General features: G+C 33.7%; 1 protein-coding gene across 1 annotated transcript; it reads right to left on the reverse strand.

Annotated features, from left to right (window-relative positions):
* Positions 1 to 3,803: 3,803 nt before the first annotated feature.
* Positions 3,804 to 48,163, reverse strand: LOC148596856 (uncharacterized). Its single transcript, XM_088563585.1, has 11 exons — positions 47,851 to 48,163; positions 28,244 to 28,284; positions 26,879 to 26,924; positions 21,804 to 21,905; positions 20,120 to 20,280; positions 16,235 to 16,354; positions 12,387 to 12,479; positions 11,581 to 11,773; positions 11,236 to 11,331; positions 8,630 to 8,827; positions 3,804 to 7,129 (listed from the first exon to the last, which is right to left on the reverse strand). The coding sequence occupies exons 1-11, from the start codon at positions 47,933 to 47,935 to the stop codon at positions 7,077 to 7,079; spliced, it is 1,188 nt and encodes a 395-aa protein (XP_088419711.1). The 5' UTR covers positions 47,936 to 48,163; the 3' UTR covers positions 3,804 to 7,076.
* Between the last annotated feature and the right edge of the window lie 23,926 nt (positions 48,164 to 72,089).

A 72,089-nucleotide genomic window follows, 5' to 3' on the forward strand; every position in this document is an offset into this window, starting at 1 on the left:
TTTATCATCTCTACCATAGATAGTTTATGAATTTTATATGGACTGGTACATACGAAGTATTCATTTCTAAGGTCGAGTTCCTATTTGAAAGGTTGCATAATTAGGATGTTAAACTAAGACCTATGACTTATTTCTAAATATGCTTTTTTTGTAGCCAATTTGGTTTATTTTTCATTTTGTTTTGTTTTGTTTTTGTTTTATGTTTTTTTTTCTCAACTTCAAATGTGTATTTGGAATACAGAACAAATCAGAGCAGTAAAAAGTGTCAACGAATATAACGAAATTCTGATTACTCTGAAAATGAAAAAGAGATACGTCAACGTAATTCCTGAAGTGATTATAATATATCGTTTATTCAGGGTTCGACTCTGTTAAACTGTACAAATACACAAACTTGTCACATCAAAGCCCAAATTAAAGATGAAAATAGTCTACAATAAAATTGTATAGGATAATAGAGAATTTATTCGTGAATGACAAGTAAACGTGACTTTGTGATAAGAAAAAAGTTTTATGACAGATGCTGGCATTGTTCGCGTCATAAATAACAGCTACGTGACTATTATAGCATATGACCATCAATATGTCTGTTTTTTAATATTTTTTTTCATGATAACCTCCCAGAATTAGAGACCTATATCAAGTAAGAGTCCGTTATAACAACTCTAACATGCCGCCATTTAGTCTTTTTATCACAATCGAAACCCCTTACACTTGGCAAATATGATACTGTGAAATTTTAAGATAATAGGTTCTATTCTTTAAATAAGTCATAGTTGAATGACAAGGCAGATTCTGCCGTGTTATGGTTCAGTGATAAATGAACATGTGATTTAAAATTATTGTAACGAGGAATGGATGACATCGTAAATGATAGTTCGCCAATTCCACGGTTGACTGTCACAAAATATTAAGTCTTAAATATATATTTGACGATTGCATTAGAATGGATTGATACATCGGAGTCGTATTTGAGGATTTGTCGTTGTCAATATAGATTTGAAGGTAGCAAATATCCCTCAAAGCTCCAAATATGCGTCGACATTATACTTAATTTGCCGCTGTCAATTTCACGACTGACGTCACCAAACTTTCAAATACATTACAGTTACCGCAAAATTCACATGGTAAAGGTGAAGAACTATGTTTGTTTGTTTGTTTTTTGAGGTTTAACGCCCGAGCAGCAATATTTCATCTATATGCAGGCGATGAACATGAAGTGGATGATAAAATAAACATGAAATGATGATGATATGAAAAGTGGGATGGGACACAAGGATAATTGGGTCGATAAATTTTGATTGCCACTGGAAATAGGGAGAGGTGGGTAGGGTCGGGAAATTTTGCCTCCTGTGGCGGAGCGCTACAATTCCGGGAGAATACCACAATAGGGTTCTTTAACGTGCGAGGAACGTGGCATGTTTCCCAACACGGTGCACCACTATGGTTTGCGGTCAGGTTTTCCGTATTATAGCCTGACAACCCCAGCATGTAACACACCAGGGGTACCCCATTCCACCATCTGGGGCAAATAAGCCAGTTGCTCTGTGGACAGAGCGTCCTAGCCCCCGGCAAAGGTTCTGAGCACTATTTAGTCGCCTTTTACGACAAGCTTAGCGCTGCTGCTGGCCTATGGTTTTGACACCCGGACCTGCACCGGGCAATAAACTATGTGTGTTGGAAGTTCAAATTTTGGGGAGCGATACAATACACGCAGCGTTAAATCTCCAACAAAATCGACACTTTGTGATCACAATAATGAATGTTATCAAAGATAACGGTATACATCGTATCAGCAAGTAACAGTCACGTGGTTTTTGTATTTTGTTTAGTTGATTTATGACAACAGATTTGTCTTCTTATCATCGAAAATGACTTTATCAATTAGATACCTATTAAAAGTTAACGTCACTTTTCATTCATCTGATTGAAAGCCAATTAGAGTCTATTACAACCAAAAGAGCTCAAATACGAACATTTCTGTTTATACACTTTCATTTCAAGTCATCTGATTTTATGATTAAAATGACGAAGTATTTTTTATCCTCATGGTTTAGTGATTTTGAAGTTATGATTAAGAATTCACATGAAATTATACAAAGTATGACATTCATTGAAAAAGGGCGATATCTCTTTAATTTGAGAACACTTTGGTTGCTTTGGGATTTTTAAAATAACTTTCTGAGTCATTCATTATGAATTTAGAACAAACTATATACTACTTGACTTCTATACAATACATTGGATCAAAAGGCGTCCACATCATATGATCGGCCTGATTTTTTAGAAGGAAAACCTATTATTATATAGATAGCAGCGTTTTATTGAATGTTCCCAGTGTAATAAATTTCGATAATGTTAATTCAGTAATTTCCGTCTCGGACTTTCTCCCGCCAAAAAATTACAACTTTTATATCAATCCGCCAATCACAACATTTAAAATTCATGTTGAAAATATAGATAAAATATGAAGAAAATCTATATAATAAATATGATAAGCAATGGGTTATCGTGAATAATCAAAATATGATCACTCGTGCCAAGAACAAGTGCCGCACACTCGTTAAATCTTGGCGTTCGTCGGCACTCGTGACCATATTTTGGTTATTCATCCTTTCCAATTAATTATCCTGTTATTAATTCTGTCTTGAAATGTTTCTTATTGGTGTTTACATGTATTGTTCTTTTTTGCTTAAGGTGAAGTTGAATGCATGTATATAATTTCGCATTTGTCACGCACGATTACTCTAATTAAATGTAGACAAAACAACAATAAAAGATTTTTTTTTCATTTTTTCGATTAACGATCAATGCTCAATGATTAGGTCATAGAGTTTATCCCATATTGGACATCCAATTTTTGATTTGGTGATTTTATTCTTTAAATCAGAATGGGGTAAGGTCGATTCTTTTTATATTTGTCTCTTCTATAGGGTTGAACCCGTGTTAATTAAGTTTTTTTTTCGCGTACTACTTACGTCTTAAAGAGTAGTGCTCTATTATAGACATTTTGACCAAAAATGGTTCCATCATAATAAAAGAACAGATATGCCATCCGCTCATCATTAATCCACAACTTTGTATGCAGAGTCTAACCCCAACCCTGAATAACCCAAACCCTGCCTTAACAATACAATTAATCAAATCCCTGTAATCAAGTTCAATGCATGTATGCTGAACCTTGGTTAACCAAACCAATTTAAAAATAAAAAAAAAACACGTTTCACTGTAATAAGGAGGTAGACCTAGGGTAAGGGACATAATTCTTAAAAATCATTGGAACGTTTGTATTCCGCATTTTACATCAATCTTATGTAAGCATCTAATGAACTTGGATTTATTTTATTCTGCTTCAAACGAAAGCTTGAGAGGCTTTGGTGAAATTAAATACAATACAAACATGTGACTGAGTTATGTCCCTTACGCTAATTCTACCTCCTTATGATGGTATATCTTCAACAAAGCATTTGCATAGCCAATGAATTACCTACAAAACTGCTTTCTATGCACTGTTTCAATTACCATTAAGAGGCGTGGTTCGGTTCAATGTCAAAATAACGCAAATGTATATGCAATCTATGATGTAAGTGCCTGATTATGTCACAAATTCATCTAATCATGATGAAACAACAATAACTTTTTGACAACAGATAAATTACATTGAATAATCCTAAACCAGACACTTTTCGAAGTCACTAGATCTTTAATAAGATTGAACCTTGTAACACTGAACGTCTGTTTAAACCGAAGGAGTTTGGTTTGGACAAGTTTTTCATCAACAGTTATTTACAACAAACAAATGATGAAGAATTAAAACTTTATTTAACAATAACGGCTCATTCCATCCTCTCACGCAACATATAAAAATAACAATTTTAGAATATTTACAAATCACAAGTAGTTTTAGATTTATAATAATAATAAAAAGGGGAAAGCGATTGAAATTGCAACAACATAACAAAACAAATATCGTTTTTATGAATGTAAGTGTTATTTGAATAGACCCTTTTGTACTTACTGTAGACTACTCGATGAACATGCAAAGAGCATGCTCAATACATACTTCTGCGAGGAAAATTCTTTTGTTCCACCCAAGCCCTCCCCTGCGGAAGTGTATACTGAGCATGACTCATTAACTTACCACAAACGGGTTTATTGAAACAAATCTGTTTTAAATGTAAGTTTTTTTTAAGGATAATGCAAATGGAAAAAATCAGAAACATGCATGCCAAAACCCCACTGATCTGACAATAAAATATCACTCAAGGGTGCTTTCTCTATTTGAAAAGATCATTTTTGATCTCTGCATCACTGAATTTGCTAGCAATTATTTTTTTATAAAAATTTAGAAAAATAAGGTGCTTGAGAAAGCCTTGAAAGGTACATTTTCAGTGAATTTCAGTGTAATTCTAACTGAATGGTCCAGCATGATATTGAAATTCTATTTTTTTCTATTTTCCTTGATTTTGATGGTCCAAATAGTCAATTTACCCTATCAAAATTATGTTTTTAATACAATATTTCACCTACTGCCTGATTCTTACGGGGAAATTGAAATTAAAATACAACTACATTTGTACACGAGACAGGACTTGGAAAAAAAGCACCGAGGTAACTATAGTACAGTTTTACACAAACATAGTAGATCTATTTAATTTAACATTGTTTCATTGATTTGCCTTACAAAGGCACTAGTTAAGGAGGTAGACCTAGGATTAGGGTCACAACTCATGAAATCAATGATATGTTTGTATCATATTCAATTTCACCAAAGCCTATCAAGCTTTCATTTGACACAGAATGAAATCAATTCAAGTTTATCTCATGCTTACATGACATTAATGTAAAATGCTGAATACAAACAATCCAAGGATTTGCAAGAGTTGTGTCCCTTACCCTAGGTCTATCTCCTTAATTTCTACTTTAAGCATATACATGTATTTTATCGCCCTCGATTACATATGAATTATATATGTTTTTTTTTCTAAAGTGATATTTAACTATTCTTGGCAAAATGATAATATTTGGCAGTTTATAACACAGATACAACAGTCAGACCACCATTGTCCAAATAATATTGTCACACGTAGAAAAAAATTTTGATTCTAAAATGTTTCTAGAAACTATGCTGTTTTTTTTATGAAATTTCGAAAATCGATTAACATGCGAGTCATCAGTCGATGCAGAAGCTAAAACAATATCTCCAGATTTTATTTCTACTAAAACTTGCTGTCCCATTCGAGTTAAAAGAAAAATAAAAACAAAACAAAACAAAAAATGTCAAACTAATCCATATAACGATTTAATCCTTTCATTTTTGTAATCTCTACAAATTTACGTCGTGAAACAACTAATTATTTCGGTCCTTTTAATATATCTGGTCTCTATAACGCGCATTTCAGAAGGGTACTAATATAACGCGCATTTCAGAAGGGTACTAATATAACGCGCATTTTAGAAGGGAACCAATGTATATAAGTCTAATGTCTACTATATTAAAAGAGAAATGACTCGCGTGTTAACATGTCTATGAGCTACATTTTAGCTTGTTTTAATAATTGAAGAAAATGTCTGTACAAGCTACTCTACCCTACACTAAATGACATAGCCTCATACAGAACACACTCTGAACATGTATGACACCAAAAGAACAAAAATAAAGCACAAAATACAAAGTTGTCCAGAAATATCTGGTTTACTATCAAGCTCCAAACAGGTCTGACTTTCGAAATTCACACTAGACGATGCAGCCACCAGTCTAAAAAAAATTCGGGAAAATTGAATGATTTTATGCGACGTTATCCAATTGGCAAACGATGTATACATTTGAATTACGACCGAATATTTCGAAAGGCCTGTCTGCAGCGGCTCGTAAGAGAGAAAATGAACGTCTGCCGCTGCGTGGAGCTTGGTTTACTGTGTGTAGCTAAATACCCGTTATATCGTCATAATGTTTGTCCTTATATACACTTCCGGTAAAAGAGCCTTAGCCGACATACATTAACTGATGCAAAGTGTCATATCGCTCCCATTGCAGGATATTAGTGGAGAACGTTTGTCCGGGTCTGTGTTGCAGCCGTTGTTTTATAATTCACTTACTAACATGCCTGTTACATGGTTACAAGTTTTGTTTCATTTGAAACACTTTTTTACATTAAACAATAACAATAATAAAATCTGTTGACAGAAATCAGAACCGATTCAGCGATTGTTATCTTTTGATATCGATCAAGGCTCTAACGGGCAGCACAAAAAATTCTTATAGTCATAGATTTTAATGAAACATTTTGTTAGAATCAGGCGAAATGGGAACATTCTGAAACGTGCATGTCAAAAACCCACATATCTGAATATAATTTCTCTTCAATGTTGATTTTTTTATTTGAAAAAAAAAACCATAATTTGATCTCTGCTTCTCTGGATTTTTGCAGAAATATGTCAATAGAATGTAAGAAAAATGATGTTTGTTAAACAGAGATGTCAATTTTTAGTACACGTCAAATTATAAATCAATTCACTGAAGTGACATGGAAAAATCTTGTCTTTATTCCGTGAAACTGATGGTACAAATAATTTCGAAATGCTGGGTTTTGCATATCAATTCTCAATCACCGTCTTTTTTTTTTTTTACAAAGATTGACACTTAATTGTAAAAACAAGCGTGAAATGTATAATAATGACCATACTTTGTTTCAGAAAGTAGATTTCTACTACCGCAGTTTGCTTTAATTTTTGAAATGATAATCCGTAGGCCTGTCTTTTTTTTAAATTATGATTGTTTTCCTCTGATATACAAATAATTTACAAAAAAATATATGTAGCACAAATTATGATAATAGCCTATAGCTGTTAACAAATCCTTCAACAGGTACTTAATACTATGTAATCTTTTCTTAAGATCATAAAATCACATATATCTATATCATAAATATATTTAAGATTTAATATTAAATGTTACTCGAAACGCCAGTTAACACTTAATGGACGCAGAACATTGATGATTTCTTTGTAAATTTCGAACATGCTTCTTCATGTAAATTGTTTCAAAACTTCTTGTGTAATGATTTCACAGCAGTTCACATCTTAAGATGTTTAAGATCGTCCTCCGTCTTTCCTTCTGATTCTTCCACTGAAATTAAATATAAAGTAATTTGAGATAAATACTGTAATCTGATTGGTTGAAAAAAAAAATAAGTATTTCAATGGATAAAAACAATATTGACATGCCTCTATTCAGTTAAATTCAGAGATCTTTTTCTCATTTTTAAAGATAAAAATATGTTTTAAAATTAATTGATAAGAATTGGCAATAATAAAAAAAAAATCCATATGCACATGGAAAATTTATGTTTTTTTTTTCAATAGACAAAATTTTTATTATTGCCAATTCATAAACAATACAATAATATGACTTAAGCAAATGATTTCAAAAATCACACGTTGCATGTAGTAGAATCTTCCTAAAGTCAAATGGTCCTGATCCAATCAACAATTTGACTGTGTGCCATTGTTTTATTAACAGGCATAGATTTCAAACTACTATCAGCTTCAGAGTATTTCTTAAGGAGGAAGACCTAGGGCAGGGGACATAACTATTGAAATCAATGATATGTTTGAATCGTATTCAATTCACCAAAGCCTATCAAGCTTTCATTTGAATCAGAATGAAATCAGTCCATGTTTCTTTGATGCTTACATGAGAATGATATAAAATGCTGAATACAAACGTTCCAATGATTTTTAATAGTTGTGTTCCTTACCCTAGGTCAACCTCCTTAAATGAATCAATCAAATGTTACAATATTTTTTTTTCATTTATAAAAGAAATCTTTAAATATTGTGACAATAGTATAGTTTTATTAAATATTTTCTCCGCTCATGTAATAGTAAAAAGTGTTTCAAAGGATTGTGAAATATTTTAAGATCTTTCATCATAAAACAAAATAAGACAATTTTGGCGGGAAAAGATTTCTATAGATTTTGCATAGATTTTGTATTGGTAGGATTATGCAGTTAAAAACACTTTAAAAAATAATAAGGATTTCATAAAATCTTCCTAAATAAAATTTTAAGGTGTGATTGATGAAATTATGAAAAAAATTGGGGTCACAGGATAAAACCAGGGGTGTCCGAAAATCTGACAAAAATGGCTGAACATGACTTGCAAATATCTTTAATAAGCTTTTTCCCTTGTTATGATTGTGATCATTTACAATTTTCTTTTCATATCATTAGCACTGGTACATAAATTGTAATATGGCAAAACCAATCCATTCAAATTCGTGAAATATGTAAACCATTTTTTACAGTATGTTTATATAGGTAAAATGCATAGTGAAACCAACTACAAAAAGCAGAGGACGCTCACCCTACCGGTGCATGGTCCCAGTGTTTTTGGTTATTTTATGTTCTTTGTTGTGTGTTTCTATTTTTCCTGCCTTGTCTTGGTCCCTGGATTATATTTTTCTTATTTCCGCTAGAATCGTCCCTTGATTTATCTTATTCAAGTTTATCTGTATGTTGGTAAACCGAACACCTGGCCAGTTGAATATCCAAAAGTTTTCAAATACGATATCTTTCTTTGAAGTGTGAAATTTTTATTTATACAATAAATATTTATTTATAGTACCTTTGTTGTCAACTTTTTGTACTTCATGTTCCTTTTCAGTTTTGCCGTCATTTTCATTAACTCCGGCTTGTTCACTTCCGTCCTCGATTTTGACTTTGTCATCGCCAGCACTGTTTGTCAGAAGAGCTGAATAGTATGGGACTTCATTGTTCATATCAGACGAGAGACCTTCGACTATTTCACTGGTGAAAATGTCGACTATAACAAAACAATGTGCATTAACCTATATAAAAGCACGCTTTACTTCATGACATAATACACACGTTATGAATATAGATTTTTGATTCTCTGTCAACAAAAAAGCTTTGGTAAATCATGCTCTAAAACACACAAAAGAACTACTCTAAATGTACTAATATTCGCGGTATACTAATTTTCACAAAAAAGTACCCGCAAAAATTGATTTTAAACATTATAAAATTATAATTATTTTTTTAAATCGCGAAAATGCATACCCTGTTCACTTGACAAAATCCGCAAAAAATTGCAAACGCAAAAAATTAATACGTTTACAGTATTTGTTCTAATGTTATTCCACTGCTCGTACCTCTTGATTAATAACGTATTGAAACGAGATTTGCTATATCTTTTGTGGAAAAATGAGGTATAGTTTCATTTAAAGATATTAATAGTATATGTTGTGAAGTGGACCATTTAGTGTAAAATTAGAATATTAAATACATGGACAATAGTCACATTTATAAGGCAAACGGGAACTGAATACAAACAAACGTGTAAAAATATAGAAAATGAGGCAAAAATTTCAGCCTCACGGCCATCGTATAGGGGTATAAGTTGAAGACGTGAAACAGTCGAACCAGACTGTAGAAACACTATCAATTTTAAAGGTCACCTATGTAGACCGGAAAGGTCACCTATGTAGACCGGAAAGGTCACCTATGTAGACCGGAAAGGTCACCTATGTAGACCGGAAATATCGTTTATTTGGTGGTTTTCATACCTATGTAGACCGGAAATATCGTTTATTTGGTGGTTTTCATACCGATGAATCACTATTATTATAGGACTGTCAGAATTTTATATATACTTTTCTTCGTTTTCATTTCAATTACATCATTAAACTCGGAAAAAAAAGGTCATATCATGTTCAAACATAAATGTTAAGGGAAAATGAAATCAGTAAAAGTACAAAAGGGAAAAAATGAATTTCTTTGGTCCAGATATTGTTGGATGAGTGTCAACAATTTACTGTCATCGTAAGAATCGTACACAGAAGAATTCTTTTTTTTAATTTATGTAAAATTGAATACAGAAAACAAATAATAATTTTTAATCTTATTTTCATCATTACAGTTTAGGAACGAAAATTATCTAGTATATACATATAGTAAAATTTGTTTAAATGTACATGTAACGGTAATGTTGATGGTATTTCTCTAAGATATACCAAGAACATGAAATCAAAATTAAACGTATATAGAAATAAAAGTAAATGAGCAACTCAGACTCCACTAAAAATCAGGGGCAAGGCGTATGTATACCCGTAGGGAAGAAGTCCTCTGCTTTTCTAATAACACCCGTGTAATCGACTTATGACAATAATAACTTAAGGAGGTAGACCTAGGGTTAAGGACATAACTCTTTAAATCAGTGATATATTTGTATCAAATTCAAATTCAAAAGCCTTTCAAGCCTTCCCTTAAAAAAGAATGAAATAGGTCAAAGTTATTTTGATGCTTACATTAGATGGTTGTAAAATGGTTAAACAAACGTTCCAGTAATTTTAAGAGTTGTGTAATTTACCTCCTTAATATGAAATCGAAGCTAAACTGTTTCGCCAAATATTCCATCAATTAACAACATTAACAAACGCATACAGGAAATAATATTTAAATTAAGGAGGAAGATCTAGGGTAAGGGACAGAACTCTATGAAATGTTTGTATCTTACTTAATTGCTCTAAAGCCTATCAAATTTTTATTTAAACAGAATGAAATTACTCTGATGCTTACATGAGATTGATGTAGAATGTTGAATACCAACGTTTCTTTTCTTTCATCTGTGGCAACATCCCTTCAGCAGCACCCGCGATTGGAGTGTTCATATCACAACTCATACGTTATGCCCGAGCTTGCAAAGACTACGCAGACTTTTAGTATCGCGCTAGAATTCTAACAAATAGGCTTCTGGAGCAGGGTTATGTTGTTACAAGATTGAAGTAATCACTACAAAATTTGTAATAATGAACTCGTGGATCGTTACGGTGTATCCATCTGTGCTATGAAAACTGATTTGTTCAACGTGTCATAGTTTTTCTTTCCTCTTTCGTCAACACCGGACTTGACTTTTTATGAGCAGCTCGGTGGGAGTTTCTAGAAATGCAAAGGACGCTTACCCTACCGGTGCACCTGGTCCATGCTCCCAGTTTTTAGTGGAGAGCGAGTTGCTCATTTGCTTTTGTTACTTTGTGTGTATGAATTTAGTTACTTTACGTTCTTTGTTATGTATGTCTGTTTTCCATGTCTGGTCTTTGTCCCTGGATTACATTCTTTTGAATACCGCAATAACCTTGGTTCTCTTGATTACTCTTCCGATGATTTTGGACCCTATGTATACCTCCTTAAATTAATGTTTTATATATGTACCTAAAATTTCTCTCATTTGTCCTAGATCGTCTGGGTTTTCATCTTGTGACACGCTGTCCCAAATCTCACTAAGCATGGTTTCAGCATCTCTATCACCTTATAATGAATACGTTTGATATCATAATTGAAAAATTATTACAAAACAACATCAATTGCATTATCTTCCGAATGCTAGCCTTCTGGCATGTGCAAAATGATTTTCATATATAAAAGAAACAAACGCAAAAACATCCAAAGAGACATGGTCAGTTTTAAAGAATATCACCTGTCGAAAGCCAGATTATCATTTGAAATTTTAATTGTCATTAAAAGTTTACACAGAATAAAATTATATTTAAAAATTACCAGTTAAGACTGTTCTTGTCAGCCATTCATCCATCAATGTGTTGACAAGGTCACTTAAACCATTGCTTTCATCAATTTCTGGAATAACATTCTGTGTTTCAGCACCGCCGTATGGAAGAAGTTCATTGTAATAGCTATATCCGGGCATGACGTCACCTGGCATCATATTGTCATTTGGCTCATATACCGGAAGCTACACAAATGCAATCAATTTTAAGTTGTGATTCGTATATATTTTTATAATATAAATACAAAATAACTATATGCAGAAGTTATTTCGTACAAATTCTTACAATTTTACATTTACCATAAATAAATAAATAGGCATTTATATGTTAAACGCTATAAACACGTGATCAGCACGTATAAATCAAAAATATGTTGTAAGAGTCGAAAAATAATAAAATATTATATAATTTGGAAAAATAATATGCCCATATAAATTAATATAATATGATAAATTAAATTGTTAAGAGTCAAATAGGGTTTTGAACTTTTAAGGAGGTAGACCTAAGGTAAGGGAAATAAGTCTTTAAATTAGTGGTATGCTTGTATCGTATTCAACTTTACAAAAGACTTTCAAGCTTTACTTTGAAACAGAATGAAATTGGTCCAAGTAACTTTGAAGCTTATATAAGATTGATGTAAAGTGGTGAATACAAACTTTCCAATGATTTGTAACGGTTATGTCCCTTACCCTAGGTCTACGTCCTCAAATAGGCCTGATAAATTCACAATTGAAAATAAACAACACAATGTTCCTACCCCGAAAGTTTGTCTTGGTACATGTATTTAAGGTCACTTACGTCATTGGTGTCTGAGTAGATAGATGATTGGACGAGTTGATTGTAAGCTGTTCTGACGTCATCTTTATATTGTACAGCTTGTTTCTCTGACATCTGGAATGAAATTAGTCCAAGTTACTTTGAAGCTTACATAAGCTTACTTGATGGTTACATGAGATTTATGTAAAGTGGTGAATACAAACGTCCCAATGATTTGTAAAAGTTGTGTCCCTTACCATAGGTCTGACGTCATCTTTGTATTGAACCGCTTGTTTCTCTGACATCTGGAATAATTTATTATTTCGATCTAACTTTTCACTTCATATTTACATACCAAATTTGTTTATTCGTATAAATAAGAAACTTTATTAACTAACGTTCAAATATTAAACTAAATATGATCAAAACTGTCAAAATAATACTAAATACAGTGGGTCAGTACGGGATTTAGTCGTCCAAAACTACTTATACCCGTGCATCAGTCATATATGACTAGCCTCGGACCATTACTATAATATTAACATGACGCTCATGTGGCTTCATGTTTAACTAAAATGAAAATCAAATCCACACCTCATTTATAAAAACACACTACACATTTTATTTCTATTCTGTTTCTATATATTATAATATTATTTTTATGTGGCTTATATTCTCAAAAGAGAAACCAATGTTAAACGATGCAAAAATAAATGAATGAAATAAAAGAGGTAAAACAATTATAGATAGACCTAGGGTAAGGGACACAACTCTTGCAAACAGCGTTTGTTCTACATGTAATACATATAGGTCCAACGTATAATTATGTTAGAGGGATAGTATCGAATTTAAGCAGAACCTAATCTTTGTTGTTTGGCTAAATAATCGTAGACACCAAGGGCACCCTTGTGTATCCAACTCACCTCCCGTTTCGGATTGGAAAGTGTTTTTTATTTTATTTTATTTTTTTTTTATTCTGAAGAGACAATTGTCCTCCGATTCACATTTAGAATAACTTTGAAGTTAGCTTCTTGTTTTCATTGTATCTTCGTTGAATGTTGCGTGATTCTTTTATTTAACGTTGTTTTTGCTGATTAACCCGTATTTTAAGGTTTTCTACTTTTTAACCATTTAAATCATATTAAATGTTACTTTTACTATATTTATGACCAGGTGAAAAGTTTATTCTCTGTTAAGTATTGGGAAAAAAGATAGTGCCATTGTAATTATGCCGTATCTGGATTCCTCTTAGTATGACGGGGATAATGCGTTTTTCTAATAACAAGAGAATCCTATTAGACAATTAGTCAATGCATTAGAGAGTGTGAATAATTATCGGAACAAATTCCCATTCCTGAAAAGGAAACAGTTTCCAGACTGAGGTCTGTTTATAGAATGATATTATTCCCATATGAGATTACACATCTTAAATTTATAATGAGAATACGAGTTGTATTTTCTCATATTTCAATGTATTAGAAACATAGATACAATGATGATGATGTGAAAAAGAAAGTGTCACTTTTTTCTCTAGTTTCAATAAAGTAGAACTCGAGGTACGTTAATGATTATATCAGGTGAGGACCCGCTAGTCATTGGTCTAAGTGCCTTGTTGAGGAAGTAAAGCCATACAGATAACGCCCACTTGGACTATGGTTTTACACCATATTCATTCTGTCGTTAACACACATGCTTAAATACATTTCTAAATAGAAAATTTGAGATTTTTCGTTAAATGGAAGTGTAATGTGAAGGATTACAGTGTAAGTTCATGTTTGCCACAACTCCTCAAGTACAGATCGATGACTGCTGACTGATCGCTGACGGATCGATCGCAGTTTTGTTATGTCAATTGACGGATGATATGTTTAATATAAAAGAAATGTGAAATAAAAATATAAATTGATGTTTTAATCTATTGCATTATGTAAATATGTGTAAAATTGACAAAGAAAACAACGAAAACCGTAAAATACAGTGACCACTCAATGGTCCCGTGATGCGATCACCGGTTTAATGGATCGATTTGACGGATCGATGACTGATCGGAAACTGATCGATGACCGTTCGCTATTTTTGTTGTAAGGATCGGTTCAGGTACTGTAGAAAAGAAACTTTTTTTATAGAAGACCATTGACTTTTTTGAAATTTTGCTTCTGTAAAGGGAGTATATACTGTTATCTGTAAAACACTTAGAATCCTTATCATAGAAATCTCTAACTTCATGTCGAAATGTTTCACTTAGGCTAGCTTTATTGTAGAACTAGTATTTGGAAAGATTCCTTTTAATACTACATTCGTATTATAAATTTTATTAGACAAATACACAATGTGTATTAAAAAAAACTTTGATTTATACGTGCAGCAGCCGCATTTAACTTGTTCAAAATAAAATAACCTAATATAAATTAACCGAAATAAATCAATAACGAAATTAAGTTAAAAGAAAGTGGATTAACAAGTGCCTGTTTCCATCTTTAGTTTCGCTCCTAAGATGTATTTCACAATCGTTCCATATAAAGACTGGATAGTTATATAATCACTACAGATACCAATCCTACTTTGTAATTATTGTAGAAAGAGTTGAATGAAGCCTACATCCTGTCTCCGGAAGACGAATAATGCTGCCTTTACATTGTAATTAATCATTTTCCTTGTCGGAACATAAGCCATAAATAGAAATTTATCAAACCGGCCATTAATCAACTGGGTTTATCAAGCGTTTTCAGAACATGAAATATGGTATGTCAATCTAAACATCCGGTTGATTTTGAAGTAGAAAATCGAACGTTCATTCAAAATATAAAATTACGTTGCTTTCCCTGAGGAAGTTTTGAGTGAATGGATATGAAGTAAGTTAATTGGGCAGAAAACAATCGGCCGGAAAAAACATTTATTTAGTACTGCTGGGTTGCACAGACAATCCATCAAAAAGACATCACTCTGACGCCTTTAAGAGGACAGTAACGTGGTAAAATTGTCTCGTGCTTCATAGTTAATGCCAGAGGTCTTCCAAATAAAGTAATCAGAATTAGAAAAGGATTGCCACATAAATCCTCGAGGAAACCTTTAACTTCGTCTCTAGGAACAGAAAGAATAATTGTAAATCATATCAAGTCAATTTCATGTGTTACCATAGATCAAATGTAACTGAAATTGTAATCATGACACCTTGCTGACCTACATACAAATTCATGAAACTGGTTTAAACCAAACACTCTTGAATTATAGCCTTGGTTCGGTTTAGATAGGTTTTTTGGTTTACCAAGGTTCAAATTACATTGTAAATTAAAGGAGGTAGACCTGGGGTAAGGGAAATAACACTTCAAATCAGTTATATGTTTGTATCATATGCAATTTCATCAAGTCTTTCAAGCTTCCCTTTGAAACAGAATGATACCAGTCCAGGTTACTTTGATGCTTGCATGATGTTGGTATAAAATGGTGAATACAAACGTTTCAATTATTTGTAAGAGAACTTGTATGGTTTTGACAGTTCTTTGTATTAATCGGTATAAGTTTAGACAGGGTTCATTGTATAAAATATAGTACGTATAAATGATAAGAATAAATTTAAAGAACAAGAGAATGCATCATAGTTTTTCGACAATGGAATTTCATACTTTTAAATTCGTCAGCATTTAAACTGTAATTTTCAATTAAATATAATAAACAATTGAAAAATCGTATCCCCCGCATTCATAATCCCAATTCACCCATACAATATCCCTGTTCCCCGCACCCCTATTCTCCTTTCCCAAATAACCTACAATGGGATGTTTTCCCCGTACAAGTACTGAATAATTTAACTTGATCTAAATATCGAACGGAAGGGGAAAATTAATGTTGTAATGCCCCACTCTAAGACTTGGTCTGGATTCAACACTTACTATTGAGGCATTTACAAGGTCTTTCAATGCTTTGTTAAGTTCTTCAAAGTTTCCAGTCTGGTACAAGTATTTGGCTACTTCTATGGGAGTATATCTAAAGGCATCACTGTAGTCTGTGTTCTGAATAAAAATTGTACACTTCAAGAAAGTGTAAGTACGAACAGCATAGTGTTGACAAACATAATGAAAAGGATAAAGGATCAATATCGAGGGAAAATGAAGCTATATTTAAAATAAAAAAATACTAATTCATAAATTCTAAATTATATAAGCAAAACCCTCAACACTTGAAGCATGGACCAGGTGCACCGGTAGGGTAAGCGCCTTCTGCATTTCTAGAAACACGCGACGAGTTCCTCATCAGATTTCAACAGGTGCGCTAAAGCAAATGATTGATTGATTATTGGAGTTTAACGCTCGATTAGCAATATTTCAGCTATATTCAGTCGATGAACATCAAAGGATGATAAAATGAACATGAAATGATGATGATGAAATGAAAAAAGGGACACAAGGATAATTGCACTCCGCCACAAGAGGCTAAATCGCACGACACTACCCACCTCTCCGTATTTACAGTGGCAATCAAAATTTTTCGACCTTTCATCTTCATCGCCTGGATATAGCTGAAAAATTGATGCTCGGGCATTTAACCCAACAATCAATTAATCATTTCATGCTCATTTTGTTATTATTTGTTTTTGTGCATTTAACTACAACAGCATTGGCTATGTCGAAAGAACGTTAACTTAATATACTTGTATTGGCATTAATTTGCATTCCGGACCATCTAAATATTTATCATGATATATATTGTGACCCTGGTAACTTAATGAATAGGAGATGGAAAAGCAACTGGTTTAATTAAAAGTAAATAAGAATTAGGTACGGAATATTTACAAATATATGTTTGTTAATAAAAATGTAAATAAATACCGTAGAAACGACTGCTCATTGCCTTATCTTCGTTGCAAAGTATGAGGAAATGTCGGCGATTTAATGTGTCAAATAAATATGTCACCATTAAGTGCAAAAACTAACAGGAAGTGAAGGTAAATTAAGTCGGTTTCCAAATGTTGGTTATTTAGTAATTACTTTTTCATATCTTAACACTACCACTGCTTTTCCTGTTAATTTCTCATTAATTTCCAGCGGCTCATTGATTTGACCTCCAAAACCCAAAATTACAGATTTAATTTCTAGGTAACTTTCACTTGCCTATATACATCGTGTGACTTCCGACGGTAAATCCATTTATTCGTTTGAAAATAATCTTTTTTTGTAGTGCTGATTCCAATAAAACATTTGGCCTTAGCGGGAAACCGCTGTGTTAAGTTGAGACATGACAAAGAATGGTTGTTTAACGATGGGAAACAATTTTATTTTCAGTTTGTGTTAACGCCGTTAATGTGGTTATTTTAAGCACATTGAAGATCTTTAATAAAAGGAATGACGTATACACTGATGTTTAAATCAAACACACCCACGTTCATTTGGAACCTATTTCCGCCATTATTGTCTAATGTATAAATCAAAATGGTGTTCGATTTTCTCTAAGTCATGCTCAGATAGCGTTTGTAATTGTTAACAAATAAATCTGTATTTCCATGCAGTATTTGCTGTAGAGAATTAGTTTCATCATAATTTACAATGCATACAACGGCCAAATGTTTTGTCATGTTTTCCTGTTATATTATCAGTTAAGGGTTTTGAAGGTTGCAATTCAATATTTCTTTACACTAATCATTTGTATAGTTTTGTGTCATAAGTAATTAATTTAGAAAAAAATGTTGAATAAGAAATATAAAAAAAAGTTTCCAGTTCCGTATATTGAAAATATTAAGTTAATACTAATATTTCCTTTATGTTCTTTGTTGCGCATGTCAAATGTAATGTGTGTCTATTTCAACCGTCAAGTCGTTATATTTGGATTTTTGTTTATTGTTCGAATCAAGGTTTGTTTTACTTTTTCATTTAGGCTGTACAAATTACTTGTATAAAGGTTTAAAGGTATTTTTTTTATTTTGTTATTTATTATAATAGGAGAAGCAATATACTTGTATAGGGGAAAACTGCAGAAACCGAGCCTTTTTTGGACTTAACTTACGATTAGATAGGTTCAAGGGTCAAAACACATTTAAATGAAATGTCTTTAGAATGGGTTTACTGTAGACAGTTGTACGCATTAAAGCATTTGTAGATAGATGTCATTGTTGAACAAATAAAATGAGCGAAATCTTTAAGTTGTTGAATCGAACAAACCAAACAAATGTAAATATCGAAGTCATATTTACATATACAAGTGAAAGTCAACTAAGTACTACAACTTTGTGGATATATGTTTGAAATGTAAACATTTTTTTTTCTACCTATATAAGATAGACATGTAAAAGTGTTATGACGAATCTGTTGAAATAGAGTTGAACGTGTAACGCATTTATACATTTATATAACGCTAGAACTGTAACAAATAGGCTTCTGGAACAGGGTTATGTTGCTACAAGATTGAAGTCATCACTACAGAAGCTTTATGGTCGTCATCATGAACTCGTGGATCGTTATAGTGTATCCATCAGCACCATGAAAACTGATTTATTCAACGGGTCATAGTTTTCCTTTCCTCGTTTGTCTATCCCGGACTTGACTTTTTATGAGCAACTCGGCGGGTGTTTCTAGAAAAGCAGAGGATGCTTACCCTACCGGTGCACCTGGTCCATGCTCCCAGTTTTAAGTGGAGTCCGAGTTGCTCATTTACTTTTGTTACTTTGTATGTATGATTTTAGTTACTTTATGTTCTTTGTTGTGTATGTCTGTTTTCCATGTCTGGTCTTTGTCCCTGGATTACATTCTTTTGATTACCACTATAACCTTGGTTCCCTTGATTCCTCCTTTTCAATTAACAAATTTCATTTGACTTTTAAAACTGTTCTTAACTAATCTCTAGGACTGTCTAATTAACAACATTACTGCTCTGCACTGTAGACAACTAATATGTTTTTTCCAATTAGAAAAAAAAACAATAAATCCTGCAAAAGGTTTAAATTCGAGACTTATTCTAGCAAGTTGAAGCATTCAAAGAACAGGAAATGATATTTATGGTATCAAGTACATGAAGAAGCTCTCGGCTGACGACAAAATCCAAACTGACGGAAATAATACGGGAAGAAATTCAATTTGGCAGTAATTGCATTGTATAATTTAATCATCCTTTCCTGGGCAAGTCTTCCAGTCGAACTGGAGGAAATCCCAAAATGAACATATAAGAAATGACATTTATTTGTAAACGTAAAACCCATCAAAAAATTCTAGATGACGGAAATTAAAGAAACTGAAACCGTGCAAGATGAAAAAGTCAACGAGATGAGATAAAGTATGAACAAATAGCATAAAGCAAAACGGGGTTTAGATGTGTTTAAAGGTAAGTTTTAGAAAAAGTAATCAATGGAACCTAGAACAGAGCGATAGTCAAAAGAATATATACTGAAGACAAAGACAACACAAGGACAATAGTTACACACAAGACAACGAAGAGCTTGAAATAAACAAATAATGCTTGCAAAGAAATAATCGAAAATGAGCAACCCGGATACTACTATAATCTAAGAGTATGAACCAGGTGCACCGGTAGGATAAAATAACTTTTTTGATTTAAAACAAATATTTGATACTTTGCAAGAAAACATATTTTTTTTAATTTTGGGTATGTAATGTGCATTGTGACTTTCAGTAAGTATGTGTCTATACTTTCCATGCTTTACAATTAAACAAATTACAACGAGATAACCTTGGGTAGGGTTATGGTCGGAAAGATACATTTCATGAATGGCGTTTATTTCCTTTTTTCACTCAGCAATATACGTAATCTTTGCATAGGTAAAAACTTACTTTAAGAGGTACTTTGTTGAGTGTATCGGGTTTCTCTACAAATGTTTTATCTACATTTTCTGAAGGTATCTGTATTTTTGTTTTTGTAACCGGTGTTTCGTCATCTTGTTTCGTTTCCTGTTTAATGTCGCTTACAAGATCTCCTGTGTCTGGATTTATAACTACAAATAAAAAAAACAGTTACATTTCATTGAGATGCAAGATAAAAAGATCATACCTGCAAATGTGCTTCTGAAAATTTAAGATTAATGCAATATGAAAAAGGAGAAGTCACATGAAGTTGAACGCGTTGTTGTGCTTATTATACCCCATTCGTACACGGAGATATCAAACAGCACCCAAAATCACTAACAACGTATACCCCATCTACATTTATGTAAAGCTGAACATCAAATTTGAGGCCCCGTGCAGGTCCGAATGTCAAAAATATAGGCAAGCAGCAGCGTAAAGCTTGTCGTAAAAGGCGACTAAATAGTGCTCAGAAACCTAGCCGGGGGCTAGGCGCTCTGTCCACAGAGCAATTGGGATGTGTGCCCCAGGTGGTGGAATGGGGTACCGCTGACGTGTTACATGCTGGGTTTGTCAAGCCATAATACGGCAAACCTGACGCAAACCATAGTAGTGCATCATGTTGGGAAAGATGCCACGTTCCTCGCACGTTAAAGAACCCTGCTGTGGTATTCGAAAGGAGTAGGAACCTTTGCGCTCTGCTACAGGAGGTTAAATTACCCGACCTTACCCTCCCTTTCTAGTGACAATCAAAATTTGTCGACCTCATTATCCTTGTGACCCATCCCTCTTTTCATTTCATCATTATCATCATTTAATGTTCATTTTATCATCAATTTCATGTTCATGGCCTGAATATAGCTGAAATATTGCTGCTCGGGCGCTTAACTCTAATAATCAATCAATCAAATTTGAGATTGATCCATTTCTGGGGACGAAATTCGAATGGACAATCAATGTAAATTCGTTGAGTGGTGGTAAAATAGATGTGTCATTTTACGTTTGGAACTATTGATGTTTGATTTTGTATAATTTTATTTTGTTTTGTGTGGTTTTTTTTAATATTATATCAACACATAGTATTTCGCATTTTATGTGACAAAATAACTGTTCTGTTGACTTTTGTCATAATCTGCCGAAGGATTTCTGTGTAATTTTACCAGAGAAACTTGTAATAGACAACAGTTTTCTCTAAGCTATACTGTAAACAGTAAAACTTAAATGGACATGTCATGAATTATTGAATTGGCTGAGTCAGTATGATAATTTCAATGGTTTCTTTCAGAAAGAAGGAACAGACAGAATGATCTATGATACCAGCGATAATATAAGTAGCGTAGCAGTATTTATCAAAATTACACAGGAGGTATTTCATGCGTGTCAAAAATCCATCCAATATACTTTTGTTTCTTATGCAGGAACAATGTTAACAATCATAAGTTTTTGAGATAAAGATTTTAAAGATTGTGTACAGAATTGGTATGTTGCTAGAATAATCGTTCTTTGATTCGATTTGATTTTGTTGATTTTAGTAAGCTAACAATGTAAGTTTTTCTCAGAAATACAAAACTGCCATTAGGTAAAATCAGAGCATCTGTAGACGGATAAATTTGTTTGGTGTTTTTTTTATGAATCACCTCTTCTGTACTTATGTAAATATAATACGTTATCATACCTTTTTCCTCAGTTTTGGTTTCACTGTTTTCTTTTCCGTTAAAATTTGAGTAATGAAATGATTTTTGTTTCTGTAAGCCAATACTGTGGGTGAGTCTTTGTGCTGAAAAACGTCAAAAAAATAGTGTTCAGTTATGAAATGTTAAAATTTATTTAACCACGACTTGAGCAACTGCGTACATACATAAACTTTTTAACATCACTAGCACATTCAATCCATAAACACTTAAAATGGCGTTAACCGTTTTTCTATCACAAAAATTAAAATATTTTTACAAAATGTATTCAATAATCAAATACACATCAAATTGAATTCGCATCTACAGTATTTTAAATATTGTTTAATTTGAATATCTGCTACGGATATGTCTTTTGTAATTTAAAATAATTAAAATGTACTGTTTTATAATTACCAGGACGCTTTAATTTTAAGTAGCACTTCAGATAAAAACCACGCAAAATCTATAAAATATGATACACCTAAAAAATTCTTATTTTGGTTATTAAGTTGCTGTATAGGTCTATATGGTGAAATGTATATTTATTCATTCCAATCTGCTCTTAGGAGATAATTCACATGAAAAATCCGATAGGTTCTATTGAATTTTAGTGTCCGTTATGGAGTTATCTCCCTTATTATGAATTCGACAATACATTCTGTTATAATTCCTATCTCCTAAAAGCACGTGCCATATGATAGGCCACATGTTAATTTAAGGTAACTATAACATTTTAAAACATATATCAAAAATAAAAATATGCAGGCTGTCCAACCATGAATCGCATTTTGCATGATTCTTAGATGGAGTGCTACTTAACAAAAATCAAAGCTGCGGTAAGAAAAGTTCAAAGCGCAAAAACAGTGACTTGAAAAAAGTTGTTGCGAAAACAAATATAGTTAAACTTTGTACTAACGATCACTTTGCAAAAATGAAATTTTACGAAATCGAATATCCGCGAATGTATGTGAACTTTTATAATGTGCTAAGATTCCACCCGAGTATAAAATGTAAGGGCAGTGTGGTCTCGTGAATCATTCAGAAACAATCAAGCCTATCATGTTAAGCAATCATAATAAACTCTCGAAACCTTTAATCTACTGGAAGACGTAGTCGGCAAAATGGCTAACTTTTATAGCGCTATTAATCATATTGAGCATTAACAAAAGGAATGAAATCCGCTCAAATCTTCGCTTCTTTATTTGCAAATGTTGCCATAAATTTTGCCTACGAGGTCTGTTTGTGTATTCAAAGCGCAGAAGTAATTTCCAATTTAAGGAAATTAACTATAAATCAAAATTTTGTTTGCAAAACAAAAGAAAATTCCCCCGAGAGAATCAATTTAAGGACGCGCATTTGTAAACTTTTGGTACTTAATGACTAAGTTTTCCTCTCTCCTGGAAATTTATTATTGTAAGTTTTTTATCTCTCGTCAGAAATATTCAAGGATTGCCGTTAAAGATTACATAACCTCTTGCGTAGGAGGAATATAGAATCTAGGAGCTGATCGTGGATACTGTATATAGGAAAACTTATCATGCTATTCAATGGTAATAAATGGTGGATAGGGATCTTGAATAGGGAGAATTGGGGTAATAAATGGTGGATAGGGATCTTGAATTGGGAGAATTGGGGTAGCAGTTTAAAAAGGTTTTATAGACAATTTTACACAATTTAGTAAAAAACAAACAATAGTTTGAATGTTAAGGAATTCAAAAATATAAAAAATATGAAAAATAAGGAATATTAAAATATTATATAGAAAAATAGAATGATGATTCTGTAGAGCATGTGGGTTGGTATATTGTGTAAATACGAATTGTTACCAATTAAGAGGTGTACTGCTTGATAAATAAATCAAGTTTTTGTCACTTTCAGATTGAATGAATGCTGTAAATTTACCAATTTAGTTTCACTATGGGTTCGTACATGTATTTGCCATAATAGGTACCCGTAAATATGCATATACAAAGTTAAACGAATGATTACTTTTCAACTAGCGCAAATTGAAGTATTCGCAACAATGTTTGAGAGCCACCAACTGCGAATATCACTTTCTGCGAAAATAAGAATACTGTTCACCAGGAAATTTTCGCGGCAGTCTTATTTTCTCTACTTTCGCGCCGATATTCCAAACGCAAAATTAAATTACAGTACAATTGGATGGACGATCGCGAATTTAAAACTGCGCGTAAGCAGATTTAAAGCTGAAACTGCAAAATTTGCTAGGTTTACATTGTATGCAAATTAGTTTGAATAAACAGAGCAACATTAAAACTTTTGTCGGAAAGTGCATATTGGCCAACGATTGCTGCATAATAGAATATTTATTTCATTTCAGTTCTAGTAATAAGAAATACTTTATTTTCAGGCAACAACTAATTGGAAATTTTATCAGGAAACAAATGAATATAAAAATCTCGTAGCGAATTATTGCGGTATAAACATCACAATTTACTAAAATTATATTTAAGTGTCAGTCTTTGTAAGAATGATGCGGTTAGTGGAACAAAGTACGAAAAAACACAAATTTCAAAATTTAATTTGACTTTTTGCACCCCAAAATCAAGAATTTCCATATTATTTTGGTTAATTGAAATGAACATTTTAAGAACAGATAAGTCTGTCGAAAACCTCATTTTTCTATCATTCTATTGATAACAAATATTTCCGAACAAAGGCAGTAAATCAGAGATCAAAGAATTTATGTTTACATGGAGAAAGCATGCTTGAGTGAAATTATATTGTCAGATAGGTTGGGTTTTTGACATGCATTTTTCTGGCTTTTTTCCTTATTTTGCCTGATTCTTCCAAAATAGAACTTACACTTAAGCACAAACAGGTGCTCTTATTCTTAAATTGCAAACAAGAATTGGCCGCTTGATTTTAACTGTAGACATAAATGTGTTTAACAAATATTTGTTTTGAATTAGAAAAATAAAGCCGTTGTCCTTGAATCTGTGTGACTAGTATCTTTAAAATAAGACAAGATTTGGACAGTTTGGTCATATGGCTTGGAAATCCAATAGTAGTAAACAATTAGCTTTGTCTCCTGCTGTCAACGGCAGATTCTTTTTTACGACTTCACAGTGGTAGTTCGAATCTCAATTGTCTGAAAAGCCAATAATTCAATTCATTGCACTGGAAATATTGTCGTCAGAATAAAATGAATGTTAAACTGTGTTCGACCAAACTCCAGTTTATTTGGTCCACGCAGTGTTTCTCAGACGTCGACACTAATATTAAAGTTAATACCATCAGAGTTGTATTTGTGACATTCGCTGAATATTTAAAACTTCTTCAGCCTTGCTATATGTCTTCCGATACGATACATTCAAAATATAGTTTATATGACAAGATCGCCCCGCATGGTCTATGTGGCAGAACGGTTGTAATTGGGACTGGAAGACCATGGTTTTGATCCACGACAACGTTAACCTGATTAGGGAAAAATGACCTCTTGTAGGATATTGGTTTATATTCAAAATCTAGCTTAACATGTAGGTTTAGTACAATGGGAAATAATAATAGGATAACAAAAATATAATCACGAGTGTCGAAGAATGGTTCCACAGTGTGAATTATCGACATTTATTACTCTGGGAATATTCGATAAAACACTGCTATCTGTATAATAAAAGAATATCAATTATTCCTACCTTATAATTCAAGGAATGTTGAACTACCAATGTATTTACGTTTTAATGAAACTAATACATCAGTGCTATTGTTTTGAATATGTTACGATTTCTAACAAATTTACACTAACATCGGATTTAAAAATAACTATCTGTTCATACGCAGATGTAAATTATGTCCCCTGTCAGACTAATTTATCAATATTTGAGCTATATACGTCATTGTCTATAACATTTCCATGATTTAAATTAAGGAGGTAGACCTACTGTAAGGGACACAACTCTTAAAAATCATTCAAACGTTTGTATTTTAGTAAACGTTCAGCATTTTACATCAATCCAATTTAAGCATCTAATTAACTTGGATTCATTTTATTCTGCTTCAAACAAAACCTTGAGAGGCTTCAGTGAAATTGAATATAATACAAACATATCACTGATTTCATAAGTTATGTCCCTTACCCCAGGTCTACCTCCTTAAGACACATCGCAGAATTCTGCTTTGTTGCTTCTTACTGTTATACATCCTAGCAGGAACCCTAAATATAATATTTATATCGATATGGAACAAGACTATATAAAAATCGTTTATAATCGACATTTTATTAGGTGGTAATCCTCTGCTAAGGGACAAAACTCTTAAAATCAGTGATATGTTTGTATTATACTCGATTCCGTCAAAGCCTGTCAAGCTTCCATATGTAAGATTACTTATACAGAGTTATCAAGGGAACCAAGATTCCAGCGGAAATCAAGGGAACGCAAAGGGACAAAGTCGAGACAGGAAAACAGGCTCACCCAACAAAGAACATGAAATAACCAAAAAATACGTACAAAGAAACAACCTGGACGCCACTAAAAACTTGAACTAGGTGCTGCGGTAGGGTAACAGTCATCTACTTTTCTAGAAACTCCCGCCGAGTTAATATTAAAACGTCAAGTCCGGGTTAGATAAAACAGGAAAGCAAAACTATGGCATGTTGCACTGATGGATTCTCATGGTGCAGATGGATACATAGATAACCGTAATCTAATGATTTGTTAAAGAGTTATGTCCCTTAAAACTTACATGAATCGCCATTTCCAGTTTTTATTCTTGTGAGAGCTGTAAATCATATTGCCTAACTATACTCTATTATAGTTTACATTTAACTTGTCTTGGTAATCGTTTATCATTTGACTTTTTCAATTGAGACATAAAATAAAATTTTCTAAGAACAACATAAACGCAATTTTGTTTCTTTATTCAGGAGCACTTTTGATCAACATTATACTGGGTTTGACCCTTTTTATACTCCTGATGTGTACCAATCACTGAACACTCTAGGCGTCTGTTTATAATTGCCATCGCATTTATTCACATCAGGCAAATTAAAAGCAATGTTACTATCTCGAAAGTGTTTAATCACCAACTGAAGCCGTTTAATTAAGGTTACTACCTGCTATATTAGCTAACCGTTCCAGCTCTTTTTCTTGTTGTTGTATCTGAAGTGGAGAGAAAAACAATATAAGTAAAATTAGGTCTTGGCACATTAAACAAACACCCACGTCATCTTTTGTAAATGAGTAAAATTGCGTAACGCTAAAATACTAACTAATATGTAAAACAAATGTGCATGAATATATTTCCGCCTGAGTGTCTTTATTGAGTAATTAAATATTTACATAATTTCTTTTATGGTTTATTTTTTACACAGAATTAATAAAATAATTGATTCTGAAGAAATTGGAATAAGTAAAAGTGTTACTTTCGAATGAGTGTCTCTAGGGATCTTACGAAAATTGTTTTGTTTTGTTTTGTTTTTTGAGGTTTTTTTGTTTGTTGGGGTTTAACGCTCGAGCAGCAATATTTCAGCTATATTCAGGCGATGAACATGAAGTGGATGAAAAAATAAACATGACATGATGATGAATGAAAAATGGGATGGGACACAATGATAATGGAGTCGATAAATTTTGATTGCCACTAGAAATAGGGGGAGGTGGGTAGGGTCGGGCAAGTTAGCTTCCTTGGGCGGAACCCAATGGTTCCTACTCCTTTCAAATACCACAGTAAGGTTTTTTAACGTGCGAGGAACTTGGCATCTTTCCCAACAAGGTGCACCACTATGGTTTGCGGTCAGGTTTTCCGTATTATAGCCTGACAATCCCAGCATGTAACACGCAAGGGGTACCCCATTCCACCACCTGGGGCACACAACCCAGTTGCTCTGTGGGCAGAGCGCTCTAGCCCCCGACTAGAGCTCTGAGCACTATTTAGTCGCCTTTTATGACAAGCTTAGCGCTGCTGCAGGCCTATATTTTTGACACCCGGACCTGCACGGGTCTTACGAAAATTGACATTATTACATAAACTTCTTTTGGTCTATCTTTAGAGGATTATTTATAAAAAGATTCTTAAATGTTCACGTGATATTCGAGGTCATAAATATATCTAATCATGTAATCTCTTATATACCGTCCGTGCAAGACCCGATATGGTAGACCAGGACGTTAAAAAATCCCTTAGTTAGTTAATCTCTTATATTCACTTTATACAAAACTCATAGGAACGTTTGTATTCACCCTTTTACATCAATCAAATGGAAGCGTCAAAGTAATTATGACTGATTTCATTCTGTTTTAATGGAAGGCTTGAAAGGCTTTGGTGAAATTGAATATGATGCAAACATATCATTGATTTCAAAAGTTATGTCGCTCAGCCGGGGTCTACCTTCTTGAATTGTGAATCTCAGTAATGGAACAGGCAAAATTAGGAACATCACTGTTGTATTATTTAACATGTTTTGATTTTATAAACTTACCGATGGAGATAAGAGAGAAGACGATGATTGCTGAACTACTCCTGAAAATAGAAAAAAAAATGATATATAATCATAAAAAATTGAACAAATGTAGAGCCTCATAAACTAATTTATGCTGTTTATGAACTAGCGTCCATGTGTACTCAATTCTATTGACGCACTAGCGTCTATGTGTACTCAATTCTATTGACGCACTAGCGTCTATGTGTAACTTTATGCTAATAACGCAGTAGCGTTCTTGACTACATTGCAATATTCCTACAATTGTCTTTCATATATTGTTTATTTACTTTTCGCTATTTGTCTATTTTTTAATTTTTGCCAATTTTTATATTTTTTTAAATATTCTTTAGTTTTTGTAATTGTTTGTCAGTTAATATTTGTTTTCGCTATTTGTCTGCTAGCGTCCAGATAAACCTTGTGATATCCATGCAGTAGCGCTCAGGTTTATTATATGTGTGGAGTATCATCCAGGTTTACCGATGACTATTCCTGTACTAACTTGAAGGTAAACTGTATGCTATTTAAAATTTGTGCACCAGCATCCAAAATTGCATACATATATGTTTTCCGTACAATTTTATTCTGGACTTTACTTATCCGCGACAATCTTCGAGAAAGAAATTAAATAGCAGACCGTCTTATATCTTCCCATCCTTTATTCAAATAAGCATTGGTTTGTTAGAGTGTTGTCTAGACTCACCAATCCTGTGAAATAACACTCTATTTAGAGAATCTCGATCTTCTAATCTTATACGACACACAATCACCATATCTATTATAACAGAATGGAACAAATAATTCTAGTGCATCGCTTTTGGGAACGGAGAAATGATCTTCTGAGATATATCACAATAACTGAATAAAACGGTAATATGTATTGTTTTTCAAATCAAGGCCTGTGAATTGTATATAGGTTCTGAAATCCATGTGTCCGTCATTATAATAATATCAACATTGTTTTACTCAAATAATTATAGTGCATCCCTTGTGGGAAAGAGTAATCAAGGGAACCAAGAGTCTAGCGGAAATAAAAAGATCGTAATCATGAGACAAAGATCAGTCTTAGAAAACAGGCATATACACAACAGAGAACATAAATAAAAAAATAATACATGCTATGTAACAAAAGTAAATGATCAACTCGGACTCCATTAAAACTGGGAGCATGGACCAGTTGCACGTTAGGATAGCGTTCTTTGCTTTTCTAGAAACATCCACAGAGTTGCTCATAAAAAGTAAATTCCATAAATTCATAAAAAGTAAGACTGCGTGACCATCCTGAAAGTTTTAACATCATTCTTTCATTAATAAATACTGTAATCTGATTTGTTAAAATAATTTGGTTATTTCCCAATAGATAAAAAAATATATTGATACTTCGCGCAATAAACAATATTTTTATCTTATTTTTGCCAATTTTCTTATGTTATTTTTCTATAGACAACATTTTTATTTTTGCCAATTGTTATACTTTTTTTAAATACTCTTTATTTTTTGTAATTGTTTGTCAGTTAATATTTATTAATAGTGTTATGCTTACTATATATCCCGGTTTTTCATTGATTTGTCTGTACTTACTTATCCTGATTTATTCAAAAGGCGTCTTTCGTTCCCATTGTTTTAAATTTCAATTGCACTGGGCAGGGTGTAATATTTTCAATTTAAGGAGCAGTCATTATGAAACTCATACAGTAGGTGATTCATACATGTCAAAAACCCACTGAATTCACTTTTTTTTTCTTATTCAGAATAAGTAAACGACCACAAAACTAGTTTTGGCTTTTCGTTTGACAGATTGCACTGTATTTTACATGCTGTAATATTATATGTTTGTATTGGAGATTTTGATGCATTTGTACTTTTGTTGTTTAATATTTAATTTGCGAGAGTAAGTTGTTTTATTGGTATTATGTAGCAGTCTTTGTAAAAATCATGCAAAAAAACTGAAAAATGTGATACCCCCCAAAAGGTTACATATTTTTATTTTTGAAATTATTTATGAATAATGTTAAGTGTCTATATTGTGGAATGAGAAATTATTCATTCATATCTGCCTGCTCTTAGGAGATAAACAACATTGAAAATCAGATAGACTCTATTATATTTGAGTGTTATTTACAGAGTTATCTCCCTTAATTTTAAAATATACAGTGCATTCTAAATAATTTTTATCTCCTATGAACATGGGTTATATGAAAAACCACATGTTATTTTCTCTTTACTATGACATTTTAAACAAAATATCAAAAATAAAAATATGTAGGCTTTCCAACCATGAATCACATTTTGCATGATTCTTATGTGGAGTGCCACTTATACACCATTGTCATAATAACAACATAACCAGATGAAAATGTGTCAGCCAAAGCTTTTCTTTTTCATTACAATCGGTTCGAAGGCTGCGAGAATTATATTTGCTATCAAAGTGAAATACAGACTAGAAAATATTCAACAGTGTTCTTCAATTAACATCGAGAACGGTCTTGTAGATATAAAGCGAAATACAAAATCATATACATTTAGTATCATTACACAGCAGCTTAAGTAAATGTCAATTATTTGTCTTATCCGAACTTTGAACAAAAGTTCAATGAAACTTGCCTGAACCAGATCTTAGGCAAATTTTCCATGAAACTTGCCTGAACCAAACCTTAAGCAAAACTTAAATGAAACTTGTCTTAACCAGTCCTTAGACAAACGGTCAATGAAACTTGTCTTCACCGGCCCTTAGACAAACATTCAATAATACTTGCCTTTACCAAACTTTAGACAAATTTCAATGAAACTTGCCGTCACCGAACCTTAGACAAACCGGACATATGTGTAAATCAGACACCTTTAGAATCCATTCGTGTACGTTCCAAAGAGTTTGAACCTGTCCACCGAACACCTGCCTTGACAGAATAAAAACTTTAGTTCAAAATGGTTTCGGTCTTGACAGCTTACATTGCAATTTCAAACCAGGGACAAAAACCAGACATGGAAAACAGACAAGCAAAGAAAGAATATAAAATAACTAAAATAATACATAAAAAGTTACAAAAGTAAATGAGCAACTCGAAATCCACTAAAAAACAGAAAGTATGGACTAGGTGCACCGTTAGGGTAAGCGTCCTTTGAAACACCCACCGAGTTGCATATAAGAAGTCAAGTCAGTAAACACAACTCTACTCGTCAAGAACCGTCAAAGAAGTCTTAGATCAAGAAATGCAAATCATTCTTGATGGAAGCTAGGTTGCGTTGCAATCTTGGCCTAACGGCCACGAACATCATTTATTTTTGTTGCGTTGTCGCCCAAAAAACGAGGAACCGTTATTCATTAAGGTTGCGATGTCGACTAATGGGCGATGAAGCAAAATTTATTATTAATGTTACGATACCGGCAAAAAGACGATGACATTTAATTTAATAATGTTAGGATATCGGCATAAAAGGCGATGAAGCGTAATTTATTAATTACGATGTCATCCAATAGGTGAAGAAATGTTATTGATCAATGTTGCGCTGTCGACTACAAGGTGATGCAACGGTATTTATTATCAACTGTAACACGCCTACGTACAAGTGAATTGTTCATCAAATAGAAAGCAAAATCATTTATAGCGAGACGCCTTTATACAAACACTTTGAACTATCAAGCAAAGAGACGTCAGAAAAAGGATTCAATGTCCAAAAAAGTTACAAAAATAAAATTCATCAGCAAAAAGTTCAAGAACTCTGTACTCCCAAGAACGAAAGCTAAGATTAATGTAAATGCGGTCAAAAAAAGGTTAAATAATTTATTTCAGTATTCGTCAATTCCAGAATTTCTTACCAACAATTTGCCCACGCAATTGACTCTTGATACACCATGACAAGGAATAAATGAAATACATCTGCCCTCGCGATTACTGCCTAACAGCTAACTAGTAATCTGGCTGCTGAAATATCGATTCTCTGTTTCGTTTGATGGTGACAAATTCTACTGGGACTTGTATTAGAAAAAAAACTATCTGATAAGCCTGCGACGACTCGAAATGATAAATCACTGATTATGGGATTTTTATCATGTTTTCCACTGAGTATTGATGAAATGTGATCGTTTCATACAAGTAGTAAATGCTTATCTTTTTACTGTATGTCGATGAACTTCAGGACAGCATAAAACGATATACAATGAGAAAACTGTCTAAACTGAACCATTAATAATGTGAAAACCTGTATTAACCATACACTTTTTTAAAGTCTCTTCTAGATTATATCAATTTAAGTAGCAGTCTTCATAAATATCAAACACGAGGTGATTCATGCATGTCAAAAACCCACCGATTTCCTTTGTATTTCTTGTTCAGAAACTGTTATATATCACATAACCAGACTTAGTTTTTCATTTAAGGGTTGTGCTTTTGAGATTAAATTTATAAAGATTGTACGTGAAATTATCACTTTGCAAGAGTTGTTGTTCTTGATTTGGTTGATTTTAGTGGGATATGATTTTCTAAAAAGTGCAAATCTGAATGCAGGAAAGATTGTTGTTATGTGAAAGTATAGAATATGTAGACCGAAAAAGCATTGTTTGTTTGGTGGGTTTTTCTTCACAATGAATCACCTTACCAAAGGCACTGCCAGTATTTCAAATGGACTGGTACTTTAGTATAGTTAGAACTTTGGTAAACCAACATCTGTTTAAATCGAAACCGAGTCCATAAGAGGTTCGGGTAAAACTGGTTTCACAGTACCGTATCAAATTGCAGTGTGTACCAAACTATCAATTTATAAACTATTAAATTTGATTACTGAAAGTGGCAATCATTATTGGCGGATTTAAAAAGGAAAATAACAATATGATATTGCAGATTTTATTACCGAATTTGATGTGTGCACGGTTTTGGTTTTTTTTTTTACATATAGGTATAAACTAGTGTGTAAGATTATGAAACTGTCGATTCGATTATGAAATGTGATGTTACCAATCGAGTGAGTTCAGTTCGGAAGTACACTTTATGACTCCTTTCTAGCACCTCATTAATCTCATCACAAAGCGAACATCTCCAAGTGTGAAAGAAAAGATAAAAATCGCAAATCTCATTAACGGACCAATCAATCAATTAGCCAATTTTTGTGTCTAATGTTACAAATTTGATTAAAGATTACCGCATGTGCCTACGACACTATAAAGTACATATACATTGCTTCTTACAAAACACCACTCAGACAAAATTGATTGTTCAACATACCAAGCCTTAATTTCATGCACGTAGGTACAGTTTTCAGAATATTCCTTGTCCACTTTATTTTCCTTTTAAAATCAAATCAAATATCGGTCTACATAAAAATTTGTACCACATTTAGCCTTAAGGAATTTCGTACGTTTTATTATTCTTGGATGTGGGCATGCTTAGCGGAGTGATACGTCGAAAGCATTTATACACAAACATTATCAAAATTTTTTGTTTGTTTTTGTTTTTGTTTTTGTTTTTGTTTTTCATTTTTTTTGTTTTTGTTTGTTTTTGTTTGTTTGCTTGTTTGTTTTGTTTTGTTTTGTTTTTTTTTTGTTTGATTGTTTATTTTTTTGTTGTTGTTTTGGGGGGTGGGAGTTCGGGGGTAGTTTGCCAAAAAAAGTGAAAATTAGTTCTCATGAAAAACAATCTCATACATTGTTACGTTAATTCGTTTTAAAAAAAATCGAAATTAGCAAATGCATTTTTTTTATTTAATTTGACGGAATTTTAAGAAAAATAAATCATTTATCACAATTCAAAAATCGACTACAAACTATGTGATTCATCTAATCAAGGTATCTCAAGAACAAATTGGAAGAATGGTATGATAAACCGACGAACAAACTCAAACAGAAATTACCATATCGACCAAAATGAAATCATAGGCTACTTTACCGACTACTAAAATGAAACCACGGTTTACTTTATCGACGACCAAAATGAAACCATTGGTTAAGCTACATACAAATTCTGATAAAGTCTCAGAAATTACCTTTTTAAGTTTTTTGTATGTTTATCTAAATCGACTGAACCGTTAGGATAAACATCATCAACATAAACAAATATTAAAAACCTCAAAAATTTACACACGTCATGACCTAATCCTCTATTTTGTTTCCGATAGTGATCCGTTTTATTTGGAAACACGATGCAAACCTGTTTGATAATCCTTAGACAGATCTAGAAAATAAATCACTGTCTGTGTCTTGTAATTGACATTTGTTTCCGTTTTTTCCGGTGGGAATCGAGGTTTATTACAGTCTTTGAATAGAGCTGAGGATGGTCATTTATACTATGCAGTTATGTCACGAACAGCATAAAAACAATTACGATCTCCATTTCACAAGCGATGGGTCGTAATGAATCCTTCGTCCGTTTGTTAAACTCTTGGTATAGGGCTGAGAATAATCATTTATGATATACATTTATATCATAAAAAGCATAAAAATAGTTGAACTCCCCTTATACATGTAGTTTACAAAACTCCCCCATACATGTAGTTTATCAATCCCCCACTTGACAAGTAATGGGTCAAAATGAATTGTTTGTCCGTTATTTCTTGAATAAGACCTGTAATGGTCATTCATATTGTTACACAAAAACGACACGAGGACAGTTAAGCTTTCCTTGCAATTTTCAAAACCCCACTTGACAAATAATGGATTAAAGTGAATCCCTTGTCTGTCTGTCTGCCTGTCATTCTCGTTTGTTTTTTTTTAATTCCTGGTTTATAATTCAAGATTCATCAAACCTAAATTGTAAGTTCTTTAACGACGTAGATCAGACTATAAGACAAGAATCTATTGATAATCAAATTATTTTGATAAAATAAACGCTGTCCAAACCCCGAATAAGGGGAAACACTCTTAATCCACTGATTACTCTTTATGCCATTTTATATCAGTTTAAGGATATAGACCTGGGGCAAGGGACATATGTTTGTTTTCTATTCAACTTCACCAAAGCCTATCAAACTTTTATTTGAAACAGAATAAAATCAATCCAAGTTACTTTGATGCTATCATGAGATTGATGTAAAATCCTGAATATACAAACGTTCGAATGATTTGTAAGAGTTATGTCCCTTACCCTAGGTCTACCTCCTTAAATGCATTTTGGACCTGTGTAAAATACTAGGCAAATTGGGGCAAATTTTACAGTCAAAAAGTGGTTTGGTGTAGGCAGGTATCACTGTATTGTATTTACTGGTTATTAGGAATAATAGCACTTTTTAAAAAAAATCATTTACCGTTCAAAAGGTTGTAAAACCTGTTTAAACCGACCCTCTTTCGGATTTTGAAATAAGTTTGGTTTAGACAGGTGCGCGGTTAACCAAGGTTCAAAATAAACTGATAATATGGGACTTTTAACGTGTCTGGTTTAAACAGGATTTCGGAATGTTCAGAGTTCAGTTTATAGTATTTTATCTTATATTTTTTTCATTTTACATTTACTCTCCAATGGGTAATGGTACAGGTTTTAATTCCGAAACGTTGTAAAATAAAGGGTATCTATAAGCATGGTGACCACCAATTTTTCTCACTTAGTTTTATAACCATTCCTTATCTATAAACACTTACGGAATACTAAGAAGCATCGTAAACATCCAGGGCCAGACGAAATTTTATGCATCATATAAAACAGACTCCATTAAAAAGATTTATATAATATTAGTTCATTATACCTCGGCATACTTTGACATTTTCAAATGACTTCGCTTTCTATGATCATTATGCGAATTCTTTGTTTGGAGCTTCTGGTTGTCTACTTTCATCATGAAATAAACTCTACTTGAAGAAGACGCCCTCGCATTTTAGTAGATAAGTTCGCTTCTAAATTAGAACCATCAATTCAACGAATGCTACATCCACCCACTGAAATCTACATAATGATGAAACGTGCCTATTATAACAACGGGATGTATTAATATGGCATCGTATATTGATAACACGCGGAATGTTTGATTGAATTTCTATGAAAAAAATCGAATGGCGAAAAGAAAGATTTCAAAAACTATTCTATGATGAAAAGAAAGCTTTCAAAGACTATTGTATGATTGTTTGCCGGCTTCTTTTCCAGTGATGGATTTTTTCTTTGTGAGAAAACAGGAATCCATTCAATCCCGCACTATCTAGCCATTTCGTTAGATGATTATGATTGATTAGTAATTGTGTTTTAATGCAGAATTGGTTGACACAATGTACATTGTCAAACATTATTGATTATCAAACAATGTTTTGGACTGTCATGTTCAAACGACGACGAAACCGCTTAAATGTAAGAAGCGAAATCAAGAAAAGGCAAGCAGGTAGGAAATACGCAAAATAAGAGAATTCTACGATATGGCTCGTCAAGCAAGACACAAGAAGAACATTCAAAATGTATAAAAGTCAAAAGTCTATCATATCCTTGCGTGAAGGCTGTGGTTTTATCCAGAGTATTGCTTTGACTTAGGAAAATGTAAGTTACGAAAAATATATTCCTGGGATCTCATTCACAAATAGAGATTAGTATGCACCCAGGCATGTTCCTATATTTGTGCCTATTCATTTCAATGTAGCCCTATTAAAAAAAGATTATGCTCACACCTTTGATTCAACCACACTAATGGTCATATCCGGAACTCGAATTGCCAAAAAAAAATGGAAAAATGTAACAGCGAAGCAACAAAAACAGCATACAAAACAAAACAAAACATTGAAGACTATATTAAGATTTTTAAGAGCAAATAAAACAACATGGACTGAGTGCACAAAACCCTGTATTTTTAAACTGATTTCAGAAGTTTAACGTCTTTGCTACAGAGTTAGAAATAGTAGCCCGAGACTGGCTATTTTTAAGCAGGGCTGGCTAATTTGAGCAAAAATCTATATAGCCATATAGTAAATATATTGAAAAATTGTATTCAGGACTGGCTAGAATTTGAGTGAGTTTCCTACCCTGTTTTGCTACCAAAATTAATTGCTGTAAAGCATGTTGAGTCACCATACTTTTAACATGATAAAGATTGTATCCTAAACTGCGACATTTCATAGAACCTATACTGTACACACAATACTACAATTTGTAGTTCAGGCTTGTAATACGATTGTCGGATAATTCGTCAATTTCCCAAGGAGAAAATGTGACATTTAACAACGTGAAATTTTACGGCGCTAGTGGCAGTTCAAATGAAATATTCAGGAACTCCTACTCGTGAAAGAAATCAGAGTAATTGCTTCTTAGATCTTTGACTCTTCGTAAATTGAATTGACGCGCTCTGGGAAAATGGATTTACACAATTTACACAGATCTCAGAGAAAGTTTAGTGAATTTTTATTACATTGTTCGTCGAGTTACTAGACAAAGCGAGATATGAGACCAAAAAAAAAAAAAAAAAAAACTGTGTCAAAATTAAGTGAAAAAAGAGAATTTCCCTGATCAAACATGGTTTCAAAACAATTTTCATCATATTATTCGTTTGTAATGTTCTGCATTAGAAAGAAGAAACAGAATGAAAAAGATAGCACTAAAATCATTAAAATAAAGGGAAATAACTCTTTAATTTATCTGTTCATAATGTATACAATTTGTGATACAACTTGTATAATGTATTCTAAGACATCCATCCACTTATGATATACAAATTCCCTTCTGTCTGGCATCATAATGAGTTAATCATGACACATGAATAACAAAACCAAACCCTGAATAATCCGAAAAGGAAGTAGAGTTAAGGTAATGTAATTCGAGTTTCGTAAGCCGAACACCTGTCTAAATCGAACATATGTTAACGTCCAAAGGGATGATTTTGGTTTAGACAGGTTTCATTGTAAATACAAAACAAAAACCCATACAAACAAGTAAACGATAGTCAGAACCAAATACAATTGTAAATTAACGATTCAACAACTTCGTGTTTAATTTACTATCCATTTGTATACATAAAGGCGCAAGAAAGAAAAAAAATAAGTTCGACCAACTTTATACTTTGTTGGTTCCACGGCCCTCGTTTGATCCCTGTAAGGTTTTTAGATTGTCCTTTGTGCTGCATTATCAATACAATGAAAAAAAACATATTTTTCTCATCTTTTATGGGAGATGTCCATTTGATTTTGAAGGGGGCTGGCAGTTTTTTTTCTAATAAAATTTCGGACACTGAAAAAGTTGAAAATAAATAGCCTGGCCTACACATACATTTTCTGACCTCGGTCAAAATATTTCAAACATAGAAATGGAAATGAATTATCTTGCCCCGAAAATAAATTTTCTGACCCCCAAAATTTGCCAGCCCAATCATAGAACCAAATGGCCGTCCCCTTACTTTCTTCAGAGCACAGTGTAAAAATCAACCCCTCATTTAAAAAAGAAGTTCAAACAGAATTCGCTCTTTTCTTCAATTTTAAAACAGCCTAAGAACTAACTAAAATGTAGCCCGTTTGTTTCGATTGCTGTATGTACATGTATGTATGCATAACTCGTGTTATACATATTTGATCATACTTGTATGTCGCATATTTTTTAAAAGTACTTTAAATACTGGAAAATAAAGCATCAAATGAATTACATGTGTTGATTTAAAAGATAAATTGAAAATTACGATATGCATGTTCTGTACTTGTATGAATGCACTGCACCATTAAAATTTACGGTCGACTAAGCTCATTTCAAAACATTATTAACCTCTGTAACTATCTCACAGCATCACAAAGAATACGGAATACTGAATGGAACGAAAATAGTTACTTTGAAGAAAAAATAGTCTATTGAAAGATGGAATTAAGATACGTTTTCCGGAAAAGCTTTCAAGTTGTATTTACTTAACCGATAAAGCTTCGATTATCGTGGCAATGACGAGTATTTAGTAATTAGAGAGAATAGATTCTATGCGAAATACGTCATCAATGACGCAACCGTTGTGATAAGACGTGGAGAGTTGATCAAATGCGGAAATATAATGCAAATTATGGCGTATGTGCTACATTTACATAAGTTTGTGTCTTCTTTTAGAAGATTTCATTGAATAATTCTGGTTTCATTGATAAACATGAGAAAGCGGAGTACAATTACCGATATATTTTGATGACGCTCGATAGGGCCATTATAAAGCAATTTACATGAATTATGAAGATAGAATTAAAGGACATATTGCTCATGCAATTATTGTCAGTTGTCAAACAAAACAAAATTAAAGTGATTACATTACACTGTATCCTATGTGCCATGCAAGGAGGCGAGATTTTCAGTGGAAAGATAGCTTTCCATTTGTTACAGTCTTTTTTCAACTTTCTGTGTGTAATCTCATTTGCGATATATTTTAATCAAGAATCTTTACTGTTAAAAAACATTTAAGTACAACACTGCCTTAAAACCAGATAGAACTTTGAATTAATGTCATGCATTTATTAATCATAGAAACTGTTCTAAGAATGAAAGTTGTCCACTTGAGATACATGTAACTGTTGTATTTATACATAAAATTTGGCATTGTTCTTTTACAGAAAAATACGGGAAAATTTCCCGCCAGACTTTTTACACTATAAGCAGCCATTGTTGCGTATTTTTTGTGTTGTACACTTGTATGTTAATCATTGTTTTTGGGTATTTTTGTTCGTTTGTCTTTGTCCTTCGAAATCTGAGATTGAGAAATCACATGACTAAGTTTGCAAAATTTCACTGTAGTGGTTTAATAACTCGTAATATACACGACCTAAATTTTGCTAATAATAAAAGGCACTGCCTAAATGCCAACCAAGTATTTTTTTTACTTTTTATAATGAAATTGAAATATAGTGATGCATTGTATCGAAAATAATTCAACATCGCGGCAGGCATAATAAATTTGACTTTTGTAGTTTCACTGGCATTATATTTGTGTCTTGTAATTAGTATTTTAAATTGGAACAAGAAATCAAAACTTCATTATTTCCATGAATATCAATATTTGTGTGCAGTATACGACATGGTTATGAATATAATGCATCAATATTCTATAATATTATAGAGAGGGACTGGGATCTTTTTGAGAAAAAAAATAATGATTCTCTATTACTTTACAAGGCAGTTTTTGTTCTCAAATAAAAGTATTAATTTCGGTTGCTGCTGAAATAAAAAAAAATCTTTCATTTCCCCCCCCCCTTATAAAAAATGGTCAGTGAATCACTGAATCTCTAAAGGGAAAAAACACAATAACAAAATGAAATGAATTCAAACAAGATATCCTGTCATTAATTCAATTTCAGAGACGTCTATGGTGCGAAGATTAAGTGACCAGAATAATCAGTAGAGAAATCCGGATTTCCTATGTACTTTAATTCCTTTCGTTAAGAGGATTTGGTTCGTTAGCCGTTACACAACTACAACTCAGCCAGTGTCACCGTGTATATCTGTTATTTATATTGTTATGATAAAACAGAGTTGAAATTTAGCCAAAGTAACCGTAAGTTATACCTTTACTCTCAATGGGAGCTAAATGGTAAAGAAGACAAACGGTGAAATGAAAAGGATCTGATATACTATGCATCTAAATAATCCTGTGCAAGAAAAAGAAGTATCCAGCACGCGCATTGTCACCAACTATCAGGCGTCGCGAAAACAGAACACCGCAATGACGGTGTTCCTCCCCCTTTTTGTCATATTCTTCGGAAACATTGCTGGAAGTGCCTATTAAGGAGGTAGACCTAGTGTAAGGGATACCATAAATCATTGGAACGTTTGTGTAAATCATTTTACATAAATCTAATCTAAGCATCAAAGTACCCTTGATTTATTTCATTCCATTTCAAATGAAAGCTTGATAGGCTTTGATGAAACTGAATATGATGCAAACATATCACTGATTTCAGGAGTTATGTCCATTACCCTGGGTCTACCTCCTTAAGTAAAAGAACTACAATTCAGCCGATGATGCAATGTATTATAGTTATTCTTCAATGTAACGGTGTTACATCTAAGATGGGGCTTCCGTGCGTATTCGTGTCTTTACAAGGTCACAACCGAACTGGTTTTACTGAATGTTATTATCCCAAAATGTTACATAGTTGCATGTGTAACAGTACAAGTTAAACGCAGCCATGATACTGTACTCATTTACATCTTTTCTTCATAATTGCTTTACAGAAACATGGACTAAGTGATCAGGTAGGGTAATTAACATTTACTATCCTTGACTGTCCGTCCTTCACACATTTTTAAAATGTTTCTTTTTTATCGTTAAGCAATAAAGTAATTGTTGTGTCGCTTTGTTATCTATATTTTATAAATGAATTAAATCCATTAGTTGTCTTTCTCTTACAGACCGTAGATTTTTTTCTGTTCGTATAAGATGTCGCATATTGTACACATAAGTATTTCCCAACTTTCTTTAACTTTTGATAAACTTGGGAATTTATTAAAAAATGACAATCAAGTAGGCATCTTCCGGGTTTATTGTTTATTTCTTTTATTGGGAAATCCGCCGTTAACATTTTAAACTTAATTTAGTAAGTAGTGTCCTAATTAAAATTAGTACTAGGGTGCCAACATTGATCCCTATCAGTGTGTTTCTGACATTTGGCACTGTCTGTAAAATGCTTTTGTTCAGTAGGAGAAATGTTTGTATTATAAACGCATGGATGATCTAGACTCAAGAAAGTGAAGATTGTTCCCTGATTAAGTGATACGGGAAAATAAAATCAATTATGCTCAGAATTTCTTTTGAATTGGCTGTCATTTTTGATGTAAAGATTTGAGTAAGATTGGATACCTGTAAACCTAGATATAAAGTCGATTTAGGGGATCGACCTTTTATGGAAATTGCATTATTTCGCTGAAGCTATACAACTCGTTTACATTTAAAGTAACATTATTGTATTAAAGTGGGATATTAAATGGAAAACCCATGGAGAGATTTTACAACAACAGAATGTGAACGACCGCTTTGTTTGTCGAACATCGTAACCAAAGCCTAAAGGCATGTCTAATACGCATCGTTACTGCCGAATCAAGTTTGTATCAATTCGTTTGATAGGGTTAACGCCCATTGTTAAGCTAAAACACTTAAATCTCAGAATATTCTTAAGGCACGGAGTGATTTCAATCATTATAAAGTTACCAAGGCGGCACAAACAATTGTTCAAGTTATGTGGCCGAGCTAAGACAACTTGTCGTTTGCATTTGATTATAGGGTATGTAAGTCTCGTCATGTGACCCCGTGATTTCACGAGAATGGGTCCTAGTCTACTATTCAAAAGCATAGAGATTTGTCATTTAGAGAGCGTGGAGTTCAGTGTTAAGGGCAAAAATATGTCTGTGTAAAAAATACCGATAAAAATGACAAATAACTATTTCTACATGAAAAATGTAGTAATAAAAAAGATAACCTAGAAGAATTGCATTCTTATACAGCGTTTCGAGTACTCGGAAGTAAACAATAACATACAGATCGGTCTTCGGTTTTCAATAGGTTCTACATCGGAAATTCCGGTAAAGGAAATTAAACTAGAATGAGACTTACATATCCTATAGTAAACAATAATTGTGGAACCGTTACTCGTATGATCATGTTATTTCAGTCAAAAAACTGTAACAACCATCAAACTTTAACAAAAATCTTAAGCAACTCCGGCTCCTCACTGTCACCCGTCGTATTACATGTAACCATACTATTTAGTATATTTATTCGCATCGATATTGACGAATGTTACTGATAAATAAATAATCTTTTAATGTGTGACAACTTTATCTGTAATGTTGGCTCGCTTCCGTGATCTTCGGAAAAAAAGAGATAAAATTTCTATTTGTTCTACAACAAAGTCGTAATGTTCCAACAAAAGTACCTCTATACAATGTATATCAAACAGCTCAGTACAGACTAGAACGCCCACTCATAAAAGATTCTGCGATCTATTATGACAGAATTAAATATGAATGATTTTTTTTCCTGGAGACAAGAATTACGGTATGCATTTAATTCATAAGACTGATTCAGCTCTATTGTTCTTGCGCTTTAAATCTATATAGAAATCCATAGCTCTAAGCAAAGAGGGACTGTAAATTGTTGTCTGAATTTTAAAAGAACACAATTTGTTGATAATATTTTGAGGGGGTAGGGGAGGAGTAACTGACGGACAGGGAAAAAATAGAAGCAATACGAGTCTAAAATTACAGAGTTTTAGCGGGGCACTGTTTGAAGTAATTATTTAAAAATCACACACACACATACCTTAAGTACACATAATAATATCAATATATTTACATGAGCTTTTTCTTATCACTAACCTAAAACACGTCATACATGTAGCATGTATCATTTGAAAGTGCACCAGTAACACAGATGCATATTTTAGATTGTTTCGTTCAAAAACTGTTACATGAAGACGAAAATGGCTTCCTCTCTTCAATCGAACATCTTCTGAATCATTCCTAGTAGATGTATACGTCAAAGATGATTTTAGTTCACACCAAAAGAAAAAAGAAAAAAAGAGAGTTTAAAACCTTTCGTGTAAATTCTGGGTCAATGATCATGCGCAAGTTATATCTCTGCGGGATAGGGCAAAATAATTTTCCTCTTTGAACGTGTATACTGAACATGGTCATCGACTTCCCCGCACTTAACGAGAAAGGGTCTATACACGTGTCTGCGAGTCACACATTTGTCTGGAAATCGCGCCCAAATTACTCATGTGGTTTAATCGTAATCTTAAGAACATTGCGGTGTTAGTATGTTTTATGTTTTTCTATCGTGTCTTGATAAAAATCAGAGAGACTTATTATTTCATTAATTGCATTTGTTTGAATTAAACGCCTACGTATCAATAAATGCAGAGAAAGCGAAATCAGGGGGAGGTCACTCAACCGACGTCACGCTAAACAATGATTGAAATAAAACATCAATGTACATTTTTGCACTTATTACCAGTATTTATAAAAAAAATCAGACAAGAGGTGTTTCCTGCATGTCAAAAAAGATCTTATCCCGGAGCCAATTTTATGCTGAAAGTTTGTATTGCAATATACCGGAAACAATTAGTCATAACTGAAGCGGAAAGTTTGGAGCACTATAAAACCTAGATTAACCCACCACTTCCGGCGGAAATACTTATACCATGTCATAAGCTTTTGCACAGTTCAAAACTTTGTTTTTTTTTTTTTTTTTTGCTTTCATATTAATTTTCATCTTAAATATGTACATTCCTTTTGATTATTTATCCTATTTCTCTGACTGTTGTCTTGAGTTTTTCAGTTTGTTATTTTCTTTTAACCCTTTATTAAAACAATTTATTTGATCGAAAATGTATTTATTCCTCGCCACTGATTATGAAATGATATATTCCCACTCTTTTCGTCTCATTTTCATGTGACCTTCTCCGAATACTTAAAAGTTTGAGCTATTTTTTGCTAACGTTCCGAATTACTTGTAGAAAAAAAATCGATGTAACTTTGAAAATCGTCGGAACGAAACGCTATAACTAAACCTTTTTTTACCTGCGAGAACAGATGGCCAAACATGACACACTGTAACGTGTTTCACATTTTGATGAAATTACCCTAACACAAAAATTACAAAAAATAATATGAGTTAGGCACAGCCTATAACCGAGTATCGCACTTACACATTTTTCCTACGTTTGTAAAAATCATTGAATAAGGACAAAAGCTGAAAGGGGCGAGTTAGGATAGGTAACGGTCGTTATTTTTTTCAAAAAATAACCCAGCGTACCGGATCTAGATATAACAAATAATTCTGTTTTTTATTTTATTTTTTCTTTGTTTTTATATTTTAAACCAATTTAAAGGCTGTTTTCACTTTGAATTCACTCTCGCGACCCATATCTGATACCTATATGCTTAGGCACGTAAAACCAAACTTGCTCAAAACACCTGTCGTCTGATTAGGAACGGGATATTGTCCAAGGTGTCAAAACTAATCATCACATCGATTGCAAAGAAATAAAAGCCACGAGTTTCTATGGTAACGGGCGGACAAATTATGTTGTCTTATAACGTAAGTTGTTTTTTTTTACTTTCCTTACATATTTTTTTTAAAATTGAAATAAAACGAAATGATTGTTTGAATATTTATTTTAATTTTTGTGTTTCATTGACGTTGGGGAAATCTCATTTTAAAAAGAGTGATCAAGGGAATCTAGGTTATAGCGGTAATCAAAAGAATGTAATCCAGGGACAAAGACCAGACATGGAAAATAGACATACACAACAAAGAACATAAAGTAACTAAAATCATACATACAAAGTAACAAAAGCATATGAGCAACTCGGACTCCACTAAAAACTTGGAGCATGGACCAGGTGCACCGGTATGGTAAGCGTCCTCTGTTTTTCTACAAACACCCGCCGAGTTGCTCATAAAAAGTCAAGTCCGGGGTAGACGAAAGAGGAAATGAAAACTATGACCCGTTGAATAAATCAGTATTCATGATGCAGATGGATAATGAATATTAATGAATCAACTACCGTAATACACAAATAAAAAAAAAGGGCACGTGGTTTGTAGGAGTTTTGCCCTAGGTCTACCTCCTTTAGGTAGGCAGCTAAAAGGGTAAAAAGGGTATGTTGGGCATTTCATACCCAGAGTTACATATATATACAGCTTTTTGGTGTGGTAGCTTATATTTTGCACATGCAAAATTTTCTATAAGCCTTTGAAGAGAGTGCGATTTTCAGTACATGTAAATGGTAAACTATTATCGGCTTGATGAATAAAAAAGAGAGGCAACAGAATTGAATTACATTTGTACATGTATACACGTAGTTCAATACAAAATTTGCTATAAAGGACCACTCATTAATATATAAATGTTTCATTCCAAATCTAATGACGATAAGACTATATATACGATTTCAATTCTTTTCAAGATGTTTTAAATTCATGACTCGACACCAAAAAATTATTTTTTTTTCTCCAAAATTTTCCTAAACTAAGATTTAGACCAATCAGATTGCTTGATTTTTAAGAAAAACTCAAGGATACAAAGACCCTAATTATAAATGACACGATTATCTGTTTGGGAAAAAATGCAGTCCCATAATTTTTATTGGTATAAATCTTCCCAAATACAACCAGTATTGGTGGCCATTTTTTAATCAAGAAAATGGTGTATGTCCATAATAAGGAATGATCTGTTACCTTATCTAGGTTATTTACATTTTAACGTGAATATATTTTAATCTGATGTTTCCTCCTTTGAATTTGGATCTTTGCACTGTTACGAAACCAATAAATTCCAACTCAGGAACAAGAACAATAAATTCCAACTCGTGAACAACCACTCCATAATTACACCCTTCTATATAAACCACAAGAATGAGCAGTAAAAAGTTACAAATAATTCATTACGACGATGTAGGTGTGTTTAATTTTTAAAATTATGACAAATAAAAAAGATACTAATTTTACGAACGATGACTTGCATACAAACACAATTGACAACTTTATTAAAATGTGAGTTCTTTATCGTCATATAGATATTTGAGATGTAATAAAATATGCATCAAAATTCCTATTAAGCAAAATACGGTTGCATTAATGGTGCATCCGGTTCTTGCTGCCAGGTTTTGATAGAATGAGAGTTGCTTATTTTAATTTAATTGTATTTTTGTGTGATTCGGTTCTTATATTTTTATTTTATGTATACAATGTATATTGTTATACATGTACATAATTAGTTCTTCATTGAAATTCAAAGTAAACCTCAACTGCGATGTGCCGATCCTAGACCTAAATATGCTAAACAGTTTAGTCCGTTTTGCTTACAAACTTGCAAGACTGAAAAGATATGTTATGACCGTTTCGCTAATGGTTAATCGCTGTAAGCGTACAGTCCATGCGGCATATTGAATTAAGTTTGAAGCAAATTGTGAGGATTAATATGTACTTGAATTTCATTAATTTTGCAACTGCTAAAAACATGTTATCTTTAATATGTTTATTCCCGTTAGCTATAAACGAAGGAAAATGAACAATTTTAATTAAAGGGAAAGTATTCCTTTGTTCGGATAACCTTGAAATATAAATATATACCATTACTAAAATTCGATTCTTCCAAATTGTCGACAACAATGGGACATGTAGTTTAAATTATTCATAATCCATCTGCTTTTCATGTATCGCTCATGCGTAACCATTAAATAAGCGCATTCATTAATACCTAGATGTATCTACTGATACATGCATGATACACTTGGCGGTTTCATACACGGCGATCACCAACTCAAAAAGAAGAATATTTTCTAGTACGCAAGAGATGGTGGTGGTCTTTATTGAGGGAAAAGTTACATCAATTATTTTCTTCGTTTTAAGTGGTTACTTAATGATTGAAGGTTGTGAGGAACATGTTTACAATCTATATACTAGCCCGCAATGGCTTGCCCTTTATTGTAAACTATTATTTTTGAAAATTTGAAGTACGCTGCTTTTGTCTAATTTTTACTCATTTAACCTAATTTCAGACGAACTCTCCCTGATATAAAATCTAACTGTTGCTTTTGATTATTTTTTAAATTAATCAATACAAAAATAATTATTCAAACAGCTTTTTGGTTCCAAATTTGTAGTATGAGATGAATCACTTCAAAATCTACGAATACATGTGTCTGTCTGTCTGTCTGTCTGTTTGTCTGTGTTAAAAATGCACATTAACTTACCGCTATTTTTCTTTGCAGGCGCTGATAGAACTGTCGCCACACACACAAACAGAAGAACACAAACTGATTCCAAACTGAGATTCATGACTTCTGAAGTCTTTTGTTTTAAAGTTAGTAACTTTTCACTTTGTTTTGTATTCTACTTTTCTCTTCTTTTTTTCTGGACGGATCCCGTTTAACTCCGTTTGTTATCAAATGGCGTTAAATTTTCTTTCTCTGATAATTTAATTCCTGGAGCTGGCACGTTTCTATCGTAAATGTAAATGAACGGTCTTTCTTATCTCTGAATGAACTAATAACTAAATCAAAGAAGGCATCGCTTAACCTAATATAGACTCATTTGCGCATACAGTTGCTATGGTTACCAGAGTATCTGTAAATTCTGATTGGTTCGATTTTAACAGTTTTACATTGATGATATGTTACTAATTCAATGGTGACAGTTTGGAAAAGGTCAGAGGGAAACGAATAATATAATTTCTTTCGATATTGATCGGGACTATTGTTGACAACCTTTTGGGAAAGACTATTGGTTTCTGAATAGCTAGTGATCTATTAGGAGTTTGTTAAATATGGTGTAAATATTGTCGTATCAAACGCAGAGCCGATCGATATGGATATTTTGACACGCGTCAAGTTTTTCTCAGGTTGTTTATTGATAACTAGGTAAACTGTCACCCACTAATTGATACACAGAGGGTCCTCAACAATTGCTGTTTAATGCATGATATACTAATTCTTGTTCACAATTATAGTGCTTCGTTGAAGGCATTGATTAAAAGGGTGTATCGTAATGAAATTCTTACGTGATTGAATTATTGAATTGAATAGTTTATTTAATTGGCACAAAATACAAACTAACAGGAGCGGATAAAGGATTTAAAGACAGGGTGGCGTAATATATAATCAAAAGCCGAGCGCAGCGAGATCAGATGTATTAGGATAGAAACTGTGAAAAATTCAAACAAAAATACTTTCCAAATATTTTTAGGGGGAAACATTACCAATAAATCTTGTTTTAAAAAAAACATCACATAACATAACCAACATATATCCCATTTATAAAAAGAAAAAAAATTGAAAGTGCTTAGGCACTGAGCCAAGGAAGACCTCAAGCATTCAAAAATATTCATGTAACCAAACTGTAAGCTAAATAAACCGATCAAAACTTAGTCCTTTTAAAGAATAACCATTTGTTTTAACACAATGTATATTTATACAGTCCGTTTATCAATACATATTTTCGGATCTTCTTTTGTATTATTGCTTTCGGTATTCCTGGCTGTATCACGTACGTTGATGTGCTCAAATTTCCTAATACTTAAATCAGCATTTCTTACAAAATATGAATTCAACTGGCTATCAATATTCGATGAATTTTCAAAGTAAGAATGGACCCACACCTTGAAATTTCGGTTTGGAGAAGCATGAAGTAGAAATGAATCATGCAGACTGAAGGAAGTTGAACAAAGGCCCAATCTCAAGGGAGAAATGAGCAAAAAACTTTTTCTTGCTCACTCTGATGTAGATTATTTCTATTTGTAATAAATTAAAACTAAAAATGGTCCTTATTATTGTCTTCTAGATTAGGCTATGATATGTACAATAAATGATTACTTTTCTCTAGGAATTTTTTCAGTTCAAACAAGGATAAAAACTCTTGTTGTAAAAATTACTATGCAGTTTAAAGATCATTAAACTAAAAACAACTTTGTAGGTCATATATTTCCAATTAAGTTGGAAGGGCAATGGTATGTGGTGAATACAGGGAATATGATGTCTTAATCTCACACGGACTTTGAGTATAAATCCATCTTTTTTTCCTCTCTAAACAAAAGAAGTTACTAGTGAACCCATACCTTATGAGTACCACTTTTTTATGATGAATGATGAATCACTATTTGCTGAGTGTTTTATACCTGTCTGCCTTCAATACTGTATGTGCATTTCTTTCATTTTTTCTGAATGATTGTTTCACAAATATGTATAAGATTACAATTCAAGTAACTCTTATGTTTTGCAAATATATAAGTGCTAAGAAATCAGGCTTCATGTTTTTATAGTTTTTTATTATGAGATGTTGACATATATATTAACAGCTGCGTCATGCTACACATACATGTACCAGCACTTGAGAACATGAACTTTGCTCCATGCTTAAATAATGTGACAGCACAGAAATGGTCTGTTTTACTTTTGCTTTCTTCTCACTTCATTCAGTGAAACTTCTAAGTGATAACCACTAAAAAGAAATCATGGAAAAAAATCATAACAGTGTCAGATATATCCAAAATGTTACAATGTAAATCCATGAAAACAGATATGCATTTTAACCATATGATATGGAGAAACATCCTCTTATTGGGAAACATTGTTACATGTACATATAATTTCGTGCAAATTATTCATAAATTCTGGCAAAAATAAAGGTTGGGTGGTTATAACAGTACCAACTTTTACTGATTTTTAAACCACCAGGTCAATATTCCCACAGTGATCAATACTGGTTGTATTAAAATATGTAAACAACATTTCTGTTATTGTTCATAGTTTCTGTTCTACGGCAAAAAAATGTTAATATAGTATTTATCTACAGTATCTATATTTCAGTGTTCTTAGGTTTTATTTTTTTAATATCTCTATCAGCTGTATTAATTAAGAAAAAAATATACATTTCTTTCTCTAAAATGATTCAAATTTCTCTGAAATAACGTAACAAATTTTACAAAAATGTACAGTGTATTTCATAAGCACATCTTTGTTTCAATAACTATTAATAACAGGTAAGATACATGAAAGTAAGAGTAGAACAGGTTACTTTTCACCTGTCATTGTTAAAACAACATCCTCTCATAACCAGATAGATCATAAAAAGTGGTTTTAAGTAATGAGTTTAAAAGTCATTTCATTTATCAGACAAAAACCTTCTAAATACCGAAAATGGAAAGATTGCTAAGGATATTGCTTTAGGGATTCTTCCATGTATGATTTTAGCTACCTGCTGATTTATAATAATGTTTGGACCCCCATTCAAGATCTCTGGATCAATACCTGAATGTTGATTTATCTATGAGCAATTTATGTCACATTGTAAAGTAGAAAACAAATTAGATGCATGTATTACTATATTACAAAAATCATAATTTCATGTATGAAATCTTTAATTGGTACTGCACTGCATATGCCAGTAACCATCGCTAGAGTACATGTACATGTATTTTTGTAGTTTTCAGTGTAAATTTCTTGTTCACAGACATACAAATGTAACTGCAAATTTTGTTAAGAAATATGACTACACTGTTCTACACTAGCAATAAAAACAGTATACCTATCACCAGTTTTGAAAATGTTAAATAACTGTACATACAAAGTATAGGAATGAATAATGTATACCTTCGACACTTACCTAGTACATTGTACATGTAAGAATACCCATGAAAATCAGCTCTTAGAAAAGGTCTACTTTTGGTAGCCTTGATATCCAATATTTTCAATGCACTTTCATGTCCACAGAATTTCCAACTTAACTGTGTCTTTCTTGTGTCATGAAAATCTTGTTTCTTACTTTATGATCTGTATTCTAAATAAATGTATCTGGTATATCTTGACAATGTACTAAAAATGAACCATATTGACAATTAGTTATGATTTACGTGGATATAATACACATGTACGTTGTATTACTATTTCTTTAAATTCCATACTGAATAGTACATGCCAAAATCTGTATCACATGCAGTATCAAAAGGAGACTCCTATGTCAACTCAAGGGCCACTGCTCCGCGGGATGATATAGGTCGAGGGTTGATACTGCATATCAAACAGATTTTTGCATGTCATGTTCATTCTTTCTCATATTTTATCTATACAAAATGTACTTCAATTGTGTTCTGTGCAAGGTGTGATATGTGATATGCAATATATGTCTGTGGGTGTGATATAGGGTATGCCATACAGGTCTATGGGTGTGATTTAGAGAATGCAATATAGATCCATGGGTGTGATATACAGTATGCGATATAGGTCTAAGTATGTGATATAAGGTATGCAATATATGTCTGTGGGTGTGATTTATATAGGGTACTTGAAATGGGTTTAGTGGTGTTATATATACGATATGCGATATAGGTCTAGGGGTGTGCGATATAAGTGTAGGGGTGTGATATACAGAAGGCAATAAAGGTCTAGGGGTGTGATATAGAATGCAATATAGGTCTAGGAGTGTGATATACAGTATGAGATATGTCTAGGAGTGATATACGGTATGTGATACAGGTCTGGGGGGGGATATAGGGTATGCGATATAGGTCTATGGGCGTGATATAGGTATGCGATAAAGGTCTATGGTCAGTGTGGAAGTTTGGATTTTAGGAACATGTACAAGTGTACGTGTAATGTTAGGGCTCATGTATCCACTCGCGTCCCAAGGACATTACTTTATTTCACTGGATACCCCTCTTTTTTGATAGTTCAAGATTACCTACTGAATGTGATGAATATGCCACATGACCTCTTTTCATCCTTACCGTTGAAACAGAGACATTGTTTATGTCTCTGCTTTGAAATCATAATAATTTAACAAGTCTGTTTATTTTCTATTTTGAATACTTCTTTGTTTGCTACATGTATGTACATGTTTGTTTACCATTTTATATTATGTATGTACATGTACATGTAAGAATTAACATATATGTATACAGTGCTTGCATTTTATGTACAGAAGTTATATTCCTAGGATCAAATTAATCACACATGAAATTTTCCAATAAAAAGAGGGGTGCCAACCCCATGCACCCTCTCCTGGATCCGCTACTGTAATTCATACTTGCTGCACAGAAAGTGTACATTGCAGCTCCGGAAATCTGTCATTAGAAGCTCCCAAAATCTTCATTAAAAGGGCCATATTGAGAGATAAATTGGCAAATCTCGATTGAGCTTTCCTCTGCGAAAGTTCGAGTCAATTTGACAAAATAGTCCAGCTGTCTGCGCCAAAACTTAAATAGTTAATATCATATAATCATTGAAATCTTGCAGTTCTACACATATTATATAACCTTAATATCGTTACATGCCCATGTCGTACGTAAAGTAAACATCATATTTGACATGGAGTATGATCGGCGGCGGCGCGATTTCTCAATGCAAACTTTGCAAGGAGAATAACCCACGGAGTGTTATTTTTGTAGTTAAATGTTGAAATGTCTACCCTGGTTACGTAATTTGGTGGTCGACGATCTGCAACACCGCAGGCAACACCGCCTGCACAAAGTCCAGCGCCCTAATTTGATCCTCTATCCTACATAATAACATCTACATGAACTGTCTCGTAATACCATACATCGTGTACTAAGTTACAGCCCTAGATTAATTCTATGAGGAGGAATGACCTGGCCATCGAAAGCTATATTTTTATATAGCCTAGTTGGCCGAGTGGTCTAGGGCGCTGGACTTTATGCAGGCGGTGTTGCTATAGATATCACAGCGGTACAAGTTCGAGTCCCGTGGAGGGAACGACCAAAAATTTGCATCGCAAATTTGACAGTTCTAATATCGTTGAGAATTTTTCAGACCTATATATATATGCATGCACCTTTCTTTATACTCTGAATTTAAAGCCATCATATTGAAATTTAACTACAATTTATTTTGAACGTAAAACGATGTGTTGCTTAAAATTTGCTACTACATGTACTGAATGGCCATTCCACACTGCAATGAAAACATGGCTACAATTGACCCGTGCTTGAAACAATATCTATTAGAATGACGGATTTTTTTGAGGATTATGTATCAATTCAAGCATTGTAATATATCAATTCAATAATTTACCTTTGATTTTATTTTTCTTAGCAACACTTGTGGCCAATTTTTTCTTGTGACTTTTTTCCTGTGACTTATTTTCCCGTGATTTTTTTCGTGACGTATTTTTTTTTAACTTTTTTCATTCGACTATATTCCTGACTTTTTTTTACATTTACCGTCGAGTATACCTTCACAGGATGTTGCTACGATATTGGTTTCATTGTTATACTATATAAATTGAGGTCAAATCTAAATGATATTTTAATGGTTTTTTCGTTCATTTAGTGCAATTTATTTTCATTTCCTGTACAACTACATGTACGTCTACTGTTTTGTAATGTGATTTTTTAGTTTTTTTTTTTTTTTTTTTTTTTTTTTTTTTTTTTTTTTTTTGCGGAGTCGGTTTAGTTTCGCTTTTCACCCGTTGTCCTTAACTTAAGACGTTCTAATATGGATTCGCAAGTCACCTGATCAAAATTCCCGATTGGCCAAATACTGATAACTCTTTGGTGTTCGAAAAAACTGTATCGAAAATTAAAATTGCGCGCCATGTGTTGTTTCGTTGATTGAAATACAGAAAAATATTAGTAAAAAAAAATAAAATTTGACTGCATCAGCTATCTTTTTTTTTAAAAGATAGTACTTGTCTGGTCTCGTACGGTTTCTATACTTACTTTGAAAACGATCTAATCCACTTATGGACTCTAAATTTGGTTCGGTGTAGATAGGTGTTTGGTTTATCAATGTTCAAAATATACTTAAATTGATATTAAGAGACTTTAAGGAGGTAGACCTAGGATAAGAAACACAACTCATATAAATCATTGGAACGTTTGTATTCTCATTTTACATCAATGTCGTGCAAGCATGAAAGTAACTTGGACTGATGTCATTCCGTTTCGAATGAAACGAATGGTTATGACAAGTCGTCGGATTATTCAGGGTTTGGTTAAGACAGGTTCCAGTGTATGTTTGATTTGCGATCTTGTGCGATGCATTAGGTAAATCAAGGAATAACAGTTTTACTTCAATTGCTATGGGTGTTCAGAACCAGAATACATAGTGCTCAATCTTTTTGATAGGGTTATGGATCTAGAATGTTGAATAAAATAAGAGCGACACAGTTGGGAAAAAAACATGAAAAGCCACTATCCCTGCAAATCAGAGTTACATTTTTTATAATGGGTTCATGTAGTGGTGTAAAGTAATTAGTGAATAGTACGTGTATGATTAATATTTACATGATATATGCTGTCTGAAACATGTTAAAACAGGCGCAGATCAATAGGGTGCGTTCCGGGGATTGGAACCATGTTTGTTGAAAAACTCTGTTAATTTTATGCAAATAAAAGCACAAAGATAAATTTAAACCCCTCTTTTCAGGATGCAACGTATATGGATAAGAACATTTCTGGATCAACTTCAGTAATTACGATTAATAAATTAGGTTTAAATGTTCGTATATTTTAGACGACTACTGTGTTCGACGTGAACGTTATTTGAAATACATATAAGATCAGTTACAACCTCTCTAGGTAAGTGTCAGGAGAGCCGGCTCTAGGACAGTTCTAAAAGTGTCATAGAAACATTTCTTGGATCAGCTCTTCTGACAGTTCTAGCAGTGCCAGCTCTACTGCTAGACTGTCAGAAGAGCTGTCTCTGGAACTGTTCTTAACGTGTCACTGACCTGTTCTTCTAACAGTTCAATGACAGTTTTGTTAGAGGTTAGAACTAATCTCATCTGCATTATACGAGGTTCATCATTGACATATTTATTCAAAGTATATAAGCACAGTCAAGCAAGTTCAGTAAGCACATTTGCATACAAAAGTAATGGTAGGATTCGGTAAGAAGCTTAAAAGCTTATAACAGTTAGGTGTCCTTAAGAGTAAACTTGCAAGAAAAATGCGGTAAAGAATACATGGAATTCAAAAAAAAAAAAAAAAAAAAAAAATAGCGAAGAAATGCGGGCATGAACATAAGGCATAAATACACGTTTTCGATTGATATTAAACTTCTGAATATTAAGAAAAAACTTCTACATTTGTTCAGCATTTAGAACATTTGAACCATACAGTACGCTTACAGTAGTAGGTACATCAGGTGCTGTAGATGATAAAGTTCATCTTGAAAACACCGGTTTTATATACATGTATACATGATGTCATTATACATGTATATATGACGTCATGACATTCTAGACAAATTTGAAAACACATTATGAGAGCATTCACATCTATATGTACATGTATTAAGGGAACTAACAAATTGTCATATGGCTACTTATCCTATAAAACGGAACAAAAAAAAAAGGTTGATAGAAATGGATAGGGCGCTTACCCATAATAAACAGCATAGTGCCGAGGCTAACCACAAACCGTCTGTAGAAAACACTACATTCTGCGCTGTTTAAACAATGTATAACAATCTTACACTATGGATTCTAATTCTTCCTTATTGGTTCAAATTTTACTTAGAACTTCATGAAAATTAAGTCATAATTCAAATACTGTCCAACAACTAAGGTGATAGAATATACGTAAGATTCGTGAGTTGTAGTCTGCTATAAGTCAAAAATGTTTTTTTTTTTCGCAGCATTTTTTCATACATCTACATACACGTTTTTGAAATTTATCAAAAGTCACGTTTCTTCAAGAACATTAACTATTTGCATGCATAGGAAGATATCAAATATTTTACAAGATATTATAGCTTCGTTTTGAGTTACAAATTTAATCATAGGCCATTGTATATGTAATTTGTACATATCATTTGAACCCGATGGCGTCTCTCCTCTGACAATTGTCAGTCGATACCGTGTGGATTGCCAGCTGTTTCACAGACTTCGTTATCGCCTTGCATTATCGTGACCATCGTAAGGGCGAAATTTGCTGAAACTTTAAACCATAAAGACCAGGCACTTACGTACACTGATGGTTGTCGTGAAAACGATCAAATGTCAGAAGCAAAACGCCAAGTCGGATTCAGCTTACTAGATACAAAATAAAATACCAATTTTATACAGTCTTCCAATGAGTAATTTCTGATTATAATCAAATATATAGTAAAGTATAAAAAAAATTATATACAAGAAGTATTCAAAACAAAAACCCCAAAATAAGACGATAAATCCACTAAGTTCTAATATGTGCAATGCAAGGAATTAAGCCTCAGTGTTATAGAAATTTTGAAATTTGTAATACTGCAAATTTTGATAAGATATCTATACCTGGAGTTACCGGTCCCTTTTCTCCCTATAAAGCCCACCAAACCAACTAGAGTGGAGAGGTCTAACGTCGATTTCCCCTTTTATAATTTTTGTCCTTAGTGTAAATTTCTGTTTTGATATGTACATGTATCTCCGAAGACCACTTGTCCTTTTCTTTATTTTTTCATGGCATATTCAAAGCACTATAATCACAAATAAGTAGCTGTCTTTGTAAGAATCATGCAAAATCTTAAAAATGTGATACGCCCCTAAAAAGGCTTCATATTTTTATTTTTGTAATTAAGTTGTTTTATGGGTCTATACTATGAAATTTGTAAATATTCATTCAAATCTGCCTGCTCTTAGGAGATAATCAACATTGAAAATCCAATAGATTCTATTGTATTTGAGTGGCATTTACGGAGTTATCTCCCTTAATTTTGAAATTTACAGTGCGTTCTATACAATTTTTATCTCCCAAGAACACGGGATATATGAAAAACTGAATGTGAATTTCTGTTTACTATGGAATTTCAAACAAAATATCAAAAATAAAAATATGTAGGCTTTTTACCCATGAATCAAATTTTGCATGATTCTTAGCTAGAGTGATACTTAAATCAGTTTTTTGAGATAACATTTTAACAGTATACTGAATATGTTCTTTCCGTAGAAAATTGTACAGGTACATGAACATTTTGCTAGAAATGAGAGTAGAACAAACAAACACACACACGCACATTAAGATTTTACATGTAGATACAAATTTTTTTTTTCGTGTTGTTTATCAAATTTTATACTCATCTACAAAGCAGCCAAAAGTTTAATTGCCAATATTTTCTTCAATTTTTGAAATCCCGACAAAACATGCTCAATTCGGAACAAAATTTTACATACGAATGTATTCGTAGTTCCGAATTGAAAAAAAAAACAACATGTAAATGTTATTTTGCCCAATATTTGAAACATCAAATTTTAAACAGAAGCTAGTCTCCGTACTGTATAAGACGTCTTACGTCTTAAACTTTTACAAATTTTTTTAATTTCTTTCAGTGTATTAATTGTAGCTGACATTTATGAAGACTGATAACATCACTGTCTGACATTTCAAAGACATGTTTCACTATTATCTGAGCGACATTTCATCTTGAAAAGAACAATTACTATGTATTTTTTTTCTTGAAACTCTTCTCAGAATACAGTTTTTAATTATCGATACAGAAGTAACGATGATTAAATTCCCTATCCAAACACAGGTCGTTTTTGCTGATCGATATTCCTTACCGCCCACATTTTCCTCAGTTCTATCGCGCTTGGTTTTAATCAATACATATATAAATAACTAAAGCTACAATAAAAACACAGTGGAACCCATCTTAACTGAACCCTGAACCTGTCTAAAACGAACACCTGTCTGAACCAAACAAAATATACAGTCCGAAAACTATCCGGTTTAGAAGGTTTTACCTGATGTGGTATTCGATAGGAGTAGGAACCTTTGCACTCCGCCACAGCAATCTAAACTGCCCGACCCTACCCATTCCTCCCTTTCCTATTGTGGCAACCAAAATTTATCGACCTTATTATCCTTGTGTCACATCCATTTTTTCATTTCATCATCATCATTTCGTGTTCATTTTATCATCTCTTTCATGTTCACCGCCTGAATACATCTGAAATATTGCTGCTCGGGCATTAAACCCCAATAATCAATCAATTAATCAATCAATCTAATATGTGTAACCGGAAGTTACCGTATTCAAACAATCAATTAGAAGGTTTTACTGTATAATGGAATGTGTCTGCTCCAAACGACAGGCGCTTACAGGGAAATTAAAGATTATTTGTTTTGCGTTTAGCTCGAAATCATTTTATGTATATATTTTACATTTAATCTCCATTACAGTGAAACAAGTGTAACCAAATCTTGAGACAAGCGAAAACCTTACTAAACCAGACACTTTTGATATCCCTTTTATATCAGTTTAAATGTATTTTGAACCTGCATAAACCGTATACTGTCAAAACCGGCCTAATTTCAGACTCCTAAAGGAGTTTGGAATGGACAGGTTGCACTGTTGTTTTTGTACATGCCACACGTCAAGCATTGTAATCTGCAGGTCAAGATCCAGAGATCGGGCATCTTTCCAATTGCCTTACTACACTTGTACCTAGTGGTCAATTTTAGGAAAGAGTAATCAAGGGAACCAAGGTTCTAGTGGTAATCAAAACTATCTGGATGATTCGATCCAACTCCAATTTGTACCAAAGAATAATTAAGGAAGCAAGATTCTAGCGGATATCAAAAGAATGTATCCAGGGATAAAGACCAGACATGGAAAACAGATATACAGAACAAAGAACATAAAGTAACTAAAATCATACACACATCGTAACAAAAGCAAATGAGCAACATGGACTCTACTAAAAATTGGGAGCATGGACCAGGTGTACCGGTAGCGTAAGCGTCTTCTGTTTTTTTGCTAGAAACACCCGCCGAGTTGCTCATAAAATTAAAGTCCGGGGTAGAGCACGTACACTTTTTGCTTCTTGCTTCTGCCTCAATATGTAACTTGGACTTGCATAAGATATCTGCGTTATGAAATTTATGTAAAATATTGATTGATTGATTGTTGGGTTTTAACGACGCAGCAATATTTCAGCTATATTCTGGCGATGAAAATGAATTGGATGATAAAATGAACATGAAATGGTGATGACATGAAAAATGGGATGGGACACAAGGATAATGGGGTCGACAAATTTTGATTGCCACTGGTAATCGGGAGTGGTAGGTAAGGTCGGGCAATTTAGCCTCCTGTGGCGGAGACCTATGGTTCCTACTCCGGGAGAATACCACATTAGGTTTCTTTAACATGCGAGGAACGTGGAATTTTTCCCAACACGGTGCACCACTATGGTTTACGGTCAGGTTTTCCGTATTATAGCGTGACAACCCGAGCATGTAACACGGCAGGGGTACCTCATTCTACCACCTGGGGGCACACAACCCAGTTGCTCTGTGGGCAGAGCGCTCTAGTTCCGGCTAGAGATCTGAGCACTATTTAGTCGCCTTTTACGACAAGCTTAGCGCTGCTGCAGGCCTATTCTTTTGACACCCGGACCTGCACGGGGCTTTTGTAAAAGAACAAGAGAGGAGAGTAGGTGAGTGACGAATGTCTACAGATTTATGTTACAAGAAATTATCACTTTTGGACAAGCTTTCAAGTGACAGATATGAACGGATTTACCTCCCCTTATGAATTAATTAATAAAGCTTTGCGCATGCGCATTTTTTGTTTATTATTGGTCTAATTTTGTAACTCTATTATGTCCAGGTGTAAGATTTTCTTTGCAATTTTAATCAAAATTAAAGACCCGATGAACAACGACCGCGCAATTCTATGTCAGGCTAACGCTTGCGTAATTTTCTACTCGATCAGTAACTGAATACGTATTGTTATTGCTTATAGACTGATAATTAAGAAGCAGTCTTTCTAAAAATCAGGTAGGAGGTGATTCTTGCATGTCAAAAACCAACCGAATTCAGATTTATTTCATGTTCAGAAATAGTTACTGATCACATAAGCTGTCTAAGTTTACCATTGGTTACTGCTCTTTTAAGAAAAAATAGATTGAATATAAAATTGTCATTTGCAAGAGTTATCATTCTTAATTTGGTTTCATTTGGTTGATTTTAGTGGGAGATGAATGTATAATTTTCTAAAAAGTGCCGATCTGAATGCAGAAATAATTATCGTTATGTGAAAGTATAGCATCTGTAGACTGAACAAGCATCGTTCATTAGGTGGTTTTTTTTCTATACCATGAATTACTTAACCATTGGCAGTGCCTGAATTTTATGTGGAATAGTATTCAGAATTTAACAGAATGCTACGAGTATACATTTGAAGCTTTTGTCATGTAGATGCACATTTAAGACAAATTGCACAATCATTTGTATTGCTTTTCGAATATAATTTGACATTGAAATGTATTACAGGTATTTTAGTTGCATTTTTGTGCGAGGTAAAATTTTGTCAGACTAGTACAAAGCAGATTTGTTCATTACTCCACAATAAATAGCTGCACAAAAGCCCTTGACATGCCGGTACTCTGTCATCATTTACTAGTATTCGCCTAAACTGTATATGGCTGTGCTTGTACTTATCAAACCGCTTTACAATTAAGTAGTAAGCACCACATAGGTGGGTATTCGTTGTAATTATAAGCAATTCCTCTTACCAACTATATATATATATATAACTCGACGTTTAGCGGAATGGAAGTGCACACATCTCAACAATGAGAACTATTGGGTCATGACGGAATTGTACATCCCTTCGGGTCTCACACGATCGGACTTGGAACACTTTTCTTTTGTGGCATCTATAATATTGTTGATGTTGTTAGCTGGAAATATATGATAGGAAGAGAAGCAGTGACTCATATGGAAGATGTCGTGGCTGGTATTGTTGGTGTAAGTTAAAACGGTTTATTTTAAGGGCTATTTGATGATCTCACCATGGGAACTGTAGAACCACTATCATCGGCACGGTTTATATTATTGTCGAGGAGTAATCAAGGGAACCTAACCCGAATAAGTCAGTCGTAATATTCCACTAACTCTATCGATCGCTACATCCTCGTGAGTCGGAATGAATCTATGACAGTGAGGGCTTGAATTATTCGAGTTAAGGGAACCTTGATTCTAGCGGAAATCAAAAGAATGTAATACAGGAAAAAAGACCAGACATGAAAAACAGACAATCACAACACAGAACATAAAGTAACTAAAATAATACATACAAAGTAATAAAAGTAAATGAGCAACTCAAATTCCACTAAAAACTGGAAGCATTGACCAGGTGCACCGGTAGGGTGAACGTCCTCTGCTTTTCAATTAGGGTCCAACAGCCAAGTTTATCTTTCGCTTATGGTCTGCAGTACCACGTCGACGACACACAGATATCATCTAGCACGCGATAATAGCTATAAGATCTGCTGCTTAAATTTAAGTGTCATATTGAAATATTCCTTTGTTATGGTTGTTTTAATTAACAGATTCATTGGAGATCTGTTGGTTGATATATTTTCATTACGTTACGATTATGCAATGGTTGCATAAATGAATGAAAATATGACATGTTTTGAAGGGTTTATCAATTACACTCCTACAGATGTACAAATGCATATTTTTTTCAGTTATTATTTTTGTACTTTACAAAATCAATTTATTGAACACCACATTTGGTGAGATCATCGACATACAAGTTAACTACATTATTTGCAAAAAAGATGTATACTGATTTGTTCAACGTACCATAGTTTCCCTTTCCTCTTTCGTCTACCCTGGATATGACTTTTTACGAGCACCTCGGCGGGTGTTTCTAGAAAAGCAGAGGACGCTTACCCAACCGGTGCACCTGGTCCATGCTCGAAGTTTTTAGTGGAGTCCGACTTGCTTATTCACTTTATTTCTTTGTATGTATTATTTTAGTTACTTTATGTCCTTTGTTGTGTATGTCTGTTTTCCATGTCTGGTCTTTGTCCGTGGATTACATTGTTTTGATATCCGCTAGAATCTTGCTTCCCTTAATTATTCTTTGGTACGAATTGGAGCTGGATCGAATCATCCAGATAATTTTGCATAACGATTTTCCTTCTTATTTGGTTCCAATGCTGCTGACGTGAGATTGATTTTTGACACACGTGTATAGCATATTTAAGTACTTCTCCGTCAAAGAATCGGGCAAAATGTATATAAGGTGTGGCACACGAAGGAAAAAAAAGACGCAGAGACTTTATTGCATTAACCAATTATTTATACCTGGTAACCACTAGATATAACCATCAAAGTGTTTGTAAAATTTGCCTATTTAAGATGGTGATAGGTCAAATTGAGTTTAAATGCGCTACGGAAAAATGGCGGGAAAATTTTTCAACACACTTTCCCTATATAAGCAGTCTAAACACATCTACGTCACAGATGATTCAGGATAAACTTATAAAAAATAGCTTTTTGGTTGTTTTCTAGATATACTGAATATATTTTAGGCAAAAATGACTAAATTGGGGAAAATGATGTGCCACCCATTGCCTAATTCTTACACAGAATGGTACTTAAACATGATTGTTGTTTCTGTATTAATAAAATACTAATTTTACATAGGGAATTTTTGAATTCTTAAATGTCAATTTTCGTGTGTAAATCAAACAAATAGGTTATCTAGGAAGGGGTCATTCTTTCAATGTTTTATTCACATATGAAATAAGTAAGATTCCTACAAACATTATGTGAATGGGTTTTTATGCTACTGTTTACTCTGTAACGGGCCTGACCCTCTCTAGCCTGGTTTACTCTGAACGTGGACCGCACCTGTCCCCGTTATGTCCGAATACAAGTTCAATTACAATGTTTTTTCTTCCTGTACATGTGAACAATTACCAGTAAATTTTAACAAGTTCCGGTTTAATACTGAGATTAATATTAAAATATCAATGGTAATTGATGAAAATACCGAAATTATCCTGATATTGCCAGTTCCTTTTGACTAGACCGTTTGACTATTGTCTTTTTTTATATAAACTCTACGCAATAATCAAAAGGACAGTCCGTATGATAAATGGCAATATCAGGGTAAAAACCGGAAGCTGGAAACCACCGTAATGATCTTGATTTTGTGCAGACATTTCCGGTAGAAATTGTGGGTAAAGCCAGGTCTATTGCGCTCCAAAACCTCCCGCTTCCATTACGGTGTTATTCCGTTTATTTCACATGGACGGATCTAGGATTTGAGTTTAAGAGGGGGGAGGGTAAATGAATTAAATGACGTGAAAAGCAAGACAAAAACTAATATGGGAAAAACATTTTTCTTACCGATTTAGGGGGCTTTTGTTTGTTTGTTAGTTGGGGTTTAACGTCCGAGCAGCAATATTTCAGCTATATTCAGACGATGAAAATGAAATTGATGATAAAATGAACATGAAATGATGATGAAATGAAAAAGGGATGGGACACAAGGACAATGGGGTCGACAAATTTTGATTGCCACTGGAAATAGGGAGAGTTGGGTAGGGTCGGGCAATTTAGCCTCCTGTGGCGGAGCCTGTGGTTCCTACTCAGGGAGAATACCACAGTAGGTTTCTTTAACGAGCGAGGAACGTGGCATCTTTCCCAACACGGTGCACCACTATGGTTTGCAGTCAGGTTTTCCGTATTATAGCCTGACAACCCCAGCATGTAACACGCCAGGGGTACCCCATTCAACCACCTGGGGCACACATCCCAGTTGCTCTGTGGGCAAAGCGCCCTAGCCCCCGGCTAGGGTTCTGAGCACTATTTAGTCGCCTTTTACGACAAGCTTAGCGCTGCTGCAGACATATTCTTTTAACACCCGGACCTGCACGGGGCTACAGGTTTTGTGGCATCGGGACCAGCTCCCAGAAAATCATCCATTTGTTCATAAATATAACTTTTCTAAAGCTATTGTAAAGAGATATTGTCTTTGCTGTACAGGCAAGATACGTTCAAGTTTAGGAAAAGACCAGCTGTAATCAGTAAAAAAGTCACGAAATTCGCCATAAACAATATCCTGCAACGTGCATCGTATCAAGACGAAAAGCAACGCGCATGACACAACACTGAAGTACTTCCGCCTACGCACTTTTTTGTATCGGGCCCCTGTTTTTATGTGTACTTTTGTGTTACAAACATCATATAATTCATCAAAACCTGTATTTCATAACTTTATCTAACGTCACATAAAAGCCTAAGTAGAATTGACATATCCATATAAAAAAAGGGTAAAAGTACTAGTAACATCAATCCGCACCTCTTAAAAAGGAGAACAAAATCGGTTAAATCACAATAATAGTATAGCAGATAAGTTTTATGGCAAAAAACCATAGGATTCTGCAGGCACAATTCAGTATTTTTTGATGAGCTTTGAAAACCCATACGCAAGCACAATTTTCATAAATTCATTAGAGATTTTCATACATGCTGAAACGAAATTCTTTAAATAGCAATTTCAATTTAAGACAAATTCTGGTGATTATGTAAAATAAGAGCGTGGGCGCATTAATTTTGCAATCGTTATTGTTAGTTGATATATCTCTCGACTTCAGTCTTTTCGTGTCTTTAACTGCGATAAATCACTGTAATTCATCTACGAGTTCATCTACAAGATGAATCGTAGGATTCTGTAACCGGTATGATAACGTTACATCTTTTTAATTAAACAAATGACTGTTATATTTTTTCGGTCTATGAAGACTTTACCTCAATCACATGGTGCATACTAAATAATCTGCAGCAATTTAAAATGTGCACCACGGACATTGAGGTAATTTCAAATTGACCGAAAAAATATGACAATCATTCTTTATTATCTAATTTTAGTATCAAAATATGGTTTATGAGACGCTGCACGAAATTTTTATCCAATCAGAATCCGTATTACTTCTGAATTTGATTTAAAGCATGACATCATGAATTTATAGACTAGAACAACGCATCTCCATACATTCGTATCAACCATGTGTTTCAAAAAATTCTCAAATAGCGATTTTGGTCAAATAATTGTTTTTTTTTCATAATTTGTTTTACATTTCATGTCTTCTGACTAATCGAGGCCGAATGAGCTGATTTTGTTTCTTAATGTTTAATGTTCCTCCGCCTATGATTTGATACACCGGTAGATATATATATATATATATCAAGCATTTAGTACGATTAAAAAAGGAAGATATGAAAAAAGGCAGCCAATACCCCATCGTATACCATTTATAAATATAGTTTAACTTTCTAAAAGATCAGTCGAACAAACCCTGCTTTCAATTAATCACAAACGTGATGACTTTTAATTCAAAATTGTCAACTTTCCTTTCAACTGTGGCAACATCCCTTCAGCACCTGCGTATGGAGTGTTCATATCACAACTCATACGTTATGCCAGAGCTTGCCGAGACTACACAGACTTTTTGTATCGCGCTAGAATTCTAATAGGCTTCTGGAGCAGGGTTATGTTGCTACAAGGTTAAAGTCATCACTACAAATGTTTTATGGTCGTCATCATGAACATCATGGATCGTTATGGTGTATCCATCAGCACCATGAAAACTGATGTATTCAACGGGTCATAGTTTTCCTTTCCTCGTTTGTCTACCCCGGACTTGACTTTTTATGAGCAACTCGGCGGGTGTTTCTAGAAAAGCAGAGGACGCTTACACTACCGGTGCACCTGGTCCATGCTCCCAGTTTTTTAGTGGAGTCCGAGTTGCTCATTTACTTTTGTTACTTTGTATGTATGATTTTAGTTACTTTATGTTCTTTGTTGTGTATGTCTGTTCACCATCTCTGGTTTTTGTTCCTGGAGTACATTCTTTTGATTACCGCTTTAACCTCGGTTCCCTTGATTACTCTTTCAAACATTTAATGCGCAACATGTACATGTAGCACGTAAAAAGATCAGCCCTGTATTAAAAACTACACCGAATCTGATATACCATTCTTCATGTATTTTGACGCCGAGCCAACCAGTCGTTAGTCTACCTTATCTACGCCTCGTTCGTGGCGAAGTACCAGTGATTTCCAAGTTAAGTTTGTTACTTCTTTGCGGCTGATACATATGTATCCATACAGTCTAGGATTATATGAAACGGCTTGCGTTCAAAATATGCTACCCGGACTCTACGTAACGACTGGAAGAAACGGAAATATTTCCACAATGATCCTTGCAGACCTGATTAAGCATATACCATTCAATATTGTTATCGATACAGTTTATGATTATATGAAACGGCTTGTGTACAAAATATGCTAACCGGACCCTACGTAACAACAAAAAAAAAAAACATTCAATATCGTTGTTTCCCCAGATATATTTTTGAAAGGCATGAGTATTTCACTGCAAAAATTTGCAAACCCTGTTCCGGCGGACTGATCAATCTTCTTGATTTCATAAAGATGCGGAATGTGTATAAAATACTTAGCTTTGAAATATATTACTTCAAAATACTGATAATCAGAATACATGTAGCTCATTCTCTAAAGGGTTTCAAAAGATATATGTGCTATGAATCCAATTGTGAGTAGAGTATGCAGGCGTTGTCTGCAGGCAACATTGAAGGTACAGACATTGTTAATACCAAACAATAAGAGAAAATCGAACAATAGCCGACTTTTTATCATTTTATAAGATGATATTATTATAGCATAGCCTTGATCTTTAATTCATGAAACGCAAAACGGGACTTGTCTAGGACCATTCGCATCGATAAATTATGGTTGTATTCGTGGGTGATAATTACATCTGCTTTTTGTATCATTGCTGATGGCGTGTCAGTAAGTCTGTAAGTTGCAAGCCAGACAATTTTATGTTCATTATACAGAGTTTTTATTAAGGTAATAAGTCTTTTCGATACATGTAGGTGTAAGGAATTATAGTTAAAATAGATTTTGCCGATTAATTTCCCTATCATATCAAGGTGCAGGTTCTATTTACACTTCAAAACACGCATCATTATTTTTCCATAGAAACCTGACTAAACCGAATCCTTATGTATCAGTCCCAGTAAGAATCAGGCAGTGGGTGAAACATGGTATAAAAAACATCATTCTGAGAGTGTAATTTGACTATTTGCACCATCAGAATCAAGGTAAACAGACAAGATTTTCCATATCATGCTGAACCATTTATTTACAATTTCATTGAAATGCTCTGAAAATGAACACTTTAAGGGCAGATAACTCTGTCAAAAACCTTATTTTTCTAAGATTGTGTTGAAAAATTTCTGAGCAAAGGCAGTGGTGCAAAGATCAAATCATGGTCTTTTCAAATAGACGATGCATCCTTAAGTGATATTGTATTGTCAGATCGATGGGGTATAACTTGCATGTTTCCGATTTCTCCCGTTTTGCCTGACTCTTACAAACACTTACACTAAATAAATAAATAAAAACTTGTCTAAACAGACACGTACCTAATAAGGAATATCTGAAAATATCCAGCCCTGCATAAATCAAAAACATGTTTGTAATGACCTCTAGAAGAAAAAACAAAACAAAGGAATGTCTATATTAAACCTAGAATAAACCGAAATACATCTACACCGAAACCCCTAAATAAACCGAAAAACATCTACACCGAAACCCCTAAATAAACCAAAATATATCTACACCGAAACCCCTAAATAAACCGAAATACGTCCACACCTAAACCCCTGAATAAACCGAAATACATCTACACCTAAACCCCTGAATAAACCGAAATACATCTACACCGAAACCCCTAAATAAACCGAAATACATCTACAACGAAACCCCAAATAAACCGGAATACATCTACACCGAACCCCCTGAATAACCGAAAAACATCTACACCGAAACCCCCTTAATAAACCGAAAACATCTACACCAAAACCTCTGAATAAACCAAAATACATCTACACCGAAACCTCTGAATAAACCGAAAAACATCTACACCGAAACCCCTCAACAAACCGAAAAACATCTACACCGAAACCCCTAAATAAACCGAAATACATCCTCACCAAAACCCTAAATAAACCGAAATACATCTACAAAGAAACCCCAAATAAACCGGAATACATCTACACTGAACCCCCTGAATAACCGAAAAACATCTACACCGAAACCCCCTGAATAAACCAAAATACATCCTCCCCAAAACCCTAAATAAACCGAAAACATCTACAACGAAACCTCTGAATAAACCAAAATACATCTACACCGAACCCCCTGAATAACCGAAAAACATTTACACCGAAACCCCCTAAATAAACCGAAATACATCTACACCGATACCTAATAAGGAATATCTGAAAATATCCAGCCCTGCATAAATCAAAAACATGTTTGTAATGACCTCTAGAAGAAAAAACAAAACAAAGGAATGTCTATATTAAACCTAGAATAAACCGAAATACATCTACACCGAAACCCCTAAATAAACCAAAATACATCTACACCGAAACCTCTGAATAAACCGAAAAACATCTACACCGAAACCCCTCAAAAAACCGAAATACATCTTCACCAAAACCCTAAATAAACAGAAATACATCTACAACGAAACCCCAAATAAACCGAAATACATCTACACCGAACCCCCTGAATAACCGAAAAACATCTACACCGAAACCCCCTAAATAAACCGAAAAACATCTACACCGAAACCTCTGAATAAACCAAAATACATCTACACCGAAACCTCTGAATAAATCGGCCCCGTGCAGGTCCGGGTGTCAAAAGAATAGGCCTGCAGCAGCGCTAAGCTTGTCGTAAAAGGCGACTAAATAGTGCTCAGAAACCTAGCCGGGGGCTAGGCGCTCTGCCTACAGAGCAACTGGGATGTGTGCCCCAGGTGGTGGAATGGGGTACCCCTGGCGTGTTACATGCTGGGGTTGTCAGGCTATAATACGGAAAACCTGACCGCAAACCATAGTGGTGCACCGTGTTGGGAAAGATGCCACGTTCCTCGCACGTTAAAGAACCCTGCTGTAGTATTCGATAGGAGTAGGAACCTTTGCGCTCCGCCACAGGAGGCTAAATTGCCCGACCTTACCCATCCCCCCTTTTTCCAGTGGCAATCAAAATCTGTCGACCCTATCATCCTTGTGACCCATCCTTTTTTTTTCATTTCATGTTCATTTTATCATCCATTTCATGTTCATTGTCTGAATATCGCTGAAATATTGCTGCTCGGACGTTAAACCCCAACAAACAAACAAACAAACATCTGAATAAATCGAAAAACATCTACACCGAAACCCCTAAATAAACCGAAAAACATCTACACCGAAACCCCCTAAATAAACCGGAATACATCTACACCGAAACCCCTTAATAAACCGAAATACATCTTCACCAAAGCCCTAAATAAACCGAAATACATCTACAACGAAACCCCAAATAAACCGGAATACATCTACACTGAACCCCCTGAATAACCGAAAAACATTTACACCGAAACCCCCTAAATAAACCGAAAAACATCTACACCGAAACCTCTGAATAAACCAAAATACATCTACACCGAAACCTTTGAATAAACCGAAAAACATCTATACCGAAACCCCTCAACAAACCGAAAAACATCTACACCGAAAACCTTGAATAAACCGAAATACATCTACACCGAATTCCCTGAATGAATTACAAAAAATCTGAGCCGCATTATTTGTAGTCCTTCAATACATTTTTAAAATTTGTGTAAACCGAAAACCGTTATTAACCAACAAAATGCATCGGTCTAAAATGGGTTTGCATTGGACGCATTTTATTGTTCAGGTATTATCCTATTGCAGACTCTTTACATGAAGTATTAAGGAGGTAGACCTAAGGTAAAGGACACAACTCTTACAAATCATTGGAACGTTTGCATTTACCATTTTACATCAATCTAATGCAAGCATCAAAGTAACTTGGACTGATTTCATTCTGTTTCACATGAAAGCTTGAAAGACTTTAGTGAAATTGAATGTGATACAAACACATCACTGATTTCATGAGTTATGTCCCTTACCCTAGGTTTACCTCCTTAGATGTAGAACATATTCAATACGTTGAGATTAATTTGAGATAACATTAGCCCGTGATAAGATTCAATGTCTTACCATTTCCTGGCGATAGACACTCTTTTCTACTTTGTCTAGAAAACGAGTAAGCCTCCTCTGTGGGAAACGTATTTTGTTAAAATGCAACTACTTTCCATGTAAAATGATTCAAACACGGTAAACGTATTAATTTTTGCGGTTGCTAAAATTTGCGGATTCTGTCATGTTAACATATTTGCGGGTATTAAATTTCGCAGTTTAAAAAAAAAATAAGCTTTATATAGTGTTGAAAACCAATTTTGTGGGTACCATTGTTCGCGCTTTTCGGTCCATCGCCAAATAAAACGAAACGTTGTACATGTACACCACAAAAATTTATACATTTACAGCATTTGAAACAAGTAATTATTTCCCCGTCCCTAAACGCGATAAAACAGAATAACGAGTGTCTTTTCGATTACAGCTCTTTGATTGTATAAATTCACACTCACACCATATACCATCCCCCAATCCCCAATTGTCCAAATCCCCCAATCCCCAATTGTCCAAATCCCCCAATCCCCAATTGTCCAAATCCCCCAATCCCCAATTGTCCAAATCCCCCAATCCCCAATTGTCCAAATCCCCATTTCCCATAGCAAAATCACCTTTCCCCCATTGAATCGCCGTTGCATATTGCTTATCAACTATTTACATTATTAACTTTTTATATATATTTATATATATTATATTTTATATAAATTATTTTATATATAAATTTAATTTAATATGTTTTTCACGTCAATAAATACTTTTAAAACAAATTCCCCCATCATTCCCATTCAAATTCCCCAACCCCCATTCCCCATTACCACACTTACCATAAAATGGGAAGTTTTCACCATGCAAGTACTGTACATGGTTGGCTTGAAGTATAAATAATGTGCTCTAAGAAATATGCAATTCGATACGCCAATGGCGGATCCCGGGGGTAGGGCCCTTAGAAAATTGCAATTTTAAAACAAATTGTTGAAAAAACTGTTCAAGATACCCAAAGAATGCAGGATTTGAGGTTTAATATTTTATTATTTTTTTTCTGGGAGGGATGCCCCCAACTCACCCCCTAACAAATTCGGATCACTTCGTGGTCCTCACCAGTGAACCTGTCAGCAAATATTTTTTGCCCCCCCCCCCTTATCTAAAACTCTGGCTCCGCAAATGTGCGCCTACATGATATGAAAGAATAATCAGCAACTCGGACTCCACTAAAAACTGGAGCATGGACCAGGTGCACCGATAGGGTAAGCGTCCATTGCTTTTCTAGAAACACACCCCGAGTTGCTCATAAAAAGTGAAGTCCGGGGTAAACAAACGAGGAAAGGAAAAATATGACACGTTGAATAAATAATGTAGAAATATGAAAAATGAACGACTTATCCTAGTGAGTTACCATTATATGTCCTTAGTCAGTTTATTCAGTTTCATTTGGACAGCTTACATAACTGATATCATTAATACATATACTTTACTGCTTAACTTAAGGAAGTAGACCTAAGGTAGGGGACCCAAATCATTTGAACGTTTGCAATCAATTATTTTACATCAATCTCATCTAAGCATCAAAGTAATTTTGATTGATTTCATTCTGTTTCAAACTGAACTGATTTTT

This window comes from Perna viridis, chromosome 15, assembly GCF_037379345.1.
Source record: "Perna viridis isolate PV_CMFRI_1.1 ecotype Kerala chromosome 15, ASM3737934v1, whole genome shotgun sequence".
In the NCBI taxonomy this organism is placed as follows: Eukaryota; Metazoa; Mollusca; class Bivalvia; order Mytilida; family Mytilidae; genus Perna; species Perna viridis.

What these genes read in the sequence shown, in the direction of transcription:
- LOC148596856 (XM_088563585.1), bottom strand. Translation starts at nt 47,935, where the DNA reads ATGAATCTCAGTTTGGAATCAGTTTGTGTTCTTCTGTTTGTGTGTGTG. An exon ending in CTTCTCTCTTATCTCCATCG is followed by an intron (nt 26,925 to 28,243) that starts GTAAGTTTATAA and finishes TCTCCACTTCAG; the next exon opens with ATACAACAACAAGAAAAAGA. An exon ending in TCAACAAAGTACCTCTTAAA is followed by an intron (nt 16,355 to 20,119) that starts GTAAGTTTTTAC and finishes ATTTTTATTCAG; the next exon opens with AACACAGACTACAGTGATGC.